General features: G+C 45.7%; 1 protein-coding gene across 5 annotated transcripts; it reads left to right on the plus strand.

Moving 5' to 3' along the window:
• Window positions 1–493: 493 nt before the first annotated feature.
• Ndufaf6 (NADH:ubiquinone oxidoreductase complex assembly factor 6) lies at window positions 494–29,205 on the plus strand. Of its 5 annotated transcripts, none has more exons than XM_057790822.1 (9): window positions 494–705; window positions 3,515–3,614; window positions 4,651–4,773; window positions 9,889–9,945; window positions 16,725–16,827; window positions 18,451–18,584; window positions 20,322–20,423; window positions 27,572–27,679; window positions 29,077–29,205. In XM_057790822.1, the coding sequence occupies exons 1-9, from the start codon at window positions 509–511 to the stop codon at window positions 29,203–29,205; spliced, it is 1,053 nt and encodes a 350-aa protein (XP_057646805.1). In that variant the 5' UTR covers window positions 494–508. The 5 variants fall into 5 exon arrangements, with proteins under 5 accessions (XP_057646805.1, XP_057646806.1, XP_057646807.1 ...); XM_057790823.1 differs by having other exon boundaries at window positions 27,623–27,679; XM_057790825.1 differs by having other exon boundaries at window positions 572–705; window positions 3,515–3,618.
• Window positions 29,206–57,797: the final 28,592 nt, after the last annotated feature.

Consider the following 57,797-nt stretch of genomic DNA (forward strand, 5'->3'; position numbering starts at 1 on the left):
CTCTTGTGTTGTGAGAGACAGCCAACAGCCAGCGGGCTACACACTGGGGATTTGCTGGTTGATAATGGCTGAGTAACCTGTTGTCTCTCCAGCATCTTTGTGTTTTTCTCTTGGAGCTACGGGCTACCCAGTAGGCAGCACTGGGAGGCCTCTGGGAATATGGTGTGGATAAATCAGTATGGCAGGCTTCCGGTTGTGCAGTTACAAGCTAAGAGCCACGCACGCTCCTAGCTGAGGACCAAAGGAGGTTGGCATCTCCGGGGTGGAGGGATGCAACGTTTGCTGCTCCTTCTGTGAGAAGCAGGCACGGACAACTTCTTTTGGAGTTCTGGAGTCCTGTGAGGGCGGACGCTAGAAGTGTGGGAGCACAGCGACACCTAGCTCCGGTCGGAGAGGCAGACTCCTTCTGCAGGGGCGCAGGGACCTGCCGGGGGCGTGGCCGCCTTCGGGGGCGTGCCCGCCTGCCGGGGCGTGGCCTGGGGGTCGGAGAGCACGCGACGCGGGTGTCATGGCGACTCCCAGGCTTAGTTCAGTCCGCAGCCCAAGGCCGTTCGGTTTGGCCGGCCTGTTCCGTCGCCGGCCGCCTCGGGACGTGTGGGACCATGTGCGGCGGCTCCCGGGGCCCTCGGCGGTTCGGCGCAGCGTGGCGGCGGCCAGCGGACCCGGCATCCCGGGTTCCGACCACTACTGCCTGGAGCTGCTGAGGTGAGCGGCCGCGCTGCCCAGGGACGTCCCCGAGAGCGGGAGCCTGCGGGGCGGAGAGTGAACTGGGACCGCATCCTCTGCGTCCTGCTTTCTGCCCTGATCTGGGGCTGCATCCTCCACGCCCTGCCTTCTGCTGGCCTCCGTGCGGATGCCTGTTCGCGTGGACCTGGAATCTTGTCGGGATTTCTTCCCCTGCTCAACGCGTTCCCTGCCTGAACCCTAATTTTAAGGGACCTTGCATGCAATGTAAGCATGCAACCTTTGCTTGCTTAGCACTTTTTATTCATAGACAGCTAGTGACTTTAACACCGTTAAGTGACCTTGGGTTCAGTGTACTCTGCAAAGTATTTCACAGGTGCTAAGGATTTAGCTCTGTTGCTAGACTACTTGCCTAGCACGCACGAGGGTTAGAGCAAGGGCGCCGTACAAAACCCGGCACACTTCTTAGTAGAGAGAGGCAGGTTCAAGGTTATTGTTGGTCACAAATCAGCCTCATGAAACTGTACTAGAAATTGTTTACAAAAATTAAAGTCCAAAGCAACTTATTTAACGTTCCCTACAAACTGAGAATCCCATCAAGGGTTGTAAGAATTAGAGCATTTAGGAGCTGGAGAGACGGGTCAGTGGTTAAGAGCACAGACTGATCTGGAGGGCCTGGGTTCAATTCCCAGCACCCACATGGCAGCTCACAACTGCCTGTAAATTCAGTTTCAGGAGAGCCAATCCCCTCTGGAGTTCGTGGACACTAGGTAAGTGGCGTGGTGCATATGTGTACGCAAAAAACTCATATATGTAAGAATAAGTACAATTTTAAAAATAAAGCTTTAACAATTAGAGCATTTAGTTCAACGCCTGGCACATTGTTAGGTTAGTATTTAATAGACAGATGATCACACTTCGTGTCAGATAAAGGGAACAAGGAAGTTGCCTGAGATTTACTAGAACAATCTCATGATGTATCTGGAAATCCATCATGGATGGAGTTCCTCCACAGACATGAGTGGGGATGTGGGGTGGGCTGGACCTGCCTTGGAATAGAGCCCTACCAACATTTATAGTCTAACTACTCCCGCCCTCCTCACCCCTGTAGTTTGTCCTTCCTTGCTAACAGTGGTGTCTGGTACAGTTTTGTTTAAGACAGGGTTTTTTTGTTTCTTTGTTTTGTTTTTAAAATTTTTTTATTTTTAGTTTTTCAATATGTTTTCTCTGTGTAACAGCCCCGACTCACTCTGTAGACCAGGCTGGCCTTAAACTCATAGAGATCTGCCTGTCTCTGCCTCCTGATTGCTGGGATTAAAGGAGTGCGCCACCACTGCCCAGAGTCTTTATGTAGATATGGTGGGCTGTGTAGACCAGGTTGGCCTGAAAGTCACGGCCTCTGCCTCCCGAGTGCCAGTACTAAAGGTCTGTGCCACTATTTTGGTTTGTTGTTTGTTTGCTTGATTTCTGCTTTTTTTGTTGTTGTTTTTCGAGACAGGGTTTCTCTGTAGCTTTGGAGCCTGTCCTGGAACTAGCTCTTGTAGACCAGGCTGGTCTCGAACTCACAGAGATCCACCTGCCTCTGCCTCCCGAGTGCTAGGATTAAAGGCGTGCGCCACCACCACCCGGCGTTTCTGCTTTTAAACAGAACCACCGCCTAAGCTTTATTAAAGTAACTTGGATTTGATTAGGGAAATAAATCCAAAATGCGTTTGCTTCTGTGTTTGGCAGGTATGTTGGGTTTCCCTCCCTCCTCCCAAGTACTGAGATCATAGGCTTTGGCTGACCCTGCAACGTTTGTTTGCCACGTTTTCCTTATGGTGCTGGAGACTGAACGCTGTACCACTGAGCTACACACTAGCCATTATATTTTTATATAATAATATTATATATAATATCTGATTTATATAATAATTTATATACTAAACACAGCCTCTGGCTGTGTTTTCGAAAGCTGACCTTAAGCAGTTTCCTGCTGCAGCCTCCTGAGCACACACCACACCCAAGCTGTTGTTCTTTGAATGCTCATATTTCTGCAGACTCTTGTCAGGCTTCTTCCTGGTGGTGTTCTGACCAGTAGGTCTCTTTCATTCTTTGACTCTTTGCTGACGTCTTTGGCTTGTTTTATATTTTTCCCGCCCCACTTGGGCATCATTCTTTCAAGAATGTCTGAGGTCTTAGGAGCCAGTGTCTCTATCCAGGTAATTGGTGTTATTCATTGATGCTGGGAGTGTGGAAGATTATTTGTGCTTCTAGACTCTTTTAGCAAATGCAGAAATACATGTACACATTGGTTTATATTCTTATTTCTGTGTCTATGTATATGTAATAAAAGCTTACTTAAACTACTTTCTTTATACTTGCCCCCACTGTCTTTGCTGGTTGTTGTTTTTGAGACAGTTTTTTGTAGCCTAGGCTAGCCTCAGACTCCTGACTCCTTCCTCGGCTTCTGAAGTACTGGGATCACAAGTGTGTGTCAACAGGTCCAGCTTTGCTTTCTTCTTTTGTAGCTCATTCCAATTTTTACTAAAAGCAAAATATTCTGAAGCAATTACAAGTGCTTTGTAAATAAAAATAAAATATGGATTTCCTTTTTAACATGCTTGGAATGAGAAGCAGGTACTTTTTTTTTTTTTTTTTTTAGAAATACTTGTAGAGAAAGTTAAATAATTTAAGAACCAAGCAGCTTGGTCTACAGAACGAGTTTCAGGACAGGCTGCAGAGCTACAGAGAAACCTGTCAAACCTTCATTTTCCCAGTTGATTTCTGTCAGTGTTGTGTGTGCGGCTTAGCCAATGAAGCTGACTGCTTTTCTCTTGTTTTGTTGTAGGAAGCGGGATTATGAAAGTTACTTGTGTTCCCTGCTGTTCCCTGCAGAATGCCGAAGTTCTGTGTCTGCACTCAGGGCCTTCAACGTGGAGCTGGCTCAGGCTGGTATTAATGTTATGATGTTGTAGAATATGCGCGATACTCAACAATGAAGACATAGCGCACGCATGGCAGACATCCTTACCGTGTCTGCTAGGGGCTTTCTCTCCCGGAGATGACTCAGGCTTAGTTCAGTACCAGAACATAAAACTAGCTGGTGAATTTAATATTCCTGGAAATGATTCTAGATTTTTAAGTTTTTCTGAGTATATTACAAATTTGCAGTTAGCATTGTCTGTTAATTGAGTAAACTAAGGAGAATCTTACTACTTTCTCTTAACATTACACACGTGGTGTGTGTATAGAAGACGGAAAACGTTGAGAATCTAATGGGAAGTGACAGTGGAACTTACTACGTAGCCCAGGCTGGTGTGGAACTTACTACGTAGCCCAGGCTGGTGTGGAACTTGCTACGTAGCCCAGGCTGGTGTGGAACTTGCTACGTAGCCCAGGCTGGTGTGGAACTTGCTACGTAGCCCAGGCTGGCCTCCAGCTCATGGCAGTTGCTTTCCCTCCTGGATCCTGGGGTTGTAGGCATGAGCCACTACACCTGGTTTATATATTATGTCAATAAAGAGGTTAATTAACAGCACCGAGAGGAATGTGCATTGTCAGGCTTACACTGTTGTTGGCCCAGAAAGATGCAGTCATGTGTTGACCACCATAGTAATGGTGTGGGACAATCTGATTAGCTCAGAAGTCTCCTCACAAGACTTGGTGATCAAGCAATAATTGTCTTCATTTGTTTGTTTCTATTCTGGGCTTCTTGTTTGTTTTGGTTTTTAATTTAATTAATTTTTTGGTTTTTCAAGACAGGATTTTCCTGTCTTGATTTGGAGCCTGTCCTGGGAACTAGCTCTTTTAGACCAGGCTGGCCTCGAACTCACAGTGATCCACCTAACTCTGCCCCAGAGTGCTGGGATTAAAGGCGTGCGCCACCACCGCCTGGGGTTTTAACCTAAGACTTCCATACATGAGACAGACAGGCACTCTCCCACTAAGCTGTGTCTGCAGCCTAGAGCTTTAAACTGCTTACAGGTTAAGGACTCGGTCTCTGAGAAAGCAATTGGACTGATGCGGATGCAGTTCTGGAGAAAAGCTGTGGAGGACATATACCGTGACAACCCGCCACACCAGCCTGTGGCCGCGGAACTATGGAAGGTAACATATGTATACACACATACATGATACATATATATACTGTGACAACTCGCTACACCAGCTTGTGGCCGTGGAACTCTGGAAGGTAAAATATATATTACACACATACATAATACACATTTATATCCACATGCACGTGTATGTACTACTTTTAGTATGTGAGAATTGTATTTGAGTATACTTGCTGTTGAATGTAATTTCAGTGGTAGAGATGGTCTTGGGCTCCTTTAGTGTTCTGAGCTGCTTTGTAAGGCATGATGGTCACTGGCCTTGCTGCAGCAAAAGTCCTCTAAGGGAGGAGAGGTTTATTGACCTCCAGTTCCAGGGGTACAGTCCATCATGCTGGGTAAGTGTGACTTCAGGATTGGGAGAGTCGGTCACATTGCATCCACAGTCAGGAAGCAGGGGCAGTAAGCACTGTGTTCAGCTTGCTCCCCATTTTAGGCATTCATTTATTATGAGAGAGAGGGCGAGTGAGCAAGCCCAAGAGTCATGAGGTACATGTGGGGGCGGGTGTCAGCTTTGTCCTTCTCCTGGGTGGGCTCTGGGGATTGAACCTAGGTTGCCAGGCTTGTCAATTGCCTTCACCTGCTGAGTCTTCTCAGCGGCTCTCACTTCCTTTTCATTCAGTCTGCCACCCTCGCCCATGGGATGCTACTGCTTAGGTTTACTGTGAGGCTTTTCATTTCAGTTAACCTAATCTAGATAACTGCTCACTTGTGTGTGCGTTCGTGTCTGACACACGTGATGTGCCTATAGTGTGTGTGTAGAGACTAGAACTTGACTTTGGATACTGTCCTCTGTTGCCCTCCACCTTATTTTTTTAGTTCATGTTTCTCACGGGATCCAGAACTGACCGTTTAGACAGACTGGCCTGCCAGTGAGTCCCCAGAGCCACTATACACACACAGCTACCCCAATAGGGGTTGTAGATGTGTGTCACCATGCCTGACTTTACATGGGTGCTGAGGATCCAAACTCAGGCCCTCGCACTATCATAGCAAGTACTTTCCTCACTAATCTACCTCCCGAGCTCCGTGTTTTCCTTGGGGGTGTTTACGTGTGTGTGTGTGGCCAGAAGACAGTCTTGATATCACTCTACAGGTACCAGCCACGATCATTGTTGTTTGTTTTTTGAGACAGAATTTCTTACTAAAGCTGGCACTCACTAAGTTAGCTCGTCTGACTGCTCAGTGGGCCGCAGGGATCGCAGCTGGGATTACAAGCGTGCACTGCCAGTCCTAACTTCTCCCATGGGCTCTGGGAGGGGATTCAGGTCCTTAGGTTTGGGTGTAAGCACTCTGCTGATTGAGCTATCTCACCAGATCGTATGTTTCTTTTTTAAGTGGAATTAAATGTATCTTAATTATATTTAATTTATTTTGTGTACGTGTGTTAGGCGGGGAGAGGGGTAGGGAGAGAGGGAGGCCATGTATTGGAATGCCACAGCACACACATGGTGGTTTGAGGACAAATTAGTTCTCTTCCACAAGAGTGTTTACCTCCCATTTATGTTTACCTCCCGAGGCATCTTGCTGGCCCCGTGTATTTTTTTTAAAAGTGGAAAAAGGAATTTTACCTGTATATTATAAACTACTTATGTATTTTCTACACATCTGGTCGCAGGATGGAAACTCCAAGTCTGGTGCAATGGTAGGAATGTTTCTGTTCTGTCTGCCAGGCGGCTCTTTTTGCCGGTTCTGAGGCTGAACAAAGGAAAGTGTTAATCTTGGGTGCAAGGATACTCTCCGCATTGTTAGAGAGTGTGTGTTGCTGCTCTTTAAAAGGGCAGCAGGTAAAGCCAGGTGGTGGTGGCGCACGCCTTTAATCTTAGCACTCAGGAGGTAGAGGCAGGTGGAACTCTTGAGTTCAAGACCAGCCTGGTCTACAGAGCGGCAAGAACAGCCAGGACTACACAGAGAAACCCTGTCTTAAAAAACAAACAAGCAGCAGGTAAAAGCTTCCCAACCAAGCCCTGTGACCTGAGTTCATCCTTGCAACCGCAACTGAAGCTCCTTCAGACCCAGCTGTGGGTATTTTTCTCTCGATTGCTTAGACTTAGGAGGTCAGCTCACTATGTTCAGTGCCATCCCCAGGCAGCTGCTCCTGGGCTGTATAAGAAGTCCATATGTAAACAGAAAACTCTCAACAGATGATCTAAAACGTCTGAAAAAGACACTTAAGGAAATGTTCAACATCTTTAACCATTAGAGAAATGCAAATCAAAACAACTCTGAGATTCCATCTTACACCTGTAAGAATGGCCAAGATCAAAAACATTGATGACAGCTTATGCTGGAGAGAATGTGGGGTAAAAGGAACACTCGTACATTGCTGGTAGGAGTGCAAACTGGTACAGCTGCTTTGGATATCAGTATGGCAATTTTACAGAAAATTAGGGAACTACCTACCTCAAGACACAGCAATGGCACTTTTGGGGACTCACACCACAAGGACATGTGCTCAACTATGTTCATAGCAGCACTGTTTGTCCTAGCCAGAACCTGGAAACAACCTAAATCCCCCTTGATCGAAGAATGGATAAGGAAAATATGATGTATTTACACAATGGAGTACTACACAGAAAAAAATGACATCTTGATATTTGCAGGCAAATTGATGGGTCTAGAAAACATATTGAATGAGGTAACTCAGACCGAGAAAGACACATATAGCATGTACTCCCTCATAAGCGGCTTTTAAACATAAAGCAAAGAAAAACCAGTCTACAATTCACAATCCCAGAGAACCTAGACAATAATGAGGACCCTAAGAGAGACATCCATGTATCTAAGCTACATGGGAAGTAGAAAAAGACAAGATCTTCTGAGTAAATTGGGAGCATAGGGATCATGGGAGAGGGTGGAAGGGAAGGGGAGAGGAAGGGAGGGGAATGGAGAAAAATATATAGCTCAATAAAAACAATTGAAAAAGAAATCCAGATGAGCAGAAGCCAGTGAGCAAGCCAGCAAGCATACACTGTGTGGTTTCTGCTGCAAGTTCCTGCTTTGTAGCTGCCTTGACTGCCTTAGTGATGAACTGAGACTTGGAAGTGTAAGCCAGCTCAGCCTCTCCTCCCTGCGTTTCTTCTGTCATCACAGCAACAGAAAGCAAACTGGAACAAGTCCTGAGCTGTGTCCTCAGCTCTGTGTAATCATTTACGAGTGAGTGTTCTCTCTTCCTCACTTGTCTTCCCCTTCATTCTCCTGTCCCTCCTTTCCCCTCCGTCTTAACCTGTACACACGTGTGTGTATGTATATAGATTCACACAAATAAGTCTTCCTAGCTCATTTAAGTGTGTTACGTCATTTCCATAATGTAATACACTAAGTATTTGGGGACTTACTGATAATGGGGTTATTTTCCTACCGGGTGTAGTAGTAACTTTAATCCTAATTCCTAGGAGGCCAAGGCCGGAGGGCTGGAAGTCACAGCCTATGCTGTGTGACAAGACCCCATCTCAAAAGAAAACATGCAGCTCCACCCCACCCCTGCAAAAAGGTTTAGAGACAAGTCTCTCGTATAGCCAGAGCAGCTTGAAAATTGAATTTACTTCTCAACCCACCCCGTGTCTCTCTGTAGCCAGGATGACTTGGAACTCACCATGTATTCCCAGGCTGGTCTAGAACTTGTAGCTCCTGCCTCAGCATTTTACATCCTGAAGTTACAGGTGTGCTTCATCATGCCCCGTGTGACATGGAAGCTAGGACTTTCCACACTAGGCGCACACTCTACCATGGAGTCACAGCCACCACCACCACCACACACCCTGTCAACATTTTTCTTTCCAGTTTTCTATGGTTTCTCTGTGTAGCCCTGGTTATCTTGTAACTCACTCTGTAGACTAGGCTGCCTGCAACTCAAGAGATTTGCTTGCCTCTGCCTCTCCTGATTACTGGGACTAAAGGCGTGAGCCACCACTGTTCATCTTTTTTTCCTTCCTTTTTAAAAAATGATTTATTTAGCCATATATGTGTATGAGTGCTCTATCTGCTTATATGACTTATGCCAGAAAAGGACATCGGATCCTACTACAGATGATTGTGAGCTGCCATGTGGGTGCTGGGAATTCAACTCGGGACCTCTGGAAGAGCAGCCAGTGCTCTTAATCACTAAGCCATCTCTCCAACCCTTCCAGCCATTTTCTTAAGAAGTGTGGTCAGTCTTAACTTGGTTTTTTCCTTTCCGTACACTCATTTTGGGTTTGTTGCAATATTTTCTCATTAGACTCAGGCTATGGATTCTTAGTGGAGTGCTTATAGGAAATGTGTCTTTCCCAGGTGTCCCTGCTGGAGGGACACACGTCCACCTGCCTTCCCTGGCACTGCTCTTATTTGTTTAGGCCTTGCTCTGTAGCTAGGACTCAAACTCACAATAATTCTCCTCCTGGGACTCGGAAGTAGTGGGATCACCAATGTGTGGCACCGTGCCCTGTTGTTCTCAGGGTTTAAGGTGCTCTGCATTTTGGGGGACGTGGTTATTTTTACTAACTAGACTCTGTGCTGTAAGAGAAAGACTGAATGCAGAATGCTAGGATTGAAGTCAGGTAAACAGGAACTTCTCTGCTGAGTTCTTGGTTTTATTTGAAAGTGTAATCAGGCATATGGGAGGGCTGAAAGGAAGGGAAGAGAGAAATGCTGTCACTATGTGTGTGTGTATGTGTGTGTTTTAGCTTGGTTTTTTGAGACAAGGTTTCTCTGAAACAATCCTGGCTGTCCTGGAACTCACAAGGATCCACCTGCCTCTTTCTCTCGAGTGCTGGGATTAAAGGTGTGCATCACCACCACCCAGTATCATATTTTCATATCAAAAATAAAACAAATAAATGAAGGCATCTAACATCCAAAAACAAGAAAAGAGAAAGTTGAATCACTAGATGTGTACCGGTGCAGCAGGAGGGAAGACTGGGAAGCCATACTGAGCCCCTCCACTTGGGAATGGCCTACGTGCTTCTCCGGATCACAGCTTTTCTCCTGAGGTCTTTTCAGCGTGTCTTATTGGATGAGCTGTACCAAGTGTCCTCTTACCTTTTGCATTGCTTGGTGTATTTTGTTCATATCTAGAGAAGTCACTTCCTAGTACCTTCTAAACATTTACAACACTCTTGTTTTTTAGGCTGTCAAGAGACATAATCTAACTAAAAGATGGCTTATGAGAATCATTGATGAAAGAGTAAGTTGAAATTGTCTAAGTCTTAAATGATTTTTTCTTTGATTCTTAGGTTAATTATTCATGGAGGAAATTTTTTGTATGCACATCCCTTGCCCTTAAGTTATTGTTACTTTTTTTTTTTTTTGGTTTTTCGAGACAGGGTTTCTCTGTGGTTTTGGAGCCTGTCCTGGAACTAGCTCTGTAGACCAGGCTGGTCTCGAACTCAGAGATCCGCCTGCCTCTGCCTCCCAAGTGCTGGGATTAAAGGCGTGCGCCACCACCGCCCAGCTATTGTTACTATTTTTTAAGATGGTTAAATTTATGTGTATGTGTTTTGTCTGCAAGTATACCTGAGCACCAGCCATATGCATTGCCCAAGGAATCCAGAAAAGGGTTGAATTTTTTGGAACTGCAGTTGATGGTTGTTAGTCATTAGACATAGACATTAAACTGAGAATTGACCCTGGGTCACCTGAAAGAGCAAGTGCTCTCAACCACCAGGTCATCTCTCTGGCCCTAAAATGCTGCGCACCACGGCCCCTGTCTGCGCTCAATGCGCTAGAACCCAGTTCGCGAGCTTCGGGCAAGGGGCTGGAGATTGAGAATACACACGCAGAGACAGACCGACACACAGACCCTACAGTCAATGGTGAAAATCCATCCTCTGATCCTTTAGGCAAAGCACAGCTTTTAGTCACTTCAATTAGAAGGCTCTAGACAGGGAAGATCAGCTGAAGGCCAGGACTCATTAGTCCCAACATCTCCCCCCTACATTTTTTATAAAAGAGAAGACACTCCTGTCTTAGGTCATCTCAGAAGAGTAAACCCTTATCCGTCTTTGGGAGGCCCCTTCCCTGTCTTAGGCGGGCCCTCTTCTGTAGAAGTTGCCCGTCTACGGAGGAATCTTCATTGTTGGTGCAGTATTTGCAACCAAACCTGGAGTACATTCGAATTACTGGCCAATAGACTCAGAAGGACTTGCCAAGTGACCATATGCTACATTCTCATGGGTTGTCTGATATTACACAAGATTCAGAGATGAATGCCCATGGCAACAGGCATTAAGATTGCCAGCAATAGGGTCCCCAGTTACCACTGGACCCAGCCTCCCATTTGGGCTATGGTATTGAACCAACCCTTTGGCTAAACAGTTCCAATCTGGTGTGCTGATTATAACATTTCAAGGGCTTTTCAAGTAACCATTGAGTTGTTTCACCACGTAAGAGGCATTAGCAATATTATAAATGTCATACAAATGGAATGATAAGTGTGAACAAGACATTTGTTGTACAGTCATAAGTCCACCTGCTCCTACAGTAGGGCAGTCTCTTGATTTAAATACGAAAGTCCAAATTTAATGTGGACACTCAGGGCATTCTGAGTCTGGAGAACATCGTTGACTTGTCTTGCCAGTTTATCCATGGTGTCTGACACCAACGATGTTTGTGCCATTGCCATGGCTGCTGCAGCAGACACCGCGATGACAGCAACCACTGCAGCTGTCTCTCCAGAATCTCGTTTCTCTCGATACAGGGTCATCTCAGTCTGCTTAGCCTTTTTGGTAATTGGCAGTGGTATGATGGCTGGTACCCGAACCAACAAGGCAGCACTGGAGTGGTCATCCCAGCAGTCGCTCAGGCCACAGTTTTTGAAAGAACAAACAAGAATGTCTTTCCCCCAAAGGAGCTATTCCACACTGCAAAAGGAAGAGGAAAGAGAAAGAAAACTAAAACACGGGATTTAATAGTGCCTGGGCTCTCGGAGAAATATTCCAAAAGAGAAAGATAGGAATTACACTCACTTGTATAGGATTCCTTTAAAGTAATATTCATAGCCCCAAATATGTAACAAAGCATAAAGCATTCACAAAGAAAAAGCTTTGATTAATAGAAGCCTGTTCTATCGCCATATTGCTTAACGCAGTTCCAGCTGTATAGTTTGAGGAATAGAAAGATGAATATAAAGAACTAGCTCGGCTCACTGATCAGTACAAGGGGGTTCCTTACCAGGCTTCACACAGAGCTTTCCGCTTGATCAGGGCTCATCAAGAGAACGACAGGTGTCATTCTCAGGCTCATCACAGGATCCTTTCTCATCATTTTCCACAGCCCGAACATATCGCTCTGGACAAACCCAAATGGGCTTGTCCGTTCCTGGAGGAAAAACACAATCAGCTCCTCTCACCCTAGCCAACAGGCTACATCCATAGCTTTCATCACCGAGGTGGCTTTCTGTGGGGACACCTTTGTAGGTTGTGTTGTTAAGACTGCCCCCATCTCTGCTAAGAGATCACGTCCCCATAGATTGACAGGCAGACCAGGAAGAACATATGGCTGGAAAACACCCTCATGTCCTTCTTCATCATGCCATTTCAATATTTTTGAACTTTTTTGAGGAGTTGTTTGACCTATTCCCTGCAGCCGTATAGTACCTTCTTCCAAGGGCCATGCCTTTGGCCAATATTAAGGACAAAACTGATACATCTGCCCTGGAATCTAAAATATCAAAGCCTTTTCCCTCTATAGTTATTTTAAGTTGGGGCCGTTCATTTAACTGTGCAACCCAGAAAGCAGTTGTTCCAGGGGATCCAAACTCTTGATTGCCACGGGCTTGTTTATTGTTGGTAACCTGTTGGGAATCAACACTAATTGTGCTGTCCGCTCACCTTGAGGAATTACCACCACCCCCTGTTGGACAGATGCCATAACTTTAATATAAGTCCCATGGTACCCAGTGGTAAGGGCCCATATACTCCTGTAGGGAGTGCTTGCACTCCCATTTGTGGAGTTAAGGCTGCTCTGGCAGAGGCACAGAGGTCCAATCCTGAGCTCCCTGGTGTGGCTCCAACAAGGTCTGCAATGCGAAAGGATTTCTCTGTGGAAGGAACTGGACATGGCCTCTGCTGGGGTACCGTCCCTGTGGTCCCCCAGTCATTGCTCCATACACTGAGGTTTTGGGGCCCTGGAGCAGGGCCCTCTGTCAGTTTCCCTGCTGTTAATGGTTCGTGGCAGAGGTTTCCCGTCTATATCTGTTTTAGAGAAACAGTCTTTAGCCCAATGTGCTCCCCTTCTGCATTTAGGGCACAAGCCAGGTTTCCTCCTTCCCTTCATTATCAGCTGTGGGCATTCCTTTCGAAAATGACCAGGAGTTCCGCAGTTAAAACCATTACGGCCTCCGGCCTCTCTCCCCGTGCTCCTATGTTTCTCCGAGGTTGAATAGCTGCCGCTATAGCCTGGCCTTGGATGAAATTCCCATCTATATCTCTGCATATCCTGATATAGTCATTTAGACTCCTTGTTTTGTGAGGGCGTAATGCTTCCTTACAGTATCTATTGGAATTTTCAAATACAAATTGTTTTATCATAGGCATGGCTGTTGTCTCATCTCCAAACAATCTACCGGCTACTTGTAACAGTATCTACATAATCTTGGAATGGTTCAGATGGTCCTTGTACAACTTTTGATAATTGGTCTCCAGCTGCCCTGTTAGGTAGGGCCTTCCACGCTTTAGTGGCAGCTGCAGCTGTTTGGGCGTATACTCCTGGATCATACAGAATTTGTTGCTGCAAATTGGCATAGGCCCCAGCCCCAGTTAGCATCTAAATTACGTTGAGCTTGACCCGCTAGAGCATTTAACTGGGCCGTTTGCTTACAATTTTCCTGATATTCCCCTCGCCATAGGAGATACTCTCCCCCAGATAAGACAGCACAACATAATTGCTGCCAATCACTTGGTGTTAAATTCATAGCAGAGAAAGATTCTACCATGGCCAATGTGAAGGGTGCTTGAGCCCCATATGCAGCTACAGCTTCCTTTAATTGCTTCATTTCTTTAAATTGTATAGCAAAATGTTGGCGAATTATTTGCCCTGGGTTGTTGGTGTCTGGCACCTCCATCACCGGTGCAACCATGTGTACAGGACGAAAACAAACTCCCTTGTTTTGTTCAGTGCCAGAGCCCCTACTCAAATAAGACCACCAACCTTCATTATTATAAGCCGGTGGGGCCGAGGGAGTTGGATGTGAGTCTTTTCTTACTCTGTTTTCTCAGCTTTCCAAAGAGACTTCTTAATTCCTTACGTATAATCTCCTTCTTCTGATGAATCCTCCTCACTATCCTCCACTAGCTCTGAATCATCAAACTCCTCCCTAGCGTTCAACTCTTTTCTGAACAAAGAAAAGATACCTCCCATCTTAACTCCACAATATGCCCCAGTCCCAGTCCCCGTGGGCCAGGAACGACGCTGTCTGCTTACCTCTTGGCGGGGCTAAAACCAAGCGAAGGACGTCAGGATTAACACATACCCCAATCCACCCTCACCTTCCGAGGGCGGTCTCTCAGTGTTCCCTAGTTCCTGATATCTCGGTGGGGACCTCTTTTGCCGAGCACCGCGGCCCCTTCTGCGCTAGAACCCAGTTTGCGAGCTTCGGGCAAGGGGCTGGAGGTTGAGAATACACACGCAGAGACAGACCAACACACAGACCTTCAAACACTGGTACAAAAAGCCCTTCTTTAATAGCACCTTGGAGGCTTAAATACCCTGCAGTCAATGGCCAACAGGTGAAAATCCTCTGATCCTCTAGGCAAAGCACAGCTTCTAGTAACTTCAATTAGAAGGCTCTAGCAGGGAAGAGCAGCTGAAGGCCAGGACTCATTCGTCCCAACACTAAAATATTTCAAGACAGATCTCACCGTATATCCCTGGCTGCCTGGAGCTCACTAGTGGCCCACCTAGCCCTAGAACTCACAGCAGTGTTCTGAGTGCTGGGCGCACGCTCATGCGCATCCCCAACATTTAGTGTCTGAAGGGAGACAAGTTAAAACTAAAGCCCAGGTCTCATATGGGCACCTTGTTCTGGAACCCACGATAGATCCTCCTGCCACACATCAGGCTGCAGGGGTCACAGGTGTGCTCCGTTGTGTCCAGCTGGACCCTGCGCTGTTGACGCCGTCCTCACCTAAGCTTCACCTCCTCGCCCTGTCTCCTCCTCCTCCAGTTAGTAAGCTGGAGACCTCAAACTGTGGTATTGGCAGAGGATGGACACGCAGGTCAGTGGTATAGAAATAGAGTTCAGGGGCAGGCAAACGGCTCAGCAAGTAAAAGTGCTTGCTGCAGAATCCGCATGACCCAGGTTTGACCCCTTGGTCCCACAAGGTGACAAGGAAGAACTGACTTCCCAAAGTTGTCCTCTGACCTCTACATGTCCATGTGAGCTGCTACACCTGCTGTCATATATGCAGACACACCAAATTACATCAGTCAATTATTATAAAGAGTTAAAAGAGTATACAAGCTGTTTATTTATAGTCAGTTGAGTGACGAGAGTATCTGGACAATTCATGGGGAAGATATTGTTTTTAACAGACAGTGCTGGGACCACAGGGTGTATGCACCTGCAAAGACGGGCTCTAGGAGTGGTGGGGCAGGTCTGCACCCCAGCACTGGGCATGCGGGGCTCAGGGTTCAAGGCCATCTTAGGCACAGTCAGAGTTACAAGGCAGCTTGGGTTACATGAGACTCTGTCTCAAAAATATTAAAGCTAAATTAAAAAGACTGAATCAGGACTCCTGCCTCACAATGTATATCAAAGTCAACAGTATAGTTTGATGGCCCATTGGGAACCTAAAAAAAAAACAACAAAACAAACTTTGTTGAAAACATTGATGTAAACTGTAAATCTTTGTGATTTGAAATTAGTTGATTTCTTAAATATATCAAAAGTATAGACAAGAAAAAAAGAGATAAATTAAAATTCATTAAAATTAAGGCTTCAAAAAGTTGAAAGCCCAGAGAGAATGGGAAAAACACTGGCAGTTACTTATCTGATAAGTGCTTAATTGATGCATGAGTAATAAAAACTCAGAGAGAGAACTTGGGGTTCAACCTGAAGATCTGAAAAGCAAAACAGCCAGCCACTAGCTCTAACCTCAATCTCAGTCTGAAAATGGCGATCCTGCCTCCAGGAATCTCAAAATGAGAGTGAGAGCTGTCTCCTCCCATTTTATAATCTTCTCTAGGGCTGGGATTAAGGGCATGCATCACCTGCGCTCTGTGACAACTAGCATGGCTACTGGGATTAAAGGTGGTGTGTCACCACTGCCTGGTCTGTAAGACTGGTCAGGGGGCTCTTTTATTCTCTGATCTTCAGGCAAGCTTTATTTATTAAAATATAATAGAAATACCATTACACTTAATGTCTAGTATATGTCAGGACTTTCAACTCAGCAATAAAACTTGCAGAGAAGACGTGAATGAACAATAAGCCCTGAGAAGCGAGGCCTCCATGCCCATGGGGTTGTCTGCTCATGCTATTCTTGAGCCTTATTTGGGAAGTGATTTGTAAGCTCTGATATATAAGGCTTTGATGGGGGTGGGAATTATTTTTGTTTTTTGAGACAGGGTCTCATGAAGCCCTGGCTGGCTTGGCATTTATATAGAACTTTTAAAAGATTATATAGAATAAAATACATATTTTAAATATTTTGTTTTATATGTATGAGTATTTTGCCTGCATGAATGTTTCATACAGCATGTGCAGGTATACCTGAGGAGGCTGGAAGCATTGGATCCCCTACATGCTAAGAACAGAACCTAGGGTCTCTGCAAGAGCAACCAGCATTTGCAGCCACTGAACCAACACTCTAGTCCCATGCCTGGCTATGCTTTAATCTTTATTGTGCACTATATAAATCTGTTAAGTGATATTCTTATTTATTTCAGGAAAAAATAGATCAACACTTTATTATTATTATAAAATAATAATTCAGTGGGCTTCATTTACATTTTCTTTGACTTCAGGAAAAAAATCTGGATGACAGAGCGTATCGCAGTATCCAGGAGCTTGAGAATTATGCCGAGAACACGCAGAGCTCTCTTCTTTACCTGACACTGGAGGTGCTGGGTAAGTTGCTTTTAAGAAGTTTTAATAACATAGGTTCTTTTTTATGACCATGAGACATGTCTGCTCCTGCCAGCACTAATCTACTTCAGAGAAGATAGTGGGCATTGAAGAAACTCCACATGGAGTTTACTTTCTTTGTGGAAAAAGTAATTCACTGGTTAAAAAAAAAAAAAAAAAAAAAAAAAAGCCCTTGCCTTGACTGCTGCCGGTATTGCTGTCCTAATTGGACAAGCAGGACACAAAAGAGACTCCCCAACATTGTCAAGATAAGGAGGGACAGCCCTTCAGAATGTCCTGCTTCATAAAAAAGTCTGTTGGATATGCTAGACCTGTAAGCCAAAGATGGATGCCCCAAAGTTGCAGAGGAACTTTGGGTGACTGTCCAGGCAGCCAGATGTTTCTGTCATTACTCACATTTTTTGGAAGTCGCTTGCTTGCACTTCCTGCTTACTCAGTTACTATTTCCTTCGTGGGTCTCTGAAGGAGTTGAAGACTAGATAGTTTCAGTTTTCCTTGTTTACCTGATGCAGAAAACAAGATAGAAAGTAAAGCTGGGTGGTGATGGTGCACACATTTAATCAAGGCCAGCCTAGTCTACAAAGCTAGTTCCATGGCAGGCTCAAAAGCTACAGAGAAACCTGTCTCTAAAAACCAAAAAAAAAAAAAAAAAAAAAAAAAGTAAATTAGGTACAAGACTTTGGACTCACCAAGAAAGGATAGATATGGAGTATTTTCTCTGAATTTGTCAAATGCAAATGAAGTAGACATTATTGATGTATTTATTGCCCATATATATTATATATAGTTATTGTACTTATTGTATATAGTTTTTCTTATATTAATTATAGCCTTCTTATTCATTTTAGACAAAAAGGGGAAATGTAGTGGCATTTCATTTGTATTTTAATAAATAAAACTTAGGACAGAGAACCCTTTTATTATCTGTGCACTATAGACTTGTCCAAGTGCTCACTCATGAGAATGCTCTAGGTTAAACATCAGGTAGTGCAGGTGGCCTCACCTTTCCCTGCAGCATCTCCTGTGACCTGGAGGACTGTACTTCTTCCTCCCTGTTAAGAATTCTTCCCCATGGTGAGGGGATAGAATAAAATTGCTTACAAAATTTTACGAGATTTTCTTTTCCTCTCCTTTAAGAATATTTGAAATGACACTTTTCCTCTGACCTTGTTCCAACTTGGCAGCATCTTATGGTTAGATTATTGGGGCCAAGGACAATAGTAATATCTCATTTGAAGAGAGTGATCTGCCTTTATTTGAAGAGAGTGACCCCAGAATACAGTCCCTCTTGACTGTCCCAGGCTTATCCTGCTGCACCCTAAAAGTAAAGTTATGACATTGTTTTGAGGGAAAAAATGAAACACTTAAGTTTCCCATGAAGTCTAATGAAATTCTCAGTGTATTCTTGGTGTGATGAAGGTGGAGAGTTAACAAGTAGCGATTTGATGCCTGCTAGCAGGAAGATGGTTGGCTCATCCCTGGCACCCACTTTCCCTCATAAATCCTATTTTTCAGATCTCAGACAGGATAAATACCTTTCCTGGGTTCAGATGATGTCTCGTGCTATTTCTGTTGATTTGCTGTGCTTGGTGTCTGTAATTCTAGGTGTGAAGGATCTTCATGCAGACCATGCTGCAAGCCATATTGGAAAGGCGCAAGGCATTGTCACGTGCTTGAGAGCAACACCCTATCATGGTAGCCGGAGAAAAGTGTTCCTGCCCATGGATGTCTGTGTGCAGGTGAGGCTGTGACCTGCTAGTGATCCTCTGAGGACACCAGGAGGGGGGTGCTCTTTGTTTTTCTTAGTTTATCCCATTGCTGTTTGAAAGGGGGCACAGCACTTCCTGCTTTTGCCCTGCATACTGAGATAGGCCAGCATGAGGCGCTACAAGGAGGAGGCCTGGATAACCTGCACCTCCTTGCCAGTGACAACTCCCTTAAGTGGTTGTAGTAGCCTCGCCTGGTCCTGTGTGTTACTATGTTATTGGTGGGAAGCTCAGGCTGAACTTGAACTCGTGAATCTTCATATAGCTGAGGATGATGCTGAATTTCCAATTCTCCTTCTCCATGTCTCCATTGCTGGAATTGTAGTTGTTGGCTACTTCACCCAGCTGGAATACGTCTTTTAAAAATATTTATCTGAGATCCGGGTGATGGTGTTGCACACCTTTAATTCCAGCACTCGGGAGGCAGAGGCAGGTAGATCTCTGTGAATTTGAGGCCAGTCTGGTCTACAGAGTGAATTCCAGAACAGCCAAAACTACACACAGAGAAACCCTGTCTTGAAAAACAAAACAAAACAAAAAAAGAAAAGAAAAAATGTTTATCAGGCTGAAGAGATGGCTCAGCAGTTACAAATGCTTACCAGAACTTTTGGGTTTTGAATGAGCTTCTTTATTGTCTGCCTTTTTGAACTTTTAAAAAAGATTTTTGTTAGTGTGTGTGTGTGTGTGTGTGTGTGTACATGGATGCCTGTGAAGGCCAGAGAAAGTCTCAGATGCTATGGAGCAGGAAGTTCTGAGCCACCAGATGTGGGAGCTGAGTGAGGCTGGAACCTGGATTCCAGCAAGTGCTCTTAACTTCCGAGCCAGCTCTGCAGCCTCCTTTTCATATTTTTGTATTTTGTTAGGCTTCTCTCTCTCCACACATCATACACTGTATTAGTTGGGGTTCGCTACAGAAACAGAACTGATACAAAGAGTATGTATGCTAATGGGGGTTTATGACGCTGGCTTGCATCGTGGACACTGAGTAATTCAACAGTGATTGCCTGCACAGTGGAGCAGCTGAGAACCTGACCAGTCCTCATGGCTGGACACTTCAGCAATCCCAGCTTGACATTTGTTACGGCGTAAACGAACGGCGAACAGAATTAGCCAGGCAAGCTCAATATAATATATTTAGCTTTAATAAGGGGAGAACTTACAAAGCCAAGGTTCCAGCAAAGATCAGGAAACAAAAGGGACAAACAAGTGCACATGGATGGTTTTATAAGCTTTTTGGGGCCCCGGGGCAAACACATCCCCCAAACAAGGTGATTGGTTGAGATTCCCCTTCAGGCATTAAGGTCTGAGGGATTCCTGGACAGCCGCAGACCGTTAGAGAAGCTGAACTCCACTGTCAATGAAGGATGGCAGCAGTGACAGCAGCATGGCAGATGCAGTCACCAGCAAGGAGCAAAGGTGGTAGGCAAAAGCATTACTGCTTTTCAATCAGACGTCTTTATGTCTGCCCACCTGGGAGGTCTTTCCCTTAGTTAATCCTTCCAGAGACTCCCATCACAGACCCACCTACACGCATGCCTCTTAGTGGATTATATAGACAATCAAAGTGGATAAGGACGACCAACCATTGCACACTTATACAGTGTATAATTAGGCATTATTTTATATATGCTGCCCATCTCTGCCTGTTTTCTTAAGCAATATTGATTTTAAGTGTGCTTATACATTCCTAAAATTGTATTTTCCTCACAGCATGGTGTTTCTCAAGAGGACTTTCTGCGAAGGAACCATGATAAAAATGTGAGGGATGTCATATATGACATTGCCAGCCAGGCACACTTGCACCTGAAGCATGTAAGTAGCTCCTTTGCCCAATTGTTTAGGAGGTCGTCACTACTAGACAGGGCTGTTTCTATGGCGTGTTGTGTGTGGTGGTTTGAATAGGCTTGTACCAGGCTTTCTTTTCGGCCACCAACTAGCTCCAAAATCATGACATGGAGACTTCTTTTTAGTTACGAACGCTCGGCCTGGCTTAGGCTCCTCTCTACCTAACTCTTTTAACTTAACATGTATCTCTTTATCTACATTTTGCCTCTGAGCTTCTTACCTTTCTTTCTCTATGTCCTTTTCCTGCTTCTCGTGTCTGGCTCATTGGCAGCTGCCTGGCTTCTGGCCCCAGGTGTATATCTCTTTCTCCCTCATTTTCTTCTCTCTCGAGCCTGGATTTCTTCTCATACTTATTCTCTCTGCCTGTCAGCACCGCCTGTCCGTCTCCTGCCTAGCTATTGACCGTTCAGCTCTTTCTTAGATCAACCAGGTGCCTTAAACTGGCAAAGTGAAACAAATGCAAAACATCTTTACATAATTAAAAAAAAACAGCATAAATAAAAGCGACACATCTTTACAAAGTGAGCAAAGGCAGCAGAAAAACAAATGTAACACACCTTCATACAGTTAAATATTCTGCAGTATAAACAAATGTAACACACCTTCACACAGTTAAATATTCTGCAGTATAAACAAATGTAACACACCTTCAGAGTTAAATAATATTCTCCAGGATAAAGAAATATAACACACCTTCACACAGTTAAAGTAATATTCTGTAGTTTAAACGAATGTAACACACCTTAACAATTAAATAATATTCTGCAGTAGAAACAAATGTAGCATACCTTCACAGTTAAATTATATTCTGCAGTAGAAACAAATATAACACACCTTCACAGTTAAATAATATTTTGCAGTATAATCAAATGTACACACCTTCACACAGTTAAATATTCTGCAGTATAAACAAATGTAACACACCTTCATTCAGTTAAATATTCTGCATAGAAAGAAATGTAGCACATTTAAAGTTTTATACACAGTTAAAGTAATATCTGCAGAATAAAATAAGTAACACACCTTCACACAGTTAAAGTAATATCTGCAGAATAAAAAATGTAACACACCTTCACACAGTTAAATATTATACATATGAACAAATGTAGCACATTTAAATTTATGTACACAGTTAAAGTAATATTATACATATAAACAAATGTAACACTCCTTCACAGTTAAAGTAATATTCTGTAATATAATCAAATGTAACACACCTTCAATATTCTGCATATAAACAAATGTAGCAAATTTAAAGTTATGAACAGTTAAAGTAATATACTGCAGTATAAAAAAATTGAACACACCTTCAAACACTTAAATATTAGCACTATAAACAAATATAAAACATCTTCACACAGTTAAATATTCTGCAGTATAAACAATTATAACACACCTTCAGAGTTAAATAATCTCCAGGATAAAGAAATATAACACACCTTTACACAGTTAAAGTAATATTCTGTAGTATAAACAAATGTAACACACCTTCACGCAGTTAAATATTCTTTAGTATAAACAAGTATAACACACGTTCACAGTTAAATATTCTACATATAAAAAAAGTAGCACATTTAATGTTATATACACAGTTAAAGTAATATTCTGCATATAAACAAACATAACACACCTTCACAGTTAAATGTTCTGTATATAAACAAATGTAGCACACTTAAAATTATATACACATTTAAATAATATTCTGCAGTATAAACTAATGTAACATACCTTCACACATTTAAAGTAATATTCTGCAGTATAAGCAAATCTAACACACCTTCACACAGTTAAATATTTTGCATATGCCAGGCGATGGTGGGTGGCGCACGCCTTTAATCCCAGCATTCGGGAGGCAGAGGCAGGCGGATCTCTATGAGTTCGAGACCAGCCTGGTCTACAGAGCTAGTTCCAGGACAGGCTCCAAAGCCACAGAGAAACCCTGTCTCAAAAAAAAAAAAAAATTTTGCATATAAACAAATGTAGCACATTTAAAGTTTTATACACAGTAAAGTAATATCTGCAGAATAAAAAATGTAACACACCTTGACACAGTTAAATATTCTGCAGTATAAACAAATATAACACATCTTCAGAGTTAAATAATGTTCTCCAGAACAAAGAAATATATCATACCTTTATACAGTTAAAGGTATATTCTGCAGTATAAACAAATATAACACATCTTCAGAGTTAAATAATGTTCTCCAGAACAAAGAAATATAACACACCCTTACACAGTTAAAGGAATATTCTGCAGTATAAACAAATGTAACACTTCTTCACAGTTAAATATTCTTCAGTATAAACAAACGTAACACACCTTCACACAGTTAAATATTCTTCAGTATAAACAAATCTAATACACCTTCACAAAGTTAAAGTAATATTCTGTAATATAAACAAATGTAGCACACCTTCACACAGTTAAATATTCTCCAGTATAAACAAATATAACACACTTTTTCACAGTTAAATATTCTGTAGTATAAACAAATGTAGCACACATTTACTCAGTTAAAGTAATATCTGAATAAACAAATGTAACACACCTTCAAACAGTTAAATATTCTGCAGTAGAAACAAATGTAGCACATTTAAGGTTATATACACATTTAAATAATAGTCTGCAGTATAAACAAATATAACACACCTTCACACAGTTAACTATTCTTCAGTATAAACAAGTATAACACACCTTCACACAGTTAAATATTCTACATTTAAACAAATGTAACACATTTAAAGTTCTATACACAGTTAAAGTAATATTCTGCACTACAAACAAATGTAACATACCTTCACAAAGTTAAATATTCGCACTATAAATATAAAACATCTTCAGAGTTAAATATTCTGCTATATAAACAAATATAACACACCTTCACACAGTTAAATATTCTGCAGTATAAACAAATGTAGCACACCTTTACCCAGTTAAAGTAATATCTGCAGAATAATTAAATTTAAGACACCTCACACAGTTAAAAATTCTGCACTATAAACAAATATAACAGACCTTCAGAGTTAAATAATATTTTCCCAGATAAAGAAATATAACACACATTTACACAGTTTAAGTAATATTCTGCAGTATACACAAATGTAACACACCTTCACACAGTTAAATATTCTTCAGTATAAACAGATATAACACACCTTCACAGTTATAGTAATATTCTGCTGTATAAACAAATATAATACACTTTTCACAGTTAAATATTCTGTAGTATAAACAAATATAGCACACCTTCACACAGTTATAGTAATATTCTGCTGTATAAACAACTACAACACACCTTTTCTCAGTTAAAGTAATATTCTGTTGTATAAACAAATGTAGCACACCTTTACTCAGTTAAAGTAATAGCTGCAGAATAAACAAATGTAACACACCTTCACACAGTTAAAGTCATAATCTGCAGAATAAACAAATGTAACACACCTTCACACAGTTAAAGTCATAATCTGCAGTATAAACAAATGTATCACATCTTTACATCTTTAAATGATGGACAAGAAGGCATGGCCCTCATGGACCATGTGTTTTAAGGCTTCACCCATAGCAAATGACACTGTTGGGAGGTTGAGCTCGTTGGAATAGGTGTGGCTTTGCTGGAGGAAGGCTGTCACTGTGGAAGCCGACCTGGAAGTCTGGCCAGTGGGACACAGATGCCTGCTGCAGCCTGCAGATCTAGATGTAGAGCTCTCAGTTCCTTCTCCAGCACCATGTCCCGCCGTGACAGTATGGACTAAACCTCTGATCTGTAAGCCAGCGCTAATTAAATGTTTTCCTTTCTAAGTGTTGCTGCTGTCATGGTGTCTCTTCACAGCATAGAAGCCCTGTCTCAGATGCTGCGGGTTTCTATATATGGAAGCCTTTCCGTAGCATACTATGGATTCTGACCTTTGCCGTCTTTGTCCCAGTGTCTGTTGGATTCCCAGGGCTTATCTCAGGGACTATTGGAAAACTTTTCCTGCCCCAGAGCCCCTCCCTGCCCTCAGCTGGGGGATGCACCCTTCTGTGAGTGAGAAGCCTGAGCTTTCTCACGTGTGCCCCGCTTGTCCCCAGAGTGTGTCTCCGTCCATGCCTGCTCCTGTCTCCTCCCCTCCTGGAACCTCGGCAGCGGCCAGTGTAGTGTTCTCAGTTATCCCGTTGAGCGAGTGCTCTGCGCTAGCTGGCTTGGGGAGAGCCCATCACCTTGGCAGTCTCTCCTGCTCTCATGTCTTCTGGCCACAGCAGTGAGAGGCCACGGGAGGAATCTTCATGTTTCCCAACTGAACGGTTGCTCACTCTGGCCTTCATTCCTTTTTGACACTTTTTTCACCTCGGAATTTACTTCAGTTCCCCTTGGCTCTGATGGCTTCTAACTAGTTCCTGAGTTCACCAGAATCCACTTTAGCTCTTGAAGAGTTTGCTTCTTGGGAAGGGTTTGGCGGAGGAGAGGATTAGAGAAAATAGTAGGGGAGGAAGAATATGAAGTGTGTGTGAAATTGTGAAAGAATCTTTTGAAACAGTTCCATTAGATAGCCCTGGATAGTCTAGAACTCATTGTGTAGACCAGGCTAGCCTCAAACTCATAGATCTGTCTGTCTCTTCCAAGTCCTAGGCCTTTCTCCCTGGAGATTGGTAGAGTAACCGACACTGAGAATTGCATTTTTTCAAAGTGTTTATTAATTTGTTTGTTGTGGCAGGACATAGTGGCACATGCCTTTAATCTCAGAGGCAGGCAGATCTTTGAGTCTAAGACTACCCTGGTCTACAGAGGGAGTTCTAGGACAGCCAGGGCTACACAGACACCCTGTCTTCAAACAAAAACCAAACAATAACAACAATTATTAATTTAGAAGATTGAAAAAAGCGTATTTGTTGTGTAGTGCTGGAGCTTGTTGCCGGGGTCTTGCGCATGCTAGCAAAGCTCCTGGCGAGCCAGCGTCCTTGTTCAGGTGGTTTTCACAGCTACGACTGAAAGCTGCTGGCCTACTGGCTGCAAGCAATCCACTCCCAGAAACAGGTTTAGAGCGGTGGGTTGAACATCGAGGGGCTTTGGAGGCCCTTGAGAAGTGCAAGAAGGTGGAGGATGCTGGTACACGCTCAAAGCAGAAGCCTGACTGTAATCTAATTCTGCGTTCATTAGTTGTGTAATAGCTTCACTTTGCCCCAGCTTCCCAGGCAGACAAGAGGATGTATTACTTCCTACCCAAAGTGTTACTTAGATAAATGAGCTAACATATAGAGTTACAAGTCGCACCTGCCATGTAGTAAGTGCACTATAAGTTAGTTTGTATCCCCATCAAGTAAAGCTGTGGCATTATTACTGCAGTAGAAAACCGGCAGAGGTTTTGCTGGTGAGCTTGGGTAGGAGTTCCACTGTGGTCTACACTGGCTGTGGATTTGTGATCCTTTCTTCGGCCTCCCGCATGTTGAGACGTGTGAGCTACCAAGGCTGGATCTAGCAGTGCTTGAGACAAGAAAGCCCGGGAGCTGGGGGGCTGGAGAGACAACTCAGTGGTTAAGAGAGCAGATTGCGCTCACTAAAGGACCTGAGTTCAATTCCCAGCACCCGTATCACAGGCGGCTTACAAGCACCTACAACTGCAGCTCGGGCCCGGGGACCCGATCCTCTGACCACCATGGGCCCCTGCACTCGTGACACAGACACTCAAATGTACAGATAGTTTTTAAGGAAAGAGAAAAGACTGGGAGCTGGGAGATGAGTTGGTGCCTCTTCACATCTGGCCCCACACAGCTTGGTCCTTGTCCTGACTGGAGCGTCTCAGGGATGAAGAAATGACAGTCTGAAGGCACAGCACAGACACTAGACCAGCTGGTCTGTGCTCACTCTGAGGACAGTTCCTAGTCACCTGGACACTCTTGTTAGTAAACCGGCAGCAGGAAGAAAGAAGGCTTAGCTAGTGTCAGTGGGAGGTTCTCTAGGATAGCGGTCTCAGGCTGGAACCGTCTGGACCTCCTGTCAACATTCACACACAGACCAGGGCAAGGTTTTGCCGTTTCTCTGAGCCTGACTTGGGAGGATTTGCCATTACCATGGTCTGAGGTGGTTGTGGTCGTGGTGGTGGGACTGGACGTGGCTGTGCTTTCCACAGTTCCCCTTACTTAGGAGAAGAATAAAGTTCTTTAGAGAGATGTGCATGTGTGTGTGTGTGTAGCCACACCCACAATGACACCAGATAACTATGACAAGATGGGGGAGAGCAAGTCACAGGCTGCACGGTGAGTTCACACACAGACACACCAGTGCCAGTCAGAGATGTGAGACGGTGTGCTTGGTGCTGGTCTTCGTTCCGGTTATAGTTTGATTAGCGGGAGCGACATTTAGGGAGACGGGCCGCTGGAGAGTGCAGGGTTGTGATTGGGAAGGCCAGAATTGCAGTCACCATGTAAGAGGTTACCGTCAAAGCTTTAGTCTAGGTGCTGTTGCTCAAAGGAGCGTGTGCCTCTAGATGAGGATGCGGACAGAGCCTGTGGCCACATCCATTCATCAGGTAGAAGGAAGCAGGGCAAAGGGCAGAGCAGGAGAACTGGAGTCTGCGTCCCAGAGCAGAGAAGAAAGGAGGATCACATGTCCCGTGCTGCAGAAAGGGTAGAGAACGGTAACAGCACAGAGACCTGGGTGACCTCGGAGCTGAGACCACCGTGTGCAGTGAGGAAGCAGAGGGTGTAGGAGACAATGCTGACGAAGACTTGGACACCAGGTTGGTCTGTCCAGTGCAGGGTGACGGCATCGGTCCGAGTGACCAGGTCTTTGTAGCCTAGAAGAGTCAGGCTGAGTTGAGACTAGGGGTTAGATGCAGACATTCGAATTCCAGGAAGAGTAGCTGATACTTGATCAAGGGGAAGTAATTGATGAAAAGACATGAACTCATCAGACACTAGGCAGGAACCCCGCTTGGGAGGGTCATCTGTGCTCGAGCTAAGGAAGAGGCCGGGCTAGGGCCAGAGTCAGCGTGAGATGTAAGGCGCTGGAATCCCCAGCCGAGCCCTGAAGGAAGAGGCTTTTATACAACAGCGGAGATGAGCTGTTTCCTTGCTTTCATGAGAAGCCCTGGTCATGTCTTTAAACTGCCGCTGCCCGCTGTTTCGTGCTCACCCTCAGACTGTTTCAGAAGCTTTCCAACCAGCGTCAGTGTTTTCCTCTTCCTTCAAGGCGAGGTCCTTCCACAGAAGCGTTCCTGCGGAGGCCTTTCCCGCCTTTCTCCAGACGGTGAGTGCTTCAGTGGAGGAGGCTGGAGAACTCAGCGCAGACTGGGACTCATGCTCCCCACGGAACTCCTTTTGGTTGTTTTCCTGCCTCCCGGTTGTGTGATTCGTCGTGACGGTCACACCTGAGCTCTGAGCTGTCATCAGCTGGCCGCATTGTGTGCTCTGCACTGTCTCTGTCTAGCCAGGGGCCTTACTTTCTTTAACCCCTCAATTTACTCATCAGTAAAATGGGAATGATAAAAGAAACCATCTTGTGAGAGTGTCTCCATGGCGACCTGAACATGTAGTAGTGCCTGCCCTCAGGTCATTGCTGAGCTGGCTACATCGGATTAACCCAGAAAGCTTTTTAAAAGGCCCTGGTGCAAGCCAGGGAGATGGCTCAGCTGTTCTAAATGTTTTTGGGGACATGGATGTCTTTATTTTCTCTCTTTGAAAGTCTCATGTTGGGTCTAGAGTGATGGCTCAGTAGTCAAGAGCACGCTCTGCTCTTCTAGGAGACTGGAGTTCAGTTCCAGCACCCAAGTCAGGCAGCTCCAGGGGCTTACACACTGGTGTCCTACACACAGATATGCGTAAATAATAAATCTTGAAAAAATCTTTAATTTGGTCAGATATAGTGGTACACAGCTGTGTTTGAATAAAAATGGCCCCCATAGGCCCATAGGTGGTGGCCCTTTTAGGAGGTGTGACCTTGTTGGAGATGTGTCTCTAGGGGGTGGGCTTTGATGTTTCAAGCTAGGCCAGTATGTCTGGTCTTTGCTGCCTGAGGATCCAGATGTAGAACTCTCCAGCACCCTGTCTGCCTGCTGCCACCATGTCCCACCGTGATGATAATGGACCATACCTCTGAACTACTATTACCCAGTCTCAAATGTTTTCCTTTCTAGGAGTTGCTGTGGTCATTGTGTGTCTTCACGGCACAAAACCCTAACTAAGACAACAGCTTTAATCCCGGCACTCACGGGACCGAGACAGGAGGATCTCTATGAGCTTAACGCCAGCCTGGTCTATATAATGAGTTCTCGGCTGGCTGGGGCTACATAAAGAGACCCTGTCTTGGAAAAAAAAATGTTTTTCTTATGTGATTATCACCTCTGGAAACTAAAGTAGCTTTAGGCTTGGACTTTCCCTTTTTCTATGAAACAAGTTCTTACTATGTGGCCCAAATTGGCGTTTTCACCCTCCTGCCCCAGTTCCCTTAGTACTCTTAACTCTTTAGCCCAGGTTGGCCTTGATTTCACCATTAGCACAGGCTGACACCACACTAATGGCAATCTGCCTTCTCCAGTTTTCTGAGTGCTAGGATTGAGGGTGTGGCCACCACGCTAGCTGTACTTTTTCTCTAGTTTGTTTGGAAACTTGATCATTTTATCTAGTAACCACCATTTTTTTTTCCAGGTTACTCTAGAGGACTATTTAAAGAAAATCCAGCGAGTAGATTTTGATATATTCCATCCATCTTTACAGCAAAAGAACACATTACTTCCGTTATCTTTGTATATTCAATCATGGAGAAAAAGATATTAAAATAATTTCATGTTACTGATACTGGTTTACTTTTAGTTTATTGATTTAAAAATGTGTGTTTTGGGTTCTTGTTTAGAAAGGATAAGAGCTAACATATGTACACATGTACGTGTGTGTGTGTGTGTGTGTGTGAGAGAGAGAGAGAGAGAGAGAGAGAGAGAGAGAACCTGGAGCCAACTGATTCTGCTAGAATGGCTTGCCAGACAATTTCTTGAGATCCTCCAGTCTCTGTCTCCAAACTCTGGGGTTGCAGGGATATAAACAGAGTTTCTTTCTGTCCCACCAGGTCCTGCAGTCATTCAGTTCTAAACATACAGAGGCTTATAACAGTTATAAACTGTTTGGCCTATTAGATCAGGCTTATTATTAACTAACTCTTACAACTTAACTAACCCATAATTCTTGTCTGTGTTTATCCACGTGGCTTGGTACCTTTCCTCAGGCATTATCATCTTGCTTCCTCTGTGTCTGACTGGTGACTGACTCTGCCTTTCCTCTTCCCAGAATTCTCTTAGTCTGGTCACCCTGCCTATTCTTCCCAATCAGCATTTTATTAAGCCAATGTGAGTGACAAATCTCTACAGTGTACAAGAGCATCTCCCACAGAACAGGGGCACTTAGCTGCCCCAGCTTTTTTCCGTTGAGCTGTATTCCAAGCACCAGAGCTGGGGGGAGGGCATGTAGTATTTTTATGAGTGTGTGTGTGTGTGTGTGTGTGTGTGTGTGTGTATCTGCCTTTGTCAGTTTATGTGCAAGAACTCACAGAGGCCAGAGGGTGTTAGATCCCCGGGAACTTAAGTTCCAGTTGACTGTGAGCCACCTGATATGGATATGGGAAGCTCTGTAAGCGCTCTTAACTCTGAGCCAGCTTCCCAGCCTCCAGAGCTAACTTTTTACTTAAGGAGAAAAGGGATTATTGCATGGGTTCAAATAGCTCACAGAACAAACAGCTGTAGAACTGCTGGGGGCTGGGGGTTGGGACCCTGCTGAGATCCTACCATCCTACCCCCCATACAGGGCTGCTGTGCCATCGCTGGGAAGTTGGGATCCCAGGAGGAGTCTGGTGAGAGGGAAAGTCAGCCACCTTCCCTTTCTGCCTCACCCCTCGGTAACATGCTGCTAGCCAAAGGTCACATGCTCCCTGTAGCTGCAAAATGCGTTCATTTGGGCAGTGGTTCTGTGGGTCATGACCCCTTTGGCAAACCTCTGTCTCCAAAAATATTTACGTAACAGTTCTTAACAGTAGCAAAATTACAGTTGTGAAGTAGCAACAAAAATAATTTTATAGTTGGGGGTCACCACAACATGAGGAACTGTGTTAAAGGGTCGCAGCCATGGGAAGATTGAGAACCACTGAGTTAGGGCAGGAAAATGAGTGTAAAGTCTGAGTAGTCTTGTGTTGAGGGCTGTGCAGCCCTAAAGCTAGTCTAACTCAAAATTGATCGGTAGTGATGAAAAAGACCTGAGTTTAAGATTAAGCAGCGATCCACGGCCTGCCGCTCAGGTGGGTGCTAGACCACCCTTGAAGGTCCACACTGGCAGTAAGACATCCATGAGCCCACTCGGTACCTTGTGGCACCGGGCAGGTGGGTCCTGTTATGATGAACATGGTGGAGAAATGGGAGAGAAAGAGAAGTGGGGGCAGGGAGTTCATGCACTGTGGAAAGAGACCAAAAGGAAGAAATGTAGATGATGAGAGGGCTGATGGGGAGGTCTGCTTGCCACCTGGGGCCATTGTGATGTCCAGGCCCAAGCTGCCGCCAAGGGCCATGACTAGGTCTGTGGTATGGTTGCAGCTGGGGTCTGTGCTGATGTCTGTGGCCTCTGTCACCTCAGTAGCCATAGGAACCTGTTACCTGTTCACTGCTACAGAGCAGGGCCTGGCACCCAGCAAGTGCTCAGTAAGTGGACAAGGAGTGACCGGGTGGGTGTGTTTTCCTGTGTAGGCTGAGGACTTAGATAAGGTGATAACAAGACCGTGGGCAGAGGGGACCATGGGGAAGGGGGGTCATGACTGCTTTGATCACCACGAGACAATAGAGACGACACAAGAGAGTGGGGTGTTCTCAAAGTACTGAGCAGGGTACCGTGGTGAGCATCCTAGGGCATCCTGAAGAGATGCCCAGAACGATGAGAACTGGGGTGGAGAGAGAGAAAGCAGCTATGGCAGAGAAAGTAAGCGGAATCCCATCTTCGCGGGAGTGACAGGACCAAGGGGACTCTGAGGAAGTCCGCTGGGGATCAGGCAGCTGCGCGGCTGCTGGCTGCGCTGTTAATTCAGTTGGAAAATGGATGCTGTCACTCATTGCTGTCTCCAGAGGAGGAGCCCTCTCATCCATCTTTTGTTCTGAGAACAAAGAGCCCCCAGTTTCATGAGTGTCCCAATGAGCTCCCAAGAGCCTGGGCTGGACGATCAGAAAGAGGCTGCCTGTTCTGAAGCCGAGTTCTCATCACAAGAACCAGCACGGGAGGAACCGACTCTGGAGAGTTGTCCTCTGACTGCTTTACGTGGGTCTGACGCACTCCACACCGAAGAAATAGGGAAAAGGAAACCAGTGGAATAAAAACGTTCTTAGCATTAGCAAGTATTTACTCATGTTTAAGTAGTTTTCCCATAACTATAAATTAGGTTAGGTCTCAAAATTGTCCACGCATTGCCTTGGTGTTCTTTCCTCTTTCTTTGGTTTGAGTCTGACTCCTGGACATAATCAGTCCATGACATAGCCAGACATATGGTAACCTCGTTCTCTTTTTGCTTTTGTTTTTTCAAGACAGGGTTTCTCTGTGTAGCCCTAGCTTTCCTGGAACTCATTCTGTAGACCAGGTTGGCCTCGAACTCCCAGAGATCCGCCTGCTTCTGTCTCCCAAGTGCTGGGATTAAAGGCGTGTGGCCCCAGTGCCCGGAGGGAACCTTTTTTGAATGTGCACCATTGAGCTTTCTTTGGTACCAATCTCACAGCTTGAGAGCAATTCCAAGTCCTAGCCAACTGGACTCAGACTCCAGAGGACAGCAAACCACAGCATCAGAGCGGGTGAAGTCACTACACATTTGAAGTCCTCTTGTGTCCTACCTGGACACGCAGGCTCCATCTGCCCCCAATGTTTGTTACTCCTGTGGTTTGGGTGTAAGCTGCCCCCTAATTCTTTCTGTTAGGAGCTCGTTGGGAGGTGGTGTTGGGTGACAGTGTGGAATCTTAAAGACGTAGAGTCTAGACCAGGCTCATGTTTCCTGAGAGCTGAGGCAGGAGGATCACTACCAGTTCAGGACCAGTCTGGATGACATGGTGAGAACAGAAGTCTATGGGTCACTGTGGGTCTGCTACAGAAGGAGGTTAGGTCATTGTCCCAGGGCGTCTGAGCTCCCTGTGAGCGAGAGTTATGGCCAAGCCCAAACCCTAAATCACTCCCCACTTCTGTGTGACCATGCCATCTCTTCCTTTAACATACGCCCCCTGTTCTGTGCTGGTCTTTGCTGTAAAGCCCTCTATGCTACTGGGATTTTCAGTCTCCCAAACTGAGCTAAATGAACACAACAACAAAATCTCATTTTGGGTGTTTTATTGTAGTAACAGAAACTGGACTAATTAGCACAGGAGGTATCATATGGCATAGAAAGCAGGTTTTGTAACCTGACATCCACAGAAAGTTAACCTGAGGAAGAGCTGGTAGATGAGGGGGTGTAATTAAGAGACTTAATTACTTGGTTGACTGATTAATCAGGTTTTATGTTTTTATTTGTAGATAAGTCTTATATAGCCCAGACTGACCTCAAACTCTTTATATAGCTGAGGTCAACTTTGAACTTCTAATTCTCTTAACCTTCACCTGTCTCAAAAACAAAACAAACAAAAACGAACAAACAAAAGCCCCAAAGCAAAATAATAGTGAAATCAAGTAAAGGCCAAACAAACTTGGGGATAAACTCCTTGAATAAAGGGTTTGAGTTGTGTTTCCAGAACCCAATCAAGGAAGGTTTGAACCTGGCTAATAAAGAATGTTCATGCCCCAGAACGGGGTGGTGGTGCCTGGAACTCCAGCACTTCGGAGGTAGAGACAGACAGATCTCTGTGGATTCCAGGGCATTCTGGGGCTATATAGTGTGACCTTGTCTGAGAGGAGATGGGGGTCAGGATTTCATCAGGCGGCCCATCGGATACCTTCCTGTCTGGTTTCGCGGCCTCTGCAGACTGGGGACGGGTTTAATTTGTCTCCTAGGTATAAGTCTGAATAAAGGCGGGTCTTAGCTTAGAGCTCACTGGCCAGACTTCTGTTTCAGGGTGAGACCCTGTCTCAAGGCAACAGCAGGCAGAGAGAGGAGGACACCTATTGACCTATTGTCCTGCTCTGGTCTCTTTCATTTGCTGGTCACCTTCATACTCGTGCACATATGCACCACACACACACACACACACACTCCACACACACACACACAAATTCTCTCTCACACACATTCATAGATGTGCATTCACACATATATACAGACTCACACATGCACACACATATACACTCACACACACACTCCTCACACTCACACACTCCCTCCACACACACACACTCCTTACACACACTCATTCACAGATGTACACACATACTCATTCATAGATGTGCACTCACACACATACACAGATTCACACGTGCACACACATATACACTCACACACACATACTGACAGACACTTGCACATGCACACAGACCAAAGAGAAGTGTGGATAACTTACTCTACTTTTTGAGTTCGTCTTAATGTAACAACCACAGATCACCAACACTTTTCCCGTCTGTGATTGTTTACGTGTTATTATAAAACAGAGGACCCTACAGAACATTTTCTCTTTCCTATGAGAGGTATAAGATTTTCAACCTCACTACAACCACTTCCCATATGGACTAAGTTTAGACTGCTAATAAATGTGGAAGAACGTAGGTGGTGATTGCTTTTAACCTACACCACTCACCCAAGAGGAAGGATTTTCTCTGTGATTTAAAGAGGAAGATCACCAGACAGTGGTGGCGCACACCTTTAATCCCAGTACTCGGGAGGCAGAGACAGGTGGATCTCTATGGGTTTGAGGCCAGCCTGGTCTACAGAGTGAGTTCCAGGACAGGCTTCAAAACTACACAGAGAAACCCTGTCCCAAAAAACAAAACAAAACAAAAGTCTCATATGGGCTGAAGAGATGACTCAGAATTTAAGAACACTGGCTGTTCTTCCAGAGGTCCTGAGTTCAATTCCCAGCACCCACATGGTGACTCACAACCATCTATAATAAGATCTGGTACCTTCTTATGGCCTGCAGGAATACATATCAGAACACCATATACATAATCAATAAATAAATCTTTAAAAAAGTAAAAAGAGGGAAGTCCCACGCTGAAGGCTCTGGTAATGAGGCGGAGGCCTGGTTCGGGCCCTAACCATCTGGAGAGCTGTGTCTTCTCCCAGTTCTTCATGCTCCACACAGAGTTTAAACCCGGTCCCTTATTCCTAACTGCGCCCCTCTGCTGTCTCATCTCTGAAGTATTTCCTATTGTAGGGCATCTGAAAAATAGTTCATCCTCCCCTAGAAGAAACAACCTTTGAACAACTCTCCTGCTGACCTTCTCGTTGCCCCAGGCCTCACAGAAAACATCTACAAACAAGTCCAGGCTCTTGCCTGGCTGTGGGATGCAGACAGTTGTCTTCATTTTCAAGAATAAGGCTTGGAATAAAACATGACGAAGTCTATGTGACCAGGAAATTGAAAACAAGCTTAAACTGACCGAGGGAGGAAACTCCAAAGGCCCCATCCAACCTGCCCCCACCCACATCAGCCCCATCCAACCTGCCCCCCACCAACATCAGCCCCATCCAACCTGCCCCCACCCACATCAGCCCCATCCAACCTGCCCCCCACCCACATCAGCCCCATCCAATCTACACTGACCCCTGCCAACTACCGGTTCCCGTCTGTCCACCCAGTCTGCAAGGAATAATTGGGCAATCACAAAGTGACCCTGAAGTGGGGATATCTGTACGAGTTAGGTTCCAGATTGATTTCCTGTTCATGTCTGCATAGACCTAAACAGAATAGTGAATAGAACAGCAAAGCAGGTAATTAAACTCGAACAGACAAGCAAGTAACACGAATGGTAGCTAGAAATTCTTTTCCTTCTTAAAAGGAAGTCAATATTGCTAATGAAGAAGACAAAATGATCTGATGGGGTGAAGTGTTTGGTCTGGATCTTTCCCACTTTCCGTGGTCTCTGACTCCGTGGGTATCAGGCCATCAAATCCACCGCCTTATACTTATGCCAGAACCAGAGCCAGTTAGCTGGGACTCAACATCCTTAGAAATGAAATTAACTCAGAAGGTGCTGGAACATATTGCCTAAAACGATGCAGTTCTCGGCTTAATTCACGCTCAGGAACTTTTCAGTGAGAAGCTCTGACTTGGGATGGCTATGGTGTCCTCAGCTGATGCATTGTTCTCTACTTCCTGGGCTTTTCCTGCTGGGCTTCACACGCCGTACAAGGTGGGTGTGACAGCGTCTTTGTTTATTCTTGTAGCTGGACAGACTAGAGCTCAGCAAAGTCAATTCTTTTGCTTTCTTTTCCCCTCCACTCCTCAAGGTTACTCTAGAAGAACAGGATTAAAATCAGCTTTAGCTGCCTCCCAGCTTCATGCTCCCGCCGGCTTAAGCCGGGTTTTAGGCAGGTTTCGTTTGCTTGTTCAAACCGTGCAGTTCTGAGGCAGGTAAATGAGCTTTAGCCAAACGAAAGCCAAGTGTCTAATGTGCTTCTTTTCAGGATGATTTTCTTTATAGTAATTGTTTCACTGCTTTTCATGTAGTACGTTGTGTTCTCAACAGGGAAAGACGTCTGTGTTTAAACTTCGCTATCTGGTGACGTGGTCCGTGTTCTTTGGATCTAACGACATCTGGCAGCACCTGAAGTTCCTGAGTAACTGACATAATGTACAACACTGCCTTTGGTTGCTTGTCTTTTAGTCAGCTTGCTTACTAGAATTCTAGATTTGGAGGGACTTTATGGGATCAGCTAGCTGCAATTCATACCCAATGCAATAATCTCTACCACAGCATTCTGGGCAGTAACCATCACTCCTTGTTCCCAACATCTCGATGACCAGGCACTCACAGCTGAACAGGGAGTTAAAATGGTTTTTTTTTTTTTTTTGAGACAGGGTCTCACTACATAGCCCTAACTGGTCTGCAACTTGCTGTGTAGAGCAGGCTGACCTAGAACTCACACAGATTTTCCTGTCTTTGCTTCACAAGGTCCGAGATTGCAGGCACACACACTACCACTCCTGGCTTTAATTCCATATTAAATACTGGATTGCTAGGTAGTTCATCATGCTGCCACAATACTCTACAATTTTTTCTCTTTGCTAGGGCAACTGAAATCAAATAATTAGAGTTGCCCTTTGCTCTGACAAGTGTGTGCAGTCTGTGTCGTCTCCTGACAGGGGGACTCTCTTGGTAAGTATGTTTTGTTCCCTTTGTGGTTCCTCTTTCATTACTCATATGAATGCCAATCTTTAATTTACCACAGGTAGAAAAATACAACAAAAATAACTCAAGTAAAGAAAAAAGTCTTGGGAGCAGTGAGACCCCAGATCCTGAATTTCTTGTAAACAACTTGTTTTCCCGTGATCTAAGTGCCTACAGCTGCTCTGAGCACGAGACCTTCAGGAGTTCCTGATGGCAGGAGAGTGGTTTCTGGTGGGTTTGGCTGGGGCGTGGCTATCTCTATATAATCTGCCCTGAACACAATAAAGGGGGCATTCTTGGGGAATTCAAGGATGACCCGTGTCGCTGTCTCTCTGTCTGTGTGTGTCAGTGTATTTTAACCTCCAGTGTGTGTGTCAGTGTATTTTAACCTCCAGCCCCTTGCCTGGGTGCCAGCGCACAGAGAGCGCAGACACGGGGACACGGTGCATGGCAATTGGAGGTCCCCACCAAGATACCGGCATTTGGAGGTCTCAACCGAGATAGCGGAATTTGGAGGTCCCAGCCGAGATATTGGGAACTAGGGAACGCTAAGAGGTCGCCCTCAGAAGGTGAGGGTGGATTGGGGTATGTGTGTTAATCCTGACGTCCTTCGCTCGGTTTGGCAGCAAGTGGAAATCAACCGAGAAAGAGGGGTAAACGAACAGGTTGTCCCTGGCCGGAGGGGACGTACGTATTGGGAAAAGATAGAATGTATAAAAAGATAAATGTATAAAGATGTATGATATGTTGATTGTGTTGTCTTTTGTGTTCTGGACTGGAGAAAGACATTTGATTCTAGGAACTGCTAAGAAAGGTATTTTGACTTTAAAATATGGGCTTGAGAATTTGATGTTTTGGAAAGGAGGTTCTGTTTTCGTCTCCACAGACGATGAGAGCCTAAGGATTTATTCAATATTCATGTGGCTTGCATTACCGAGACCTCCTGAAATGTTGCAGTGGAGTGGAGTGTGAGCTGCAGCGGCTCCAAGGCCAAGCGGCTCCCAGGCGGCAGTCGCTGAGGGGCTGCGATGATGCGTGCAAACCCCAGGACCTGCCTCGAGGACCGAGGAGGCAAGAACTCTAGGCCCGCGCTGGAAGCGGGCCTCAGGGCGCAGAAGTCGAAAAGATCTCTGAGTTTTGAGGCCAGTCTGGTCTTCAGGGCAAGTTCCAGAACACCTAGAGCTACACAGAGAAACCCAGCCTTGAAAAATAAAATGACCAGAACAGCGAAAAAGGTCAAGATTCCGTTTTAGACAAAAGGATTATTTTTCGTATTTCTCCATTTACAAAAGGAAAAATTTTTTTTTTTTTTTTTTTTTTTTTTTTTTTTTTTTTTTTGGTTTTTCGAGACAGGGTTTCTCTGTAGCTTTGGTGCCTGTCCTGAAACTAGCTCTGTAGACCAGGCTGGTCTCGAACTCACAGAGATCTGCCTACCTCTGCCTCCCGAGTGCTGGGATTAAAGGCGTGCGCCACCATCGCCCGGCAAAAGAAAAAAATTCTGAAGACCTCTAAGAAGGTAACTGCATATTAACAGTGTTGACCTAGTGTGTATCTCAGTGCTGGGCGTTGGACCCAGGACCTCGCATGTGCTTTGCAAGTTCTCTACTTAATACCGAATGGCAGCCGTGCTCGCTAATGGGTTGTCGTTGTTTTAAAGAGCATCCAGTGCCCCTAACTGCTAAGCCGACTCTCCAGCCTCCACCCAGGCTGGCCTTGAACACGATATGTAACTAAGGAAGACCCTGGACTTCAGCTCTTCTAAGCTCTGTGTATTTTGCAACTTTGCATTTTGAACTATGCATGGACATGGCTCACCAGCTCACAAACGTTATACCCGTGCAGTTCTCATTAGTGTAGCCATGTGCTGTTGCACGCTCTCTACACATAGATGTAAAAATGTGTGTTACATTATTTCACATGTAAAGTGGCCTATGAAATATTCTATTGCATTTTTACATGTCTCAAATAAATCTCTTAAAATGTAAATTAAAGGTTTTAAAATTTAATTCTCCCCCAGAAGTGTGTAATTTTAGAATTTTAATCTTTTGCTATTTTAGACTTAAGGGATATTGGACTTTTCTGATTTCAACATTTGGGATTATGATATTTAGAATTTTGTCTTTTGATTTTCTGGTTTGTCTGAGTAGGATAATTCTCTTTTCTTCTTCCTTCCTTTCTTTGCTTCTTTTTTTCAAAACAGGGTTTGTTTGTAGCTTTGGACCCTGTCCTGGAACTTGCTTTGTAGAGCCAGCTGGCCTCAAACTCACAGAGATCCGCTTGCCTCTGCTTCCCAAATGCTGGGATTAAAGGCGTGCACCACCACCGCCTGATTGACTGGTTTGCTTGCTCCCTTTCTTTGTTTTTGTTTTGTTTTGTTTTTCGAGACAGGGTTTCTCTGTGACTTTGGAGCCTGTCCTGGAACTAGCTCTTATAGACCAGGCTGGTCTCGAACTCACAGAGATCCGCCTGCCTCTGCCTCCCGAGTGCTGGGATTAAAGGCATGCGCCACCATCGCCCGGCCCCTTTCTTTTTTTTCCCCCTCGAGACAGGCTTTCTCTGTGCTGCCCTGGCTGTCCTGGAATTTACTCTGTAGACCAGATTGGCCTCAAACCCAGATCTGCCTGCTTCTGCCTCCCTAGAGCTGGGATTAAAGGGACGTGCCACTTTAATAAAAGAGCAAGTTCCAGGACAGCCAAGACTACGTAGAGAAACCCTGCCTCAGAAAAAAAAATATATATATATCAGATATGGAGACCACCTAGGACTGAGACAGGGGAACCCGAGGAAGACACAAACCTGCCATCCCAGACCCCGTGCCGGGGCTGAAATCTTGAGTGTCGTTGAGCACAACTGTGTTTTATGACTGACAGTGTGGCTGTCACATGGTGTCAGCACATTCCCCTGGAACTCACTAGGGAAAAGATGTTCAGAAAAGTGTCTTTCTGAAGGTACCAGGGGAGATGCCCGTTTAACTGAACGAAACAGAAAGCCAAGAGTCAGAAGAGCCGTGGGTGTTGCAAGAGCTGGGCCCTGAAGCACGTGCCCGCGTGGAACGTAGCAGAACCAGAAAACAGATCCTTTCCTCCGCAGTGTCTCCCTAGCGCCCTCTACTGACGGATGCCGCGTCCGCATCCTCACCGCTGCAGAGAAATGTTAAATTTTTGCTCGGCAAGTGATTAAAGGTGAACTTATAGTGGAGACGGTACCTCAGCAGCAGACACATCTTTGCCTTTCTCTTCTCTGCAGGCCCTGTGCACGCCCTTTCTGCCTCGAAGTATACACGCTGCAGGTCTGGAATGTCCCTTTCAGCAACCTAGGGAGAAAGCACTCGGCCCTCCCAATACGACACCGGGTTGTTCTTGTTCCATTTAATTGACTGATATTCTAAACACGTGTCATACATAGATTTGCTTCTGAGGCAATCGTGGTGTGCAGGTGGCTTTGCTGTTCCAACAGGCCTCACCTGAGGACTCCCCACTGGAGGTTGGAGTGACCCAACACATGTAAACAATCACACAGAAAATTCCAAATAAAAACAACTCGTCAATACCACGAGGAGGAGGAGTGGCTGACAAACAGCTGGGGGAGAAAGGTAGGCAAAGACAGGCGGTCATGGGCACTGAGGCCTCCTGGAAAGGTGAGCTGGGTCAACCTGAACTTTTGAGAGAGTGAGGCTCTAAAGAATAGAATCGGGAATGAAAAGATACCCGAGAAGAGGAAAAGCTGGTGTTGCTGGCGAGTCTGTCTTTGCCGCTGCAGCGCCTTCTGTTCCATGATTTTTCTTTTTGGTGCTGGGGCTGGCACCCAGGGTCTCCTAGGCAAGCACTGAACTGTGTCCCCTAACCTTCTGGTTACTTCTGACTATTCTGCCCGATCTCCAGACAGTGTGAAGTGTACCCGTGACATTATGGGTCTTTTCTTTACACTCCCTTTCTTCCCCTCCCCCTTTGTGTGAGGCAGGGTTTCTCAGTCCAGTCTTGGCTGTCTTTGAACTCACTCTGTAGACCAGTCTGACCTCAAACTCAGAGATCCGCGTGCCTCTGCCTCTGGAGTGTTGGGATTAAAGGTGTGAACCCCTAGACCCCGGTATTTCCCCACCCTTCCTTGAGTTTTTCACACTGTAGCTCAGACTGTCTCAGAGCTTTCTGTATTGTCTAGTCTGGTCTCACCAATCCTCCACAATCCTCCTGTCTCGGCCTCCACACTATTAGTATCAGAGTGAGCCACACTCCCAGCCATCTTCTCTTTTTCGATTTCCTCTTTGTCCCTCTGCTTATTCACTTTTCGTGTTTTCCGCTGTGTAACACAGGCTGGCCTAGAACTCACTCTGTACTTCGGCCATCCTTTTGCTTCCGCCTCCCAAGTGCTGGGATTAGAGATATAAACTACTATGTCCAACCCCTCGTTGTTTTGAAGTTATTTAATTCCCTCAGGAAGGGTAATCCAATGTCCCACCATAATCACCCTCTTCTGGAAAGGAATGCTTATACCATCTCTCTGGTGCTCTACCTGGAAAACTGCGCTAGCCCCTCTTGACTAAGCAGAGGAGAGACCAGGAAGGCTGAAGATGGAGCTAAGACCAGCCACCCTTCCGAGCAGCCCCTGAAGGCGGCAATGTTGTTACAGGTAGGTCACCTGAGCAATTATCACGGGGCGAGAAAAGAGCAGCAGTGGGAAGGAGTGGGCTTAGGAAACCAGTGAGGACTCCTGCAGGAAGAGGCAAGGTGGAGAGCTGCTGAAGAGCATGCTGGGTAGCTCTGGGCAATGCCGTGCGGGGTCAGAGACAGGCTGCTGGGTGCGGGGTCAGAGACAGGCTACTGGGTGCGGGGTCAGAGACAGGCAGCTGGGTGCGGGGTCAGGCAGCGAGGTCCAGAAGCACAGGATGAGTGACCTTTACCCGCATCGGTGTGTAAAGTTGTTCTAATTTACACTCCTTTGTGTGTGCTCTTGTGAGCGATTTTATGCGTGTGTGCTCTTGTGAGCGATTTTATGCGTGTGTGCTCGGTGTGAGCTGTTTTATGTGTGTGTGCTCCGTGTGAGTGATTTTATGTGCTCTTCGTGCTAATAAAATTTCTTCAGGATCCCAGCACTCGGGAGGCAGAGGCAGGCGGATCTCTGTGAGTTCGAGACCAGCCTGGTCTACAGAACTAGTTCCAGGACAGGCTCCAAAAAACCACAGAGAAACCCTGTCTCGAAAACCCAAAAAAAACCAACCAAACAAAATTTCTTCAGGAACCAACATGATCCATTCTTTTATATAATATTTTATTATTTTTTTACTTTCATACATGTATATATGCACGTTGTTCTTCCCCAACTTTTCTATGTCCACAGATCCACCCACCAAGTCCCCAATCCCCCTCCCAACATCACTTTTTTTTTTTTTTGAGAGCTCCAATTCTGGCTGATCTGGAACTTTCTATGTAAATTTGGCTGACCTTGAACTCATAGCTGTCTGTCTCAGCCTTTAGAATGGTAGAATTAAAAGCATGAGCCACAATGCCCAGTCTCTTGCTTTAAATAACCCATCCAGTTCAATTTGTGCTACCCATATATACCCATATATGCCCTGGGGCTGGGCTGACCCACCAGGAGCGTCTTTCTGACAGCCAGCACCGACTGTCAGCAAGTCTGCAGCTAGCAGTGGAAGTTGCTGAACTCCGCACCCACCCGGCACCCACAGGACTGGTGCTGGAATGTGGACTGACTTGATCTTGTGAGTAGCTGTTTATCCTTGTCTTCTTCTGATTGGCTGCTTCTCCCCTCAGACGTGCTGTGGCAGGCGCTATGGAAACGTGCCCTGTAAGTTGCACCTTGCCTGCTGCAGAGGCTGCCGTCTTGACCAAAATCATCACCAGATTGTCTTGTCCAGCTGTTCACCTAACAACACTAACCAAAAGAGCCCTGGTACACAGGCTTTATATGAATCTAACTGGATACATTGAGAAAGAGGAAGTCGGAATACAAAAGGAGAAACACATTATCAGTTACCCGCTATGTCCGTCAGCATAAAAGCCCTGTTCAGGATGCTTCGGTGTTGCTGTCTAAGCTACAGCCATGACTTGGCTTTTTCCTCCGCTGTCTGGTGGAATTTCTGCTTTGGTCGTATGAATGCTGCTGGTTCCACTCCCTTCCTTGAAAACTTCTGTCTTAGGGTTTCTGTTGCTGCAACGAAACACCGTGACCAAAAAAGCAAGTTGGGGAGGAAAGGGTTTACTTGGCTTACACTTCAGCATTGCTGAAGGAAGTCAGGACAGAGACTCAAACAGGGCAGGATCCTGGAGGCAGGAGCTGATGCAGAGGCCATGGAAGACTTCATAGCTTGTGTCAGGTTGACACACAAATCACCCAGTATTCATTCATCATCCACTGATTCCTCCAACAGCACAACCTGCGTTCTCCGCGATGGCGGTTCCCAGGGTAATTACCTCCAAAGGCTTCTGTCTGTATCCTGACCCCTGGCCCTGTCATGTTACCGTAAAGGAGGCGTTGTGCTGTGGTTTGGTTAAGGATTCTGAAATGGGAGATGGTCCTGGGTTACCTGGCTGTTGTGGTCATGGTGGTGTTTCTAGGGGGAAGTAGTCGAGTCAGAATCAGAAGGGATATAGGGTCATGAGTGGTTATGGTGGTGTTTCTAGGGGGAAGTAGTCAAGTCAGAATCAAAGGGAGATGAGTGATGGGAAGAGATTGGAGGGATATAGGGTCATAAGCTAGGGATGCCAGTAGCTTATAGAAACAGGAAACACAAGGAAGTGAAGGGTTGTCTTCTGAGCCAAAGAAGGATGCTAGGGAACATGTCTGAGCAACACTGAGGTTCACGTTGGATACCAGTGTCATAGAATTCCAGCTTGAGAATCATCAAGCATTAGATACACATGTATGGACCCCAGTGTCTATTGGTGTCCGCATAGACTAAAGCTTCTGCTTTTGTCTATATTTTAGTGGACTCAATAGAGTCTGACAGACACACTATTGTTCAATATTGTTCAAATCTCGAGCCCCTAATCCTGGCGACTATGATCTTATTTGTAAAATGCTCTTTGCAGATGCAATGACATTGTGGATCTCAAAGTGAGGTCCTCCTGGATTTCTGGGCATCTCCAGGGACAGGGTCCTTAGGGACCAGGCAGAGGAGCCTCCAGCAGCAGAAGAGGCGGGGAGGACACTGGAGCCTTAGAGGAGCACGGGCTTTCCAGCCTCCAGAGCTGAGAGAAAATCACGGCTGGCGAGCCTCACAGTTGGTGAGCCTCACGGCTTTCAGGCATCCGTCTGGGAGCTACAGTCACTGGCATAATCACTGTCTTCCTGTTTCTTTATTAGACCATGCTGAAAACAGAAGTCCCCTGGCCGGGTTCTCTCCCATGCATGCCTCTGAATGGTAGCCTGTGCTTCCAGTCTCCCCTCTGCCGGGTCTGATACTCCACCAGCGCACATTTCTCTGTGTGCTTAGCATTCAGCACAGCTAGAACAGACACACTAAGATGAAAAGGGCGTAGCAGCCAGGTTGGCATGGTTGTCAACAACAGCCCACATGGACAGTGGCCACGGTGATATAGTGAAGTCTGAGAGGTCCCTAGCTGGGCCAGACATTGACTGTTTATGGCTGCTGGGGGGGGGGAGAAGGGGGGGGTAGGGGAGGTCAGAGCATGTCTTTCAGGGGTCAGGGGTCTCCTTCCATTGCTGGTTCTGGGAACTGAACTCAAGTTGGCAAGTGTACAAGGCACACTCTTTAACCCTTTGAGCTATCTTCTAGCCCGATGTCAGTTCTTACCATGTGCTGGTCTCTGTGCTCAGTCGGTTCTTTCTGAAACTTTGTTACAAGCCTATGGGTGAGCAGACAGAGGCTGAGATTCATTTATATGCTAGAGGTCACACAGTAGCAGGGAATGCGAGTTGGGGAAGGAAGTCTGATGTCTTCACAGACATCTAGAGAGGAATAGTTTCTCTACAGAGGAAGGAATACACGAAAAGGGGGGACATCCAGTCTGGATGTCCTCAGAAAGGGAAACTCCACGTCACAGAAAAATTAATGACCATCACTCAGTTCCCACTGGAACGCGAGTCGGAGAGCCAGGAGGCAGCCTCCTTAGAGACGCATGCAGGCTCTTGTGTGTGTGTGTGTTGTGGGGAGGGGTCAATTGTCCCACTCTCTCCTTCAGGAAGAGCTGAGCTCTGATAGGACTAAGTGGGAAAGGCAGGGAGGCAGGAACTGTGGCCAGATCCAGAGAAGGGAACTTGGTACACTTGCTCGAGCCTGGAGGTTCTCTGACATGGCTGTTCTCGCCTCGTCTGCAACCCTTGTACCATATGCAGCAAAGCCTGGGAGCTAAGAGGACACAGAGGCTTCTGTGAGAAAGCAAGGGCTGGGCTGAACTGCAAACTTGTCTCTCCAGTTTAGAGCAGAGATGTGAAGCCAAAAATAAACAGAGATGTGGTAACTGAAAGAGGGAAGGGCCCTAAAGCTTGCACAAGAGAGGGAAGGAAAACCAGGGAGGCCCGTTCACCCTTAGCTGGAGGCATGGCCCCCAGAGGCTGTGGGCAGATAGGTGACATGATGGTGAGAGAGGCAACTGACGCCATGCAGTATTAGTGGGCAGTTTGCTTGTCTTAACCCTCTTGTGCGGATAGCCATGTTTGACCAAAGTTGGCACTTTCTGGCACTGCAGATACAATTGTATTTCCAGGGACTCTTTCAAACAAGCCCAGTGACAAGCTGTTGGCGATCCTATTCCCTCAGGTTTTGGCAGACTGTCATACCACACACCAAAGCTGAGCTATTTCAGGGACTGTCCTTGTGCGTCATCGTGTCGATTCTCTGTGTATAGTTTTTACCTCTGCTCTGTAATCTCATTCCTTTGTTCAGTGTATGTGGCGATAATTACGTTGTTTTCTTTGCCTACCTTTCTCCTCTGTGAGATCCAGATAGCCTCAATAGCGGAGAAGGCAGGCACGGTTTCCCTGACCGTTTCACAGACATGGTTAAAGCTAAACTTGGTACAGAGCTTCAGTTTAGATCTGAAGTGACAATGAGCTGATGGAAACGCTCTTCTGAGCTTCACAGTGAACGAGAGTGTCTGAAGTCTGGGCTGAAAGGATGCATGCCGCACTTTGCAAGGCCCTGTGCTCAGTCCTTGAGAGGCATGCATGCAGGAAGTTTATCATTTCTTGTTACTTCTCTAGTTGCTCAAATGTTTTTAGTAGATAATCTTAGGGAATTGTAATAAAAATAGAGAACTTTGCTTGAGGAGTCCAGTCAAAGAGAGAAGAGCGATAGATAATATGAGCAGAGGAGTCAAGACCATGATGGGGATACCACAGAAACAGCTGACCTGAGCTAATGGGCGCTCACTGACTCTGGACTGACCTACATAGAACCAAACTAGGCCCTCTGAATGTGGGTGAGAGTTGTGTGGCTGGGGCAGTCTGTGGGGTTACTGGCTGTGGGACCAGAATTTATTCTTAGTGTATGAACTGGCTCTTTGGAGCCCATTCTCTATGGAGAGATACCTTGCTCAGCCTAGATATAGGGGGGAGGGCCTTGGTCCTGCCTCAAGGGGATGTGCCAGGCTTTGTTGACTTCCCATGGGAAGCCTTATCCTCTCTGAGGAGTGGATCAGGTAGAATGGGGAGAAGGTGGGATTGGGGAAATGGGGGAGGGGGAAGCAGTGGGAACTGGAATTGGCCTGTAAAATGAGAAAGGACTGTTTTTAAAAAATACATAAAAGAAGCCGGGCCGTGGTGGCGCACGCCTTTAATCCCAGCACTTGGGAGGCAGAGGCAGGCGGATCTCTGTGAGTTCGAGACCAGCCTGGTCTACAGAGCTAGTTACAGGACAGGCTCCAAAGCCACAGAGAAACCCTGTCTCGAAAAACCAAAAAAAAAAAAAAAAAAAATACATAAAAGAGCTTTGCTTCTGTATTTTATAAAAGTAACATACACATTCGCATAGACACACAGACATACACATACAGACACACAGATACTCAACTGACACATATACAGAGACACAGACAAACACACATACACACATACTCACAGACATGAACATGCACATAGACACATACACGTACACACATAAGCACATACACACACACACACACACACACACACACACACAGAGTTTTGCCTTTGAAGGGCCTGTCTATCAAATTGTGTATCTATCTTGACAAATTACCAACTCCTCAAAAATTCTTTTAAAAATCATTTTATATGTATGAGTGTTTGCCTGTGTGTGTATGTGTGTGTATGTGTCACATGAGTGTTTGGTGCCTATAGGGGCCAGAAAAGGGCATAAGACCCCCTGGAACTGGAGTTACAGACAGTTGTGAGCAGTCTCGTGGGTGCTGGGAACCAAAATCCAGTCCTCTGCAAGAGCAGGAAGTGCTCTTACCTGCCGAGCCTCTCCAGCCCCCTTCCCTCACCACTCTTAATTTATCGTTTTTGAATCTGGATGTGTGTTTCAGGCTGGCCTTAAACTTGTTATGTATCTGTAGCTCAGGTTGGACTCAAACGCACGGTCATCCTGCCCTACCCTCCTGAGTAGTGATCATGTTCAATGCTAGGCTCTGTTTTATGGGTAACGAATCTGTTTCACCATTATTAGCACTGAAGTTTTTTGTTTCTTTTTTTTTTTTTTTTTTGGTTTTTCGAGACAGGGTTTCTCTGTAGCTTTGGTGCCTGTCCCGGAACTAGCTCTTGTAGACCAGGCTGGCCTCGAACTCCCAGAGATCCGCCTGCCTCTGCCTCCTGAGTGCTGGGATTAAAAGTGTGCGCCACCACCGCCCGGCTTATTGGTTAGTTTGTCTCTTCTTCCTCCTCTTCCTCTCCCCTCCTCCTCTTTCTCCCCCCTCCTTCTCTTCCTTCCCCTCCTCCTTCAGGAGACAGGCAGGGTCTTTTTTTTTCATATTTATTTAAAAAATTATTTCTCATTTTACAGACCAACCTCAGTTCCCCTCCCTCCCTTTCTTCCACCCCCTCCCCTCTTTCCAACCCCATCCTCAGAGGGAGCAAGTCCTTCCTTGGGGAGGACAGACGGGGCAAGTCCTTCCTTGGGGAGGACAGACAGGGCTGTTCTAGCTGTCCTAGCCTAGGCTCGTCTCAAATTCAAAGGTATGGTTGTTCTGCCTCGGCCTCCTATGTTGTAGAATACAGCGCATGTCACCATGACCAGCTCATGAAAATTTAAAGAATTTAGCCTGAACAATTCAATATTTTTAGTACCAAGAGGGCTGAGAGACCTGATTTAGGGAAGGGAGAAGGAAAGAAATTATAGTAACCCAAGAATGATGAATCATAGGGCTGAGAACACTGAACCATGTGTGCACTGCTTACCAGAGATTTCCAGGAGGCAGGTGTTTCAAACGTGGCCAGATTTCTCTTTCCTTGGTACATCTCTACTGTTGGGATTCAGGCATTATTCTGGGCTCCGTCCTCTGGCAGGATGAACCCAGGTAGTACCCTAGCCAGCCTGGGAATGTCCCCCCCTCCTCTAAAAGTTCTTTATCGCTGGTCATTTCATGCTCCAGTTGAAGGTGTCTCTTCTGCCCGCTCCTGCTATGCCATCAAGCCCCCGGTGGTAGGTCCCTTTCTCCGGCCTGTGTTGCTGCTCTGCCTCTGTTCCCATCCTTTCTGCCTCAGCCCAGGCAGGCGGGTCCCTCTTTCCCACCCAGCTGTGGGCTGCAGCGCATGCTTAGGATGTATGTGTGAATGGTGTGGCTACACATGTGTGATTCTGAATGGCTGCATCCTTTATGTGTGTCTTACCAAGGGCGTATGGTTTAAAATCTGCATGGTGCCTTGCAACACCGGGGCAGGTGCCATCTTGGCTAAGGGTGGCTACGTGACCAGCCACCCCTGCGCCTCTCAGCTCTGGAACAGGGAAGAGTTGTTCATTGGCAGCTTTAAGCCTCCACTTTCTCTCTCGCGCATGCTTCCCCTCTCTAAGTGCCCTGTTTGCTACCACATGTGAGTCAGAGATGGAAAGGGCAGCTTCCTCTCACCCAGTGTGCATGTGACTTTTGATTTAACTTTGTGTGAATGTAAGCCAGCTCTAACTCTGTATGTATGCTACTTAAATTCAACTGTGTGCATGTGTACATGTACTTATTGTTTAAAATGTTTTAGAATAGTCCCAATAAACTCTGTTCATTGTATCTCCTTCTAGACAAAAAGTCTCAAATATTTTAAATTGGTATAGAATTTTAAATGATGACAAATATCTGGTTAGCTCTGTTACAACATACTGTCTATGTGATTCAACCCTGCTTTAAAATATATACTACATGGTGATAAAAATTTAAGGTCATGAAGGCCGGAGGGGAGAGGCAGGGAGGGGAGCATAGAAAAATGTAGAGCTCATTAGAAATTTTAAAAGAAATTTAAGGGCTGGAGAGATGGCTCAGAGGTTAAGAACATTGCTTGCTCTTCCAAAGGTCCTGAGTTCAATTCCCAGCAACCACATGGTGGCTCACAACCATCTGTAATGGGGTCTGGTGTCCTCTTCTGGCCTGCAGGCACACACACAGACAGAATATTGTATACATAATAAATAAATATTTTAAAAAAAAGAAATTAAAAAAAATAAGGTCATAAAGATCTATTTCAGATTAACAAAAGCTAATCTAGAGATCTAGAGATCTTCTATAAGCTGTTCTTCAATATTGTCAGTTTTTACTGTTAAACTTCTATTGAATAAATTTTTTTTCTTTACCTCCTTATCCTTCACAAGTATAAATTGGTCTTTCTAAGTTAAAGCCAATTATAGTCAAGCTTGAGGACTCTGGGTAAAACATTGCTCCACAACCTCTCAACTTGGATCCAGCTCTCCAGGCAGATCCTATACTATAGTCATGACTCATATGTGCCCAATTGACAATCCTCAAATGCTCCAAGATCTAGAGGAAACAGGTTGGCTCCTGGCACCACCCCATTTCCTCTGAAGAATACGGATACAAACAGAAGAACCTCCACCTGGAGCTTGCTTCACAAGTGGTAGCGCTAGCCACCTAGCAAACCTGCTTTTCACCTCAGCCATTGCAAAGACCTCTTCAGACCGTGGACAACAGGGTGCTGAGGAACTGACTGCCTCTATTGCCTAGGGAAAGGCAGGCTGGTCTTCCTACAAACTCCTAATCCACAGGACCTTCTGAAGCCTGGCAGGCCCTGTGCTGCCAGCCTAAGACTGATGTTGCCCTAAGCCCTGCCCTCAGCGACCAGGAGGACCCTGGAAAGGTTGTCTAGGTAGTCAATCAAGTAATTCTCTGTCACTTTTTAATTAAATAACTCAGGTAAGCTTTATCCTCCTTGAGAACTCTGAGGCAGTTGGATGGCTGGTAGGTTTGCCAGTTTAGAAGGAACAAACTCTCAAAACAGATTTCAGCATAGTGTCTTACCATTCTTTGGTCTAAATAAAAGGTGTTTTAGGATACAAAGCTTAAGGTGTGGAGACCTAAGAGTGTGTCAGGGTATAAGAAAGTGTTTTGAAGTGTACAAATGCATGTTATCAGATTTCTCTCTCATGCTACCGTTAATCAAAGTTCTAATAAGCTATTAATCCAACCCTGACAGAGGACTACCACAATCCTCATAGCTACAAGCTTAGGATTTTAAATTCCCTTTGCTGGCTTTCTAACTGTAGACCTCAAAGACACTTTTCATTGTGCAAAACACGTTTGTCACCGTCACTTCTGATGTGAGCACACTGTCGTTTCTACAACACAAATTTCAGCCAGATTCAAGAGACACCGGACAGTTCCACAGAGCCCGGACAGCAGCAGAACAACCAGCTATCCCAGGGCATGGCCAGCACCCCAACTTTCTCAGGTCCAAGACTTCAATACCCACAAGTCAGCAGGAAGCAGTCTTGAGAACCCGGTGCCCCATCCCTGTGCCACCTGCTATCCCCTTGATCTCCCCACTTTTATAATAAGAAAAAGATGGGAATGTTGGGATTCAGGCATTCTGCTGGTCCCTGGCACCTGGCAGGATGAACCCAGGCAGTACCCTAGCCAGTCCAGGGTCCTATGACGGCTACTCACAGGTGCAAAGATCACTTTAAGAGACAAGCCCCGCCCAATCCTGCCCCCCCTCCCCCCCGCAACTCCTCTGAAGAGGCAGGCTGGTCCTTGTCTCTTCTTCCTCTCCCTCTCTGTATTTCTCTTCCCCTCTTCCCTCCCCTTTACCCTTCTCTCAACAAACCCCTCACTTAAACTCTGCCTGCAGGTGCATTTGTCTCCTGCCCATGGTCCTCACCAGCCAGGGCCCCTCCCGTGCCAGCTTACAAAATCTGCCTGCTTAAATGTGGTAAGGAGATCAGAGAACCATGGTAGAGGAGAAAGAGTTTCCTCTTCTCACAGGAAGCCATTTTTCCTCTTTCCCTGCTGGGTCTGTTAGATGCTGTCTGGTTGACTGAGCCACTCTGGTCAGAGCTCCACTGCACACACTTAGGAGCCCACACTTCCTCATCCACACAATCTCGCAGGAGGCTAAGAGTTAACTTCCTGTTGATCAACGTGTCTGTGTGTGTGTGTGCTTTTCTAGGCATGTGATGTCAGTGCCACATCCTCCTAGCAGGCTCCTCACACGCCCCAAGGCTGCCTCTAGGCAGAAGCTTGACCCTTAGAGAGGAATGTCCATTTGGCCAGGTGCCTCCTCGAAGTGACATGTGGATGCCAAAGGAACGGTGCACGTTGAGAGTTGGAGATCTGGAACAGTCTTTAAAGTTCTTTCTACATGCTGAAGGTGGTGATTGTGTTCTTTGGTCATGAGAATGTGGCCTGGACATGCTTTTTGAGAGGCAGCTATGTATGCTTATACTACTATACTCCCAAAGCCACTGCACAGAATTTTGAATCATGGTGACATATATTTGGGGTACATAAATGTATTTTGAAGCAAAAACACCTGTGTTTTGAAAAACTGAAAATGACTTGATGTGGCTGCTAACAGCGTTGGCACCGATAACGAGGACTTTTTGGTGGAAATGAACAGAAAAAGAGATGGATGAGGAACAGCTGTCACAAGCCTGGATCCGTGAGTCAGCAAGTCCATTGCCCTGGAGAACAGCCAGATGTTGTTCTCGCTGATTTTTGTATAGCCTATTGACCCGTCTTTCAGCTTGGAGCCAAGGAGATGACTCAGCAGGTTAAGTGTGAGGTGCACAAGCTGGATGAACCAAGTTTGGTTCCGGGATCCGAATAAAAAGCCAGATGTAGCCAGCTCACATCTGTAATCGCAGCACCTCCCGTGGTGAGATGGGAGGCAGAGATATGAGAACTGCGCTGGAACTCACCAGCCAGGCTGGAGTAAGCCATACAGAAGCAGAAAGGCAAACCAGGCTGTCCTCTGACCTCCACAAGCATTGCCATGGCAACACAGGACAAGCACAGCTTGTTCCTGGCTGGTGGCTCTGTGAGGGCTGACCGGGGTCGGCTAGCAGCCCTCTGGTCACCCACACGGTTGCAGTCAGCTGATGGCTGGAGCTGTGGTCTCCTTACAACTCAACTGAACTGGAGTCAAAGATGGTTCCTAGCAGGCTGGGATTGATGATGCCTATCTATTGAGTGTCCTGGAGGCCACAACTGGAGCACATGTGTGACTTAGGACTTTCATTGCGTGTGCTAGGTTCCTGCCAGAAGTGCCCCAAATAGGGCCAATTTAGAAAGTGACTTCTGGAATGTTATAGATGCCATATTCTGTTGGTTAAAGCACGTCACTGTAGTATCCAGAGTTAAAGAGGAGAGAACTAATTGATTTTTTTTCTTCTGAGACATGTTCTCGTGTGGCAGAGAGCAGACTCAAACGCCCTGTGTAGTTGAGGATGACCTGAACTTCTGGTCCTCCTGCCTCTACTTTCTGTGCTGACATACAAGCATGCACTACTATCCCTGCTGTTGTACGTGATGCTGAGGATGGAGGCCAGAGCCTTGTGCACTCTAGAATGTGAGCATTCTCCCAGGTGAGCTGCGCTGCTAGACCCCGGCTTCTAGTCTGATGCAGTGAAACACACGTAGCAGAGCACTTGCCTTGTGTTTGTGAGGACCTGGGCTCCAGCATCCTCAGCACTAAAAGCTGTGTGTGTGTTCAAGTGGGCAAGGAAACTGTTGTGTACTGGAGATGCTCCTTTCTCTGGGGTTGTCCACTAGTCCTTTTAAAACCAGTGCCTTGTTCCTTCTTGTCATGCCTGCCTGTCCTGGTACCCAGATCTTGTGTCTGAGCTTGAGATAAAAAGTAAAGAGAAGCCAGGTAGTGGTGGTGCACACCTTTAATCCCAGCACTCAGGAGGCAGAGGCAGGCAGATCTCTGTGAGTTCGAGGCCAGCCTGGTCTACAAGAGCTAGTTCCAAGAATGACTCCAAAGCTGCAGGGAAACCCTGCCTCGAATCCGCCCCCCAACAAAAGTTAAGAAATCTGTGGATGAATTTAGTTGAAGTCAGATTGGAGAAGGGTGCTGGGGTGCTTTACCCAGCAGGAGACTAGGTAGGGTGGGACCAGGCGATCCAAGGACGGCATGTCGATCTGGCGTTTTTTCCTGCTGGCGAACAGGCTGTTTGTTCTCAATCTCAAGTGAAGAACTGATGGGAGACACACTGTGAAGGAAAGAGTTTTGTAAGAACTGGCTGAGGGGTATGGAGTACGGAGCCTGGATGTCAAGAGCCTGGAGGAAGGCCTGTATTTGTTTTCTAGAACCACATAAACTGGGCACGGTGGAACTTTCCCATAACCCAGGAACTTGGGAGGAACAGGGAGGATTGGCTCAAGGTCATCCTTCAGAGATACACGGGAGCCTGTCTGGAGGACAGACAAAGCCAGCAAGAACCGAGGATCTACAAATTACACATGTCAAGATTTAATATACAATCAGTTACAGTGATCACTGCTGCAGCTGGTTTGTTGAGCATCTATGATCTGCTAGGTGCTTGGCCGTGTTTCTCTTGATCTTTGTCATCCTGGGAGTTAGAGTTCATCCTCCTCACTTTATGAATTCTAAACACCGGAATCTCTGGCGCAACAGTTATACGCCTTCCCCTTCCACATGGTTTATGGTGGCTAAGAAGACACCAATTTCACCAGCTCTGTTGGACTCCAAAGCCTAGGAGTGAGTTTGTTTTGTCCCCCAGATTGTGTTTCTACTTGAGAAGAAATTTTAAAATTAAATCTTAAATTTCTCTTCACAAAGGAACACATGAATGACACCAGTGTTCTACCAAAAGCTATTTTTTGAAATAGATTCTCTTGGCAATATTTGGACTTAAATATTTTGTTGAATTTTATTTAATCTAGAGCCAAGTTTTAAAAACTGCTCTTTGATGGATGTATATTTATTTTGTAGTAGTGACGGAAAGAAAAGTTATTCAATAATTGCCTGCCACACACAGTAGTAATAGTAGGAATTTTGTTCTGTTCCATTTGTTTTGAAGACAGGGTCTCCCCGTGTAGCCACGGCAGGCCTGGAACTCACTCTGTCTGCCTCTGCCTCCCCAGTGTAGAGGTTAAAGGCATAAGTTGCCACGCCCAAGACAGATGAAAGTTTCCCTCTACTGATAAAGAAGGTAACGTGTACAGAATTTAGGAACTTACTACAGAAGAAAGCAGACATTATATATTTGCTTGTGTTAAGAGTATTTCAGTAGGATTTATACTCTGTAATAAAACTTAATGAACGCAGTTCTGCCTGTGTATATGTGAGCATATTTCCCCCGTGTGTGCCTGTGTGTGTATGCCCATGCCACCCTCTCGCTCTGTGTGTGTGTGTGCACGTTTCTGTTCACCATGTGTGGAGGCTGGAGATTGATGTTAACTGTCTTCCTTAGATGCTATCCATGTTTACTCTGCTGTGTGTGTGTGCGAGTGTACGTGTGAGAACGTCTCCGTGTTCACCCATGTGGAGGCTGGAGATTGGTGGCAGCTGTCTTCCTTAGATGCTCTCCATATTGTTTACACTGTCCAAGACCATCCTTAGGGACATAGTGAAGTTAGCTTGTTTCAAAAGAAAAACTATAATTTAGATATATGAATAAGGGTCTCTACTCAAATTTAAACACTGTTTAAAAAAATTCTAAGGTGAGATTTTGACAGATGGTAAAAAGAGCAGTCGCCTTAGATACGCAGTAACTAACTCTTCCACGAAATGCTCTTAAATGCCTGCCAAAAAGCATCTCAAATCACTTCTAAGCTTTCTAAGCTTAAATCCCAACTTCATCAAGAGACATATGCAATATTTTTTGCCTTTTTTCTTTTTGAATAGATTCGATTTTTTAAGAGCAGTTTTTGGTTTATAGCGATTCTGAGGGAAGAGTACACAGTTTCCGTGTACACCTGCCCCGTCTCCCCAACCATAACTGTCCTGAAACAGGGTTGTATAGTCTGCTAGAATAGAGTAACTTACATCTACCTGAGGATCCAACCCAGGATCTTGGACAGAGGGTTTGACGTCCTAGATCCTTGGGGTTTGAGCAGAGTATAGGAGTGTGTTTCCATTGTCATGGTAGTGTCAGAGTGCTTGATCTCCCCACCCCACCCCTTTATTCTTCTCTCTCTCTTCAATGATAACTGACAACCCCTGATGGATTTTATCGTCTTGTGACATTATTATCGGAGACAGACTCTCATGGATCTCTGGCTGGTCTCAAACGTTTGAGGGCAGACGGCCTTGAACTTCTGATCCTCTTGCCTCTGTTTCCCAGGCACTGGGATTCCAGGCACGCACCTACACACTGTTTTAAGCACTGTGGGACAGAAGGGTCAGTCTCAGGAACCACCCTCAGTGTCCCTCACTGGGACCCAGATGTAGGCTAGGCTGGCTGGCCAGTGAGCCGCAGGGATCCTCCTGCCTCTACCTTCCCCACACTGGTTCCAGGGGTGTGCCCCCACACCCAGCTTTTCTGTGGGTGCTGGGGTTTAAACTCAAGCCTCCATGCTTGCATATCAAGCCATTCCCACAGCCCCATTGCTTTGAGATAGGGTCTCCTGTATCCCAACCCGACATCCAATCAGATGAGCCTTGCTGAGGCGACCTCCAGCTTCCCGCTCCCAGGTGCTTTGATTACGGGTGAGCACCACCACAGAGCGAACCATTCTTCTGTATTTTGGATTCCAGCAGAGGATGAAAGGATAATGACTCATCAGGTGTGGATGTGACCGTACTATTTTACGGGTGACAGCAGTCTATCAAGTAGTTCCTGTTTCATCTTCAAGTCACAGAGGAGACAGGAGGTGAGGGACAGATCTTACCATGTGAACAGGTACTAGAGTTACTGGCTGAGACAGGATGGCCCAAATGCCCCTAGGGGACTTTGGTCTCTCATTTTGTTCAGCTTGCTATGTGCCATTCAATAGAACTGTGTCAGCAAAGAACCAGATCTTAAATTTAAAATTAATACAGGTGCTTAGTGGTTCCCATATTTGCCGGTATGACTCTGAGTGGCTTGCGAACTGGGGAATGCACATCCCAGGAAGGGAGAATACACGGACTGCCGGAAGAAAGCATAGCACTCAAAAACAAGGTAAATTCTAATAGATATATATGTGCACACATACATAGTACATATGTGTATATATATGCTTAATAATTTTCATTGTGCTCACATAGCACCTAGCTTGTGCTTGGGATATGTTACAAATATTGATTTATTTAATGACTTGAGGTAATTTCTTTTATTATCCCTATTTTATCCATGAAGGAACTAAGGGTAACTGAGCGTGTCCAAGGACACAGCTATTATACAGCTGGTGGACTTAAGAGTGTGTAGACATTCTGGCTTGCACCTGTGTACTTTAAGTTAAATAAGTGTATTGGTAGGGAGGGCAACATTTTTATGACATGAGCAACTGAAAATGTTTGGTTCTAAAGCTTTAGGATGGACCGTACAGACAAAGCAGTTCCCAATCTCCAGACTTAAAGGTACCTTAGAGTGTGCTTAGTCTAACACGTGTAAAGATTGTGTGTGTGCCGGGCGGTGGTGGCGCACGCCTTTAATTCCAGTACTCAGGAGGCAGAGGCAGGAAGATCTCTGGGAGTTAAAAGTCAGCCTGGTCTACAGAGAGAGTTCTAGGATTGACTCCAAAGCTACAGAGAAACCTTGCCTCAAAACAGAACAGAACAGATTGTTGCGTGCATGATGGAAACCCTGTAACTATCCCTAGTGTCACAATTGGGTTCCTTTGCCAATTTTGTAATTTTGTTCTGGATCTAATTTTAAACAATTGTGTTTGTTGCAGGGACCTTGAAATAGGAGAAGATGGAAAGAACATAAAGAATTCTGGACACAAGAGCAGGAGGAAAACCACCAGAACCCAAACCTGCTCATTCCCTTTTCCCCCAGACTCATTTGTGGAGAGCGTGGTTGGTGGACTGCTAATTCAAAAGAAGCTTGAGCAGTGGTTCTCGACCTTCCTAATGCTGCACTGCGACCCTTTAGTGCAGTCCCCCGCCATAAAGTTATTTTCGTTGCTACTTTATAACTGTAATTTTACTGTTATAAATCGTAATGCAAGTATCTGTGTTTTCCGTTGGTCTTGTTCGACTTCAAAGGGGTCGGGACCCACAGGTCGAAAAATGCTGAACAAGAGGTTCCAAAAAAAAAAAAAAAAGCCAACTCTGAAATAAAATTCACTCTCACCCATTTTCTACCCCTCCCCTGTTTACACGGTATGCTCTAAACGGTATTCCCGCCTGGCCTGCTTGGAGCAAACGCCCGGTGCTGAGGGTCTGAGCAGGGAGGGTTCAGCGCATCAATGTTCTCCCAGCGCGGGGTTCTGGGCGCGCAAAGCAGGTAGCGGAGTTGGTGGCCTTGGAAGCTTCGAGCAGAGTGGAGCTCGAAGGCAACAGGGACAAGGGAGCGCACAGGGCCGGTGTGCGGGACGCGCAGACCCCGCTCCAGGGGGTAGCGCCAGGCAGCTCGGCCGAGCCGGGCGGGGCTGGCAGGCGTTTGGATGGCGAGAGGCAAAGCCTTTCTTTCCTGTTCCTTGGGGAGGCGTGGAGGCGGCTTCCGTCCATTCTTCCAGAGAACTTCGCGGACAGCACAACAGCTCTTCCCGAAGGCGACTCGGAGTCAGGAAAGTCAGGTTAGGCGACCCAGGCTCGCCCCAGCCCGCTCCAGCTCGACC

This window comes from Chionomys nivalis, chromosome 16 (assembly GCF_950005125.1).
Source record: "Chionomys nivalis chromosome 16, mChiNiv1.1, whole genome shotgun sequence".
NCBI classification, from domain to species: Eukaryota; Metazoa; Chordata; class Mammalia; order Rodentia; family Cricetidae; genus Chionomys; species Chionomys nivalis.

What these genes read in the sequence shown, in the direction of transcription:
- Ndufaf6 (XM_057790822.1), top strand. Translation starts at nt 509, where the DNA reads ATGGCGACTCCCAGGCTTAGTTCAGTCCGCAGCCCAAGGCCGTTCGGT. An exon ending in TCAACGTGGAGCTGGCTCAG is followed by an intron (nt 3,615 to 4,650) that starts GCTGGTATTAAT and finishes AACTGCTTACAG; the next exon opens with GTTAAGGACTCGGTCTCTGA. An exon ending in CCATGGATGTCTGTGTGCAG is followed by an intron (nt 18,585 to 20,321) that starts GTGAGGCTGTGA and finishes TTTTCCTCACAG; the next exon opens with CATGGTGTTTCTCAAGAGGA.